General features: G+C 40.8%; 1 protein-coding gene and 1 pseudogene across 1 annotated transcript; one reads left to right on the top strand and one right to left on the bottom strand.

Annotated features, from left to right (window-relative positions):
* Nucleotides 1-12,595: 12,595 nt before the first annotated feature.
* Nucleotides 12,596-14,548, bottom strand: LOC147620952 (uncharacterized; annotated as a pseudogene).
* A 25,319-nt stretch (nucleotides 14,549-39,867) lies between these two features.
* Nucleotides 39,868-66,213, top strand: LOC147620951 (uncharacterized). The gene is made up of 6 exons (XM_086825222.1): nucleotides 39,868-40,185; nucleotides 40,435-40,986; nucleotides 64,306-64,386; nucleotides 64,513-64,590; nucleotides 65,504-65,599; nucleotides 65,911-66,213. The coding sequence occupies exons 1-6, from the start codon at nucleotides 39,934-39,936 to the stop codon at nucleotides 66,175-66,177; spliced, it is 1,326 nt and encodes a 441-aa protein (XP_086681348.1). The 5' UTR covers nucleotides 39,868-39,933; the 3' UTR covers nucleotides 66,178-66,213.
* Nucleotides 66,214-72,089: the final 5,876 nt, after the last annotated feature.

The raw sequence follows: 72,089 nt of genomic DNA, 5'->3' as shown, positions 1-72,089 counted from the left end.
TCTTCCTTCCCTCTTCTGGCTTGCTTGCATGCTATTGTGTTCTTACTTGATTGATGAATGCTTGTTTGGATAGGTGTGATTGTAGGTTTCCCTCTTGCATTAGCTTCTTCTTTTCTCGCCTTTTGTGAGAGAGAACCATTATGAAGGACCATCTCTTCTTGCCTCCATCTAGGCATTGAGAGCTCTCCCTTTACCCCTTTAGCAGCACAAGGAGCATTCCGGTGTGATAACAGAGTGATGATGCGATGGATGAGAGCTAGCGCACCTACATGGGAAGTTACATTTGCAGCTCGAAGGCAAGACCCAATAACACATACTTCTACAAGGCTAAGGTAAGCTAAACATATGTGGTGCCATTGGGTGGCAAGGCCTAGCCTAGGGCTTAGCTCCATTTTTTCGTCCATTCCAAACTATTGGGACCACCTAATATTGCCCAATGTTGATTAGGAGGTTACACTCCAAAAAACATACGGTTTTGTAGCCTTGGATGTGTTTGTTTGTTGGTTTTGATTTTGATTAGAAGTTTATTTTGAATTACAAAAATCACAACCAGTTACTTTAGGACTCTTGAGGATGGCCTCCACTTTTGGATTAATGGGAAAATTGTCGAGGAATTATCACCAAAATATCTCCCTCTCATAACTGAGTCTAGGTTCATAGGATTACCCATGAGCATTTCCACCTCTGACCCAAGAATTGAATGGCTAGATCACTCACCAAACCCATCCACTAAAAGGTTACTTTGATGCTATGTTAGGAGCGCACCCTATGCCCTTCCATGAAGGGTTACGACCTCGAAAGTTACACCCATGTTAGGTGTCACACTCAAATGACACCCACATGCCTTATCATAACAAAGTTCCTTTATTTCCCTTGCCAATAGTGCACTTAAATCTTAACACAATTTAATAACATGGGCGACAATACAATACACAATGCTTTCTAGGCAATCGCATCAAGCAGTCCCTTACCAAACATTAAAAAACCATTGTAAGTTTCTCATTTTCCATTTCCTTTACACAAGAAAGGAGTCTTGTCTAATGATAAGAGTTTGGGTCTTTCCCTTATTCCATAATTATGACAAGTAAGCCATACTCAAAAGCATCTTCAAGGATAATCTTTTTAAAACTTTGCTTAACAACATATCCACATCTCTTTTCCTCAAAATACATCACAACTAGAGTTATCTTTCTCTCGTTCACAAGATACTTATTCTTTTTATCCTTAGTGTGGGTCGAGATTAGGCCCATGATAAGAGATCAGGGATCTATTTCATGTATTATTTTAATAGTCTCATCACATCAATCTTTTAAGTTTTATAAAAGGTTTCCATCTCTAGTTTGCCATCAATAATACTTAATTGATTTGGCTAACATAACTTGTTGTGCCTTGGAGGTATCCGTATACTACTTTCAAAGCACTCTCTACAATTTTAGTGATTCTTGCATACTACTTTTAGTGCTTTAATAGAATCCCTAAAACTATCTCTTTACTTTAAAGCAAGCCCAAGAATATTGTACCTTGGAGGCATTCTCAATGTTCTCTTTTAATAGAATCCCTAAAACTATCTCTTTACTTTAAAGCAAGCCCAAGAATATTGTACCTTGGAGGCATTCTCAATGTTCTCTTTTTACTACTTTTAAAGTAGTACACATATTGCTATGTGGTGCTTAAAAGCACTCCTACACTTCTAGTGAGTGCTAGACACTAATTTGTTGTGCTTCTTAAGTAGTCCACAGAGTGCTTTATAGTGCATATGTTGCTTTTGAAGTAGTGTCTAGACTGCTTTGAAGCAATGGTTAGAAATATACGTTACACTTTAATAAAGTGCATTTTGCTTGAAACCACTCTCTACACTTCTAGTGAGTGCTGGATGCTACTTTGTTGTACTTCTAAAGCAGTCCACAAATTGCTTTGTAGTGCATATGTTACTTATGAAGTAGTGCCTAGACTTCTTTAAAGTGCTTGATGCAGTGCCCACACTACTTTAAAGCAGTGGGTTGGAAGCAGTGGGTTGGAAGCATAAGCTACACCTTAACAAAGTGAATTTCGCTTGAAAAAAGCATTCTCTACACTTCTAGGCGAGTGCTTGACACTATTTTCTATGCTTCTAAAGTAGTCCATGGACTGCTTTGTAGTGCATATGTTACTTCTAAAGAAGTTACTAGACTTCTTTGAAGTGCTTGATGTAGTGCCCAAACTACTTTAAAGCAGTGGGTTGGAACCATAAGCTACACCTTAACAAAGTGAATTTTGCTTGAAAGCACTCTCTACGCTTCTAGGTGAGTGCTGGTGGACACTATTTTCTTATGCTTCTAAAGTAGTCCATAGATTGCTTTATAGTGCATATGTTGATTTCAAAGCAATGCTCAAACTACTTTGAAGTGCTTGAAGGAGTGCCCAGACTACTTTAAAGCAGTAGTTGGAAATATAACTTACACTTTAACAAAGTGCATTTTCTTGAAAGCACTTTAAAGCAGTAGTTGGAAATATAACTTACACTTTAACAAAGTGCATTTTCTTGAAAGCACTTTCTACACTTCTACACTTCTAGGGAGTTCTAAACACTACCTTGTTATGCTTTTAAAGCAGTCCACAGAGACTGCTTTGTAGTGCATATGTTGCTTTTAAAGTAATGTCCAGACTACTTTGAAGTGCTTAAAGCAGTGCTTAAACTTCTTGGAAGCAGTGATGGAAAACATAACTTACACTTTTTAAAGTACAGTTTGCCTAAAAGCACTCTCTACACTTCTACTGAGTGCCAGAGACTAATTTGTTGTGCTTATAAAGCTATCCACAGACTGCTTTGTAGTCCATATGTTGCTTTTAAAGTAGTGCCTAGACTGCTTTGAAGTAGTGGTTGGAAACATCACTTACACTTTTATAAAGTGCATTTTTCTTGAAAGCACTCTCTACACTTCTAATGAGTTCAAAACAACATTGTGAGATATCCAACTGTTAAAACCTCTAGATAATTGTTATGCATAAACATGCATAAATCAGGCATAAACTCATCCACCCGACCACCCCGAGCCCAAGGGATACACACATGAAATATAATGAAATACATCATACCTTTACCTTGATGTCCCATACCATCAAGAGGTATAACTCCAATCCAATAGCATGTAGCTATAGTGTGAAATGGTAGGTGAGTAGATATGATCCTCTACACAAGAAAGCATAACATAGCCTTGGCCTCATAAGCCCCAAGCCTCCCAGCCTCCCTTGAGTGTGCCCCATGCCCCTATTATATAGGAGGGCCCTCAAGTGACTCTTGACTCTCCATTTTCCATGTTGTGTGACCCTTGGATACCTGACCCTAACCTTAACCCTTAAGGTTAGTCCTAACCCATGCTCCACTAGAGCTTGCTCCCATGCTCCCATGCTCACAAGCCTAATGTGGGTTAGCCTCCTAGTATATGCACACATAATGTGCATATAACATACTTCCCCTCTCTCAAAACATTGCACTCTTGCACAATGAAAAAAAAGGAGAACTTCACTGAACAATATCCACCGACTCCCAAGTCGAAACCTCTATTTCCCTGTCTTTCCACCTAATTTTAACCTCAGGGATTAGTCAACTAGAAAGTTTCCTTTCCCTGAATTCAAGTACCTTATTAGGTTCATTAAGGAACATAGGATAATTCTTCGACTTCAATGAGTTCTTGAGGAGTAATTGTGTTATCCTCACCTCCCAGTTTCCCTTTCAATCTATTGATATGAAAGACTGGATGAACTCTAACATGTGGAGGTGGTTTAAGTTCATACGCAACCGTGCCAATCCGATGTATAAATTGAAATGGACCACAATATCTAGGAGATATATTCGAGAATTTTTCTATTGACAAAGTTTGAGAATATTTAGGAACATTAAAATAAACCAATGCTCCTGGTTTAAAAGACAGAGATGAGCGTCCCCTATCAGCATAAAACCCGTGCCCTATCTCCTGAGCACTCCTGATAGAATCCTGAGCTTCGGTCAACATTTCCTGCATATCATGCAAGAAATCCCTCGATGAATCAAGCTCGATGTCCCTAAGACCGACATCAATAGGTGCCTTGGGTTAATACCCATACATAAGCATGAATAGACTAAAACCAATAGCCGTATGTTTAAAATTGTTATAAGCAAATTTCATCATTGGAAGATATTTTTTCCAATTTGATGCTTTTCCAGAGATATATGCACGAAGCATATCCTCTACAATCTGATTCATACGCTCTATTTGCCCATCAGACTGCGGATGATCAGAGGAATTCATACTCAAAGTAATTTTCTCATTGTAAACCATTCGGAATAAAGTAGAAAAACATGGCATTATAACAGCAGAAACCAGGGATTCATCGGCACCCTGACATACCCACATCTGCACATGGAATAATCGATGTCCCGAGTTACCCATATCAACATAGAGAGTCATCAGCGTCTCGATGAGTCACATATGGCCATCCGTAATCCACCCATGAGGTTGATTGTATAAATCACCCAAAGTACGGAACTAGAGAAAGAAATGCCAACAAAGGAAAAATGCAAATTTCCTATCTCCGAACACAACAAGATAAACTCATTGAACTCCAAAGAAAGAGATTTCAACAAGTGAAAAAGCCAATGAGATTTACCCTCATCAAAACATGCAGGCTATAGATAAAAGAAGTTTATCTAAAGAATGTCCACACTATAACTTCTAGTGAATTTAGAAAATGAGATTGTCTTTGAATGTTGAGGTCAACATGCTAAGTGATGTAAGCAAAGCAACAATCTTGAGCCTAAATTATCCCATAAGATAATATATGTGAGAGATCGCTAGCGTCCCCCATACCACCATGATACCACCCATACATACCTTAACAATTTGAAACTCCCTAGTATGCCATCTAGGAAAATATGAATAAAATCCTGTATAAAAGGAATAAGATGGCCTTATCCTAGACTTTCACATACTAAAATCTATCTCTATATTCACATACTAAAATCTGTCTCTATATTCCTGAGACTACATCAAGGAATAACTCTTTCCGAGTACATCATTAGAAAAGAAATTGAATTATTGGCGCCTTTCTAATGATAACTACCCAATAAACACAATAAAGCTAGGGTAGAAAAATAACTCACCTAGATACATAAGCAACTAGGTATCCGAGTTGGAATATGTACAAGAGTACAAGCAATATACTCCAAAATTATGTGCAAAAAATGAAGGCAAATGCTACCTTCAAAGCACATGAAATTATCCAAAAGATCAAAAGATCCTTATAAAACCATGGATAAAAGCACAGAAGCTCCTCGAATCCATGAAAACCATAGTTGAACATAAAAATCAATGCATATGCCATCTAATGGACATCAATCATACCAAAGGAAGCATTAAAATTGGTGGCCAAGTCATCAATCCGGAGTATATGAACGTGATGTCGTTCAAGCAAAACTCCAAAGTAAGCAAGTGAAACACATGTGTGTCACACTCATTAAAAAAAACCCTAGACACAAGTGATCTAGGCAAAACCTGATGAGTCATATAAAACTTAAAAAACATCCAATAAAATCCACCAAAACAAACCGATCAACTAACCCATGATATAATTTGTCTCAGGCTTAATAAATTAAGCACAGACCACACTTAAATAAGTGCAAAATTAATTATCATGAAAAAGTGTCAAAGATGAAACACACTTTGAATGCAGATTATAGCCATCAAAAGAAATTAAGGAACATGTCCAAAAAGAATGGCTAAACCATGGTAAAAAAATCATGAAAATATCGTTCAAAAATAATTCAAACAGAAATATCTACTAATACAAGGTATAATCGTATTAACAATATGCGAATAACTCGCATCTATCTAATGTTAGCACGAGAAAACGTACTTCAACATTAAATAACCCTCGAAAATATTAAATTCTCGAGAAAAAAAATTATCATGATTTTTTCCTAATTTTTTCTAATTTTATAGGGCCTCAAAATACGATAATTTTGAATTCCACCAAACCTATCTTATGGCATTCCAAAGTTATATTTTTCCAGAAAATTTTTAGCTAGATTTGCCAAAATACCATTGATATTTTAAAAATACTATTTTTTAGGATTTTTAAAAAATAATTTTTAGAACATTCCTAATTTTTTCTTGAGAATCCCATTGTTCATGAAATTTTCAATTCCGCTCGGCAATTCTCAAATCCAATGAAAATTTATAATTTTTATGGATTTTCTAATTTTCTGGGTCAAAAAATATATTTTTAAAGGAATTTGAATGGTCACGGGTGCCCGAATGGACACACCACATGCCAAACACCAACCCCACATTTCTTGGAAATTTAAAATAACCTTTGTCTAATTTTCCACTAATTTTTAGGAGTTTTTTAAAATTTTTAATTTACCCCGAACGCATTTAGAATATGAACGGTCAAAAAATTTTGGAATTCCAATGGTTTTCCCGGAATACGGAAAGCCAAAAGTTTCGGGAAAATGAAAAGACAAGAAAAATCGAAATGTGAAAGGTCAAAAGTTTCCAGAATACGGAAGATCAAAAGATTTTTCGGAAATCGAAAAGCCAAAAGGTTTCAAGAAAGCGAAAAGCCAAGAGGTTTCCCGGAAGATGAAAAGCCAAAAGACATCAAGAAAAAATTTCCATAAATTTTCAGAGAAATTTTTTTCCTCAGAATTCAAATTTTCTCTAATTTTAGGCTTTTTCTAAGCTTTTTTTAAATAATTTCAAAAGCTTTTTTTATAATTAAAAAAACTTATTTTTTTAAAAAAAATGAAAAAAACAACATTAATAAGCGTAATAAAAAGCTCATGAATTGATTTTTTAGGGGGCGGCGATTTTTTTCGTCGCCTGCAACAACGACCCCCTCCCCCCCGGGCCCTGTCTGCACAAAAAATTGAGAGAGAGAGAGAGTGAGAAGACTCCCTCTCTCTTCTCCCCTCTTTCCTCTCCTTCTTCTCCCTTCCATTCTCTCTATTCACCATCTTCTCTTCTCTGTTAATCTTAATCAAAGAGAAGGATTAACTTTTAATTAATCTTGTTTAATCATAATATTAATAAAAAATATGTCTTTTTTAAGAGAGGTTTATACACGCAAGAGGAAAATTTGGAATTGAGAGACGAAGAGGATCCCACGTACACGGGAGAGCATTCTATGCATCAACATGCTGCCCCCTACTGAATTCCAGCAGAAAATCGACAGAAATTTAATCACATACCCGCGGAAAACCCCGTAAAAATGTATATAAAATACATTTTTAACCATAAAAATACTCTAAAAATTTAGGAAAAATTTCTAGAAATTTAGGGAATCCATTCTACCAAAAATATCCACAATAAAATATGTGGTATTTTCATAAAAATTTTCATTAATGCTTATTTTAATCCACAAAAAATAGAAAAAAATAGCATTAAACTCACAAAATTTTCCCGCAACGTTGATTCGTCCATTAAATAGTAGTAACACACATTCCAATCGCCATATCAATGATCCACGTGCAAATCATCAACACAAATCAATAAAATAACATTTTTATTAGTAAATATTAAAATTTATTTCAAAAAAATGCTAAAATTTACAATAAGAAAGAAAAATCACAACAAATAACTAGAGATTGCTCTGATACCACTATTAAAACCCTAAGATCTCTCTAGATAATTGTTATGCATAAACATGCATAAAAATAAGTAAATATTAAAATTTATTTCAAAAAAATGCCAAAAATTACAATAAGAAAGAAAAATCACAACAAATAATTAGAGATTGCTCTGATACCACTATTAAAACCCTAAGATCTCTCTAGATAATCGTTATGCATAAACATGCATAAATTAGGCATAAACTCATCCACCCGACCACCCCCAAGCCCAAGGGATGCACACATGAAATATAATGAAATACATCATACCTTTACCTTGATGTCCCATACCATCAAGAGGTATAACTCCAATCCAATAGCATGTAGCTATAGTGTGAAATGGTAGGTGAGTAGATATGATCCTCTACACAAGAGAGCATAACATAGCCTTGGCTTCACAAGCCCCAAGCCTCCCAGCCTCCCTTGAGTGTGCCCCATGCCCGTATTATATAGGAGGGCCCTCAAGTGACTCTTGACTCTCCATTTCCCATGTGTGACCCTTGGATGCCTAACCCTAACCTTAACCCTGAAGGTTAGTTCTAACCCATGGTCCATTAGAGCTTGTTCCCATGCTCCCATGCTCACAAGCCTAATGTGAGTTAGCCTCCTAGTATATGCACACATAATGTGCATATAACACCAACCTTGGATACAATTCATGGAATGCTCAACCTACCATGAAGCAACTACATAAAACATATTGCTATAGATTAATGTAGCCAATTTCAAAGGAAATCGCTTTAAGCACTATCAGAAATGTCCCTATATTGATTACACATACTACTTTTAACAATTACAAAGCAATCCCTACATTTCTTTAAAAGCATATGATGGGTCTTACAACCCACTACAAAGTAAAATGCACTTTATAAAAGTGTAAGTTATGTTTCCAACCACTACTTCAAAGCAGTGGTGGTTGGACTTAGAAAAGTGTAACTCATGTTTCCAACCACTACTTCAAAGCAGTTTGGGCACTGCTTCAAAGCAGTCTAAGAACTGCTTCAAAAGCAATATATGCACTACAAAGTAATTCTTTAGAAGTACAACAAAGTAGTGGCTACCAAACCTTAAAGCCATTTTTTATGTGAAAATTGAAGGACCTCTATACTCGTTTTTGTATTGTAGATGTTCAAATTATATTTCTCAAGGATGTAGTCAATCAAATGCTCCATCACCATTTTGGGATCCGTGGGGCATTTTGTTCATGCACTTGTGGTATATGTTTAATGAGATAGGGACACATGGTTATGAATCTTCACATAATGCATATAAGAGTGTTACAGCTATTTTGGAATATATACTTTGTCCCAAACCCAATGGATCTAACTTTCATACACAAATATGTTATAGAAAATTGTGATGCATGTGGCATAACAAGAATGGTGTTGTGTCCACCACAAGAGCAAGCTAAGAATTATGCAAGTGTCTGTTAAGAGCTTCCAAAACATAGAAATACGAATCAATGAGGAAGGGAAGAAGAAGAAACATAAGGATCTAGTATGCAAGAAGTTGCAAGAATCAATGAGGAAGGGAAGAAGAAGAAACATAAGGATCTAGTATGCAAGAAGATGCAAGAATCTTGTGCTTCTTTTCCAATCACACCTCACAGGTTTCATTAGGAGCATAACTTCATCTACAGGTGGTCAGCGAAACAGTTTTAGGAATGTGTATTTTGGTTCCTAGATAGTGTGGTAGTGTCTATTGTCGACTTTGCTAAAAATCACTTTTCAAAGAGCAAAATGAGATTTAATTTATGCATTGGTATTCAAGTTAAGTGACCATTTTTGTTCACATACCATATTGCTATGGCGTCAGGTGATTTTAAGAAGACCACCATTTTTTTTATTTTAGATGATAAGGTACACTATTTGTGCAACATTGCTTTTTGCTTTATGATAGATGGCTGAAAGAATAGGGATTTACACTAGAGCAGCACTAGGTGTGGTCAGACATAGTGGCATCACAATTCAAAGCCAAGCGTTGTTTTTACTTTGTTGCCAGATTTTGGCAGCTTACACAACTATAGATGACATGGAATTTCTTTGGTTTAAGGCATGAAAAGGGGGATCATGATGGAGTAGGGGCATTTATCAAAAGATATCTCACATAATAGTAATTAAAAATAGATGGTGCCATTTTGAAATGTGCAGCTAATGTGGTGAGGTTTTTGAGAGCCAACCTAAGCAATGGAGCCCATCATACCTACTCTTCTCAAAAAAGGGAGGTAAGTAGGGTTTTTTGGGAGATCAAGGAAGGTGATGTGCCTAGAAATCCCAAGTGGGATTGTAAGAAGCTAGTGCCCAATGCACGGTCAATATATTGCATCAATGGTCATTCAGAAAATGATACTTGGCACACTAAGATAAAAAATGTTATCGTGCTTTTGTGCTTGGTGTATGCAAGGTCTTTGGAGGAGATGATACATTGATTGATACTCTTAAAGCTATGTTAAATCAGTATACAATACTGATTTGGACTTCTAAAAGTGGTCTAAAGCATGCCTTTACAAACTAGGAGTCTATTTCTTATGATTGCTTTAAACTAGTTTGTGTACCAGTTTGAGGAAGATTGAAATAAACTCTGAGAACAAATAGATAAAATGAGAACAAGTAAGTGGAATCAAAAACTTTGCTAATATAATGTAGTTTATTGTCATCAATATGTTTACATAATCTAGGAGAGGTGTACATCACAGTAGTACCATATATCTCGATCAAAATGTTTTTATTTAAAATGTTTATAACTAAATTAGGGTCTGCCATGGTTACAACACCCAAGGCAATAACCCTATCTGCATAACCTTCTTTCTCAATAGCACATGTATGTCCTTCAGTAGTACACTCTTTTAGCCTGCCTCCTAACATTCTCATCAACATCCATGCATTCCCTCCCTTCCAGAGGGTGTTCTGTCTACATTGTAGGTCTTCTATTTGTCTCATTACCACTCACATCATTCACAATACTAGCCTCAAAGCCTCCAAGGAACTATAAGTAGGGCTAAGTTGCGTAGTAATGGGCTTGTGTGAGGCGGATTGTGAAATCTCTACATAGCCTGCATATAAAAAATTAACATATAATGATAAAATATATAACATATATTGATAAAATATAGTTGTGCTCTAAATATTGTTGTATGAGATCAAACTAGGATTTGGGAAAGAAGTAATACCAAAATGGTCATTTGACGAAGGGGTTTCTACAAGTTGTTGCGGCATCATCTTAGTTTCACTTGGGGCTTCCACTACAAAACCAACAACTCATGGATTACATAATATTAAACAAACAGACTTATAACAAGCCAAGCGCGTGTTTTCACTTTCATGCACTACTTCAATGCTTCAAACCAACCAAAAAAGCTTTGGACTACTTTTAAGTAGTTTGCACTGCTCTTAAAGCAATTAGACAATACTTTAATGCTTTTTAAGAAGCTTGTATTTTTGTTTTAAGCAATTTGTACTACTTTTTAAGCTTGTATTTTTGTTTTAAGCAGTTTGTACTACTTTTTAAGCTTGTATTTTTGTTTTAAGCAGTTTGTACTACTTTTTAAGCTTGTATTTTGTTTTAAGCAGCTTGTACTACTTTGAAAGCAATCTCTCTACTACTTTTTAAGCTCCCTATACTACATTTGAAAAACTCTATACTTTCTAAGCTTTTTGGATTGATTTGAAGCTTCTAGGTGGGGCACCTCTATAGTACGCACTACAAAAGCTAAGAAACCACTTCGTGGTCCTAGCAATGCTACCTACTAGCAAAAGCAGTGCTTCTTGCTATCTCCTTTTTGTAAGCAGCCTCTACTGCTTTAAAAGCAGTTTTAGTAGAGACTTCTTAAAACCAGTACATGCTACTTGCAAAGTAGTGTAGACCAAGAAGCAATCTTCATTGCTTTGAAAGTAGTCTCCCACTACTTTCATTTGATAGTAGTCTCCACTACTTTGAAAGCACTCTCATTTTCTTTAAAAGTGCTCTCTTTGAAAGTAGTGTAGACCAAGAAGCAATCTTCATTGCTTTGAAAGTAGTCTCCCACTACTTTCATTTGATAGTAGTCTCCACTACTTTGAAAGCACTCTCATTTTCTTTAAAAGTGCTCTCCACTACTTTAAAAGCGGTCTCTACTGCTTATAATAAGAATACATTGTTTTTTTAGCACTCTATAATACTTTTTAAGTAGTATAGACTTATTTAAAGCATCCAAATGCGGCACCTCTACACTTCTTGGACTACTTAGCAAGTAGTATTTGTTCTGTATTGCTTTTTAAGTAGTTTACAATGTTTTTTAAGCACTCTAAAATACTTTCCAAGCTATCTAAATTGATTTAAAGCATCCAAATGGGGTACCGCTACAAGACTTAGTACTAGAAAAAGTTTATAGTAATGCTACCCATAGTAATTGCTACTTCTTAGGCTTTACTACTTTTTAAGTAATCTCTATAGTGGTTTATAAGTAGTGTGTACTTCTTTGCAAGCTCTCTATATACTAGCTTCAAAGCACTCTATACTAATGTCTAAGCAGTCTGGATTGATTTAAAACCTCCACAACATGAGGCACTCCTATAGCACTTAGCACTAGAGACTACTTAAGGTAAATAAAAAATTTCTACTTCTTAGGCTTTACTACTTTTTAAGTAGTAAAACCTCCACATGAGGCACTCCTATAGCACTTAGCACTAGAGACTACTTAAGGTAAATAAAAAATTTCTACTTCTTAGGCTTTACTACTTTTTAAGTAGTCTATAGTGGTTTATAAGTAGTGTCTACTACTTTGCAAGTTCTCTATACTAGCTTCAAAGCACTCTATACTAATGTCTAAACGATCTGGACTAATTTAAAGCCTCCACATGAGGCACTCCTATAGCACTTAGAACTAGAGACTACTTACGGCACACCATTAGCACATAATATAAGGGATATGTAATGAAACAAAAGTGCTAAAAACAACACACCTTTTACCATTTTATGGTTGAAAAGTATCTAAGGATGATTAAACACTATCATTTTTACAGCATCGAGGATTTTGTGTGTGCACCCAAGTGGTACACAATCTTCCTTTGCATGGTACACACATTGGCAAAACATAGAGGATGGTAGGGATGTCTACATGGAAGCTTGTAGACACCCACTACCTTGTCCTCTATTGATAATCTATAAGTAGCATACTCAAAGATCCCCTTATAAAGCGGCATTGCGCAACTACTTCTTTGAATTTATTCAAAAGAGAAATGTGTTGTTCTTGCAGAAAACTCAAAATAACTTTTGTCATAGATAAACATGTTAGAGTAGCTTGCAAATAACTTTTACTTCTCTATTTAAATAAAGCAACAAAAATGTCCAATTGTTTGAATTTAGCAAACTTGCAACAATGAAGCCGCACTTGCATCCAAGGTGGCTGAGTGTACATCTAGGCCAAGAAAACCCAATGCTTTGTCGCATCCCATGATCTGAGATTTGCAATTATATATAGAAACCTCGTCTAGAATTAAAGCCTTTTCCAAAACCTACATCTCTTCCTTGGCCTCATTGGTTTGATCTTATAACGCAATTGAAGCATGCCTAACACCTTCAACTTTAGTTGCAGCATGCCTAACACCTTCAACTTTAGTTGCAGCATGCCTGGCACCTTCAACTTTATCTCTCTTGATTTTTACCTCATCTAAAACGAGGCTCTAACCTACTCTCGCATTTTTTCTTCTCTTCTAGCTTTCCCTTGCTACACTCACCATGTTATCCATGATTTGCACATATTTTGAAGAAGATGACTGCATTGAATGTCACATGTTAGATAGGTTGCACCTTCAACTTTATCTCTCTTGATTTTTACCTCATCTAAAACGAGGCTCTAACCTACTCTCGCATTTTTTCTTCTCTTCCAGCTTTCCCTTGCTACACTCACCATGTTATCCATGATCTGCACATATTTTGAAGAAGATGACTGCATTGAATGTCACATGTTAGACAGGTTGTATGGTTGTCTTAAAAATGCACAGTGGTCACTTAGAGAGGTATCAAAGCCTTTATGCCCCATAAAGCCCTATGGTGATGCTGAGGGGGTGCTAGCCATATGCACATTGCATGGACCATTTTTATCCTCCATTGGTCCATCTTGCTATGAGAATTATTTTGCCCAGTCTCAACAAACATTGCCCAGTCACATTGCATGGACCATTTTTTATCCTCCATTGGTCCATCTTGCTATGAGAATTATTTTGCCCAGTCACATTTTTGATTACAGTCTCAACAAACATTGCCGAAGTAATTTTATGTCTTCCTTTCTTTGAAGGAATCCGCGTCGAGCTACACTTCTCAAATGCAAATCCACGAGCAAAGTGAACGGTGATTTTGTTGCTAGGCAAGATAGATTGATAAACCCTATGGTATAATAATGCATGTTCCTCACATTAATCTAAGACAAATCTTCTCATTGTTGTTGTTCTTATGTGTGAACACTATGAGCCACTAGTTCTTAGGAATATCTTTGTCATTCAAGTATCGAGGGTCCTGTCCCTCCAAACTAAGGTTGTACTCTTTATGAAACTCTTCCTTTGTTTGGCATAGTTGTCTTTGTTGAGGATAATTTATGTTTAGTGCATGCCAACATGTAGTGCCTACAAGACACAAATCCAACGTAGAAGTCAGTATGCAACAATCTCAAAACATCTAGGTTTTACATACATTCACATCCCTAAATTTTCCCATATCTAATAGATAAATAAATAATTTGTACATACTAAAGACATATTTGGTAAATAATATATACAATAAGAAGTCTGAATTTCAAATAACATGAAACTTTTGGTCTGAATATATGTATACATATACTATCCTAAAATTATATAATACAAGAAAGCTAAAATTAGCATAATTACATTTCCCACTTGGTTGTGACCATGTCGGAGAAGATTTCTTGGAGGATTTTTGTCCTGGCATACTTTAGCTTCCATTAAAAATGCACTAACGTGTTTAGAGAGAGAGAGAGAGAGAGAGAGAGAGAGAGAGAGAGAGAACAACACATTAAAAAAATAAAAAATAAAGGAAGAGAGGAGAGAGAGAGAGAGAGAGAGAGAGAGAGAGAGAGAGAGAGAGAGAGAGAGACCAAAAACGTAGTGGAGGAAGAAGTTGCAGGACCGTAGTGGAGGAAGTAACTGCAAAAACTCAGATGATGAGGGAGGGAGGGAGGAAGTTGTTGTTATGGGCTACCACACCTCTGTTCAAAATACAAGTGAATAGGGTGTGTGTGGGAACAAGCCCTTGGTTAGAGGCTGTAAAAGAGAATGAGTAAATATGAAAGAACTTGTGAAAAGGTGAGAAGAATCTACTGGGAGAGAATAAAGGGTGAGAAGAATCTACTGGGAGAGAATAAAGGGTAGCATGAGAAGATTTAGGAAGTGTGGAGATATTTTGGGAAGTGTGGAGATATTCTAGGAGATATTATGGGAAAAGTGAAGAGGTGGAGAGAATCAGGGAAAAGAGGTGGAGTGAATCATGGAGAAATCAGTGGGATTAGATGCTTGATGTAAACTCTATAAATTGAGGCATTGCCCTAATGAGAATTTACTAGTTTTTGAGTATCCATGCTTACATTAATCTATTTGTTAATTACCCACTAATTACATCTTAATTATTTACTAATCACTTTGTTAATGATGTTGATTCTAGTGTTTGATCCACCATAGCTCATCACAATGCTCAAATTTCAACATGGTATCAAAGCCATGCCTAGAATCTATCATTTTGTGAGCTCATTATCTTGCTAATTATTTTGCTAATTAGGATTAGTAGAAAATTATAAAATTTTCTCTTTTTTCAACTCACCTCTATATCCCCAGCTTGTGGAGGAGCTCCCTCTCCTTGCACACATAAAATTAGGCCAAACCCTTCTAGCCCATGATAGCTATCTCAGTGCTCTTCAAGCTCATCAAGAAAGAAGCGCAAACCGTCAACAACGGAGCTGGGAGAAATCGTTGTTTTAGCAGGCTCCGTTTTTCTGCAGCAAATCACTAATTCCCACTTCATCAAATCAAATTGCTCTAATTCCTCTTAGCCCCGGGGGTTTTCAAGCATGCTCTACAAGCTGGTGAAGACAGAATTCAGTTTCATCAAGTCTACAGTGAGATCGAAGCTCTTCATCAAATCTGCAGGTGACTTTGGTAAAACAGAGATTAAGCTTTCAATATTTGGTCAAATCTTGTGTTTCTTGGCTTAATCCTCTACTAGACTCATTGCTATTGATGCCTTTGAAAGCATTTAAGCTCATTTGAAGTCTAAGGCACCAGATCTGGACTCCCCACATACTCTGTTTTCTGCACACAAAACAGTGGATTAATTTGCTAATCAATGCTAATCACTGTATTTTGGTGCAATTGAGGGTTCAAATTAACCCATTAGGTATCTGATATAGATCCCTATAACTTCAGATTGCAATTTGGAGTTGGTTTGATACTCCAACCATCCTGTACAAATTGGTTACCCTTGATTTAATGTAATTTTTGGTAAAATTGTGCTGATAAAATTGTGATAATCATCATTTTACATTGAACCTTTGGTTAATGCCTATAAATCTCACTCAAATTCAAGATTATTCATAGCCAGAGTTGCATTTGGAATGTGCATAAGAATGAATGCTATACGCATTATTGCTATACGCATTATGTATTGGGCACATTACATCAGTGTAAATATGGGAATAGACACTGCCCTTGTCTAGAATAAGGCAAGAGGTAAGACCTCCCGCATAAATTTGGGTTTGCATTGCATAATGACACAAGATAAACATCAAAAACCCAAAGGAACTGTCAGCAAAACATTTAAACATGCTGCTCACATGGAGCAAGAAGACCTGACGGACAAGCTCATGGCCCCAGTCATGAAAGAAGAAGAACATCTCCTTCCAAGAGGAAGATCCACACCAAGAAAATCTAAAGGAAGCATTGAAGGAAGACATGGACACGAGAAGAGAAGCTGCCCCAAGAAGACTGAAGGAAGACATGGATGCGTGGAGAGAAGCTGCCACGACAAGAAGACTGAAGACAAGAGAAGATGTGAGGCTCCAAAGAGTGAGGAGCCATGTGAAAATCTCAGAGAGAGAGAGAGAGAGAGAGAGAGAGAGAGAGAGAGAGACCCCACAACCCAATGTAACCTGCCCCAACAAAGTAAAACCACCTCTGAGCCACCGATGATGTAGGCCATGTGGTAGATGTATGTGTGAGCACTTTAGTCAAGGTCGCGGGCACTTATAGTAGCCTTGGACACATAGAGAGAGAGAGAGAGTTAAGGACTATGGAGTTTAGGGACTTGAGGCACTGGTCGCGGGCTGTCAAGTAAGAAAGAAACTTGATACAGGATCCAGGTGTGCTAAGATAACTTGAGGGGAGGAGTAGACACTGGTCGCAGACTACCAAGTAAGGGGAGGCAAACTTGGTATAGGGTCTAGGTGTACTAGGAGTATTTACTTGAGGGGAGGTGTTGAAAATACAAGTGAATAGGGTGTGTGCGGGAACAAGCCCTTGGTTAGAGGCTGTAAAAGAGAATGAGTAAATGTGAAAGAACTTGTGAAAAGGTGAGAAGAATCTACTGGGAGAGAATAAAGGGTAGCATGAGAAGATTTAGGAAGTGTGGAGATATTCTGGGAAGTGTGGAGATATTCTGGGAGATATTCTGGGAAAAGTGAAGAGGTGGAGGGAAATAGGTGGAGTGAATCATGGAGAAATCAGTGGGATTAGATGCTTGATGTAAACTCTATAAATTGAGGCATTGCCCTAATGAGAATTTGCTAGTTTTTGAGTATCCATGCCCACATTAATCTATTTGTTAATTACCCACTAATTACATCTTAATTATTTGCTAATCACTTTGTTAATGATGTTGATTCTAGTGTTTGATCCACCATAGCTCATCAAACAATGCTCAAATTTCAACAACCTCCAAGAGGGAACTCAATGCATTCACCTAAGGGAAGAGCAATAGAACATAACTGTCGTAGGGAACTTACCAATGCTTCGAACTTGTGTCCCTTGAGGCCTCCAAGCTCACTTCAGAAGCTCTAATCCTCCAAGCTCCACCTCCACGCTGTCACCATAGAGTTGCTTGCACCATCACATAAGAAAATCTCTCTCTCTCACTCTCCAACACAACCATGCAACATACAAGTATAGAAGAGGAACAAGTGCTAGAATGCTCTCTCTCAATCTCTCTCTCAAGACACAAACAAGAGCTCTCAATAGCACAAAGGGGGATTGTGTCCATTCTATATGAGAAAATGCCTTATATACAATTGGTCCTTATTCACACTTGGGCGCCCAAAACTTACTTAACTAATATCTCATAATGTACAACTTTTATAGTGCCTTTGCATGACACTTATTAATGTCCTCAAATGGAGGAGCAAACTTGTTAATCCAAAATGGGATTAACAATATTCTGAGGGATTAGTTAATACTATGTCGCCCCAAAAAATTCCCATAATGATAGTGGGATCTCAGTGTTTTGTTTAATGAGTTTTTTGTTTAATGAGTGTTAGTTCTCCTAGGCTTAGGTCCTTAGATAGGTTTATATCATATTGAAGCAATGAGAGGATTAGTGTAGACAAAAACAGAGTAAGAGTTTGAGGAGGGTTAGTGGGCTCTTCCTTGCACCACTCAACAAAAGATCATGGGAGAGCCTTAGGCTAGGTGCCACCTTGAGAAAATTAAGGGGAGCTAGGATATTTAGAAAATTACTTGGATACCATCAAGTAAGAATGGTTGAGGAAGATGTGTACAAGATTTCTTTCAAGATATAGATTGGTCATTATGAGTTCTTGGTTATTCCCTTTGGACTGACCAATGCTCCAGCAACTTTTAGTTGTATGATGAATTAGATCTTTCTCAAGTATCAAAACTTTATGGTTGTTTTCTTTGATGATATTTTAGTTTTCAATAAAAATGTTAAAGAGCATGAAAAACTTTTAGAATTAGGATTCTTTCTTCCAAAAGAAAACCAATTACTCCTCAATCCTTAGAAGAGTAGTTTCTTTCAAGATGAGATTGAGTACATAGGCCACATTATTTCTATGGACAGAATCAAAGAAAGTGAGAGTACCTAGGCCACATTATTTCTACGAAAGGAATCTAAGAAAGTGAGAGTACTTAGCCATAACCTTGTAGCACACGCAATGTTTGATCATTCTTGGGTTTATGTAGTTACTATAAGAAGTTCGTAAATAATTTTACATATATTACATATTCACTTACTAAACTCCAAAAGAAAACTAAAACTTTCTATCGGGTTGAGTGATAAGACAAATCTTCTTAATCTTTGAAAGAAGCTCTCACAAAAACTACAACTACTTGACTTTGTTAGACCTTTCTTTATTGTTGTAAACTAATGTTAGTTGTCATGGCATTGGGCTAGTTTTTTAATGTAGGACGGGCACCCTATAGCTTATGAGAGATATAAGTTAAAGCCAGTAGAGAGAAATTATAATACTTATGATAAAGAGTTAATTGTTGTAGTGCATGCTATAAAGATTTGAAAACACTATTTGATGGGATCAGAATTTCTAACTCTATCAACCCCTAATTAGTAGAGTATTAAGCACCAACTCTATCAACCCCTAGTCACCTACATACATATCATGTGGGCAACATTTATTCAAAGTTTTCATCCCATGATACAGTACCAGTTGAAGAGAAACTGTAGTGCTGATGCTCTTAGTAGGAGACCTAGCATTAATCATATTTATGCCATTAAGAGTGAACCATTTGAAGCTATGAAAGAGACATATGCAAATGATCTAGATTTTTATGAGATTTGGATTAGTATGCGTAATAATGTTTGTAACCCTAAAGGTAATTATTCTCATCACAAAGGTTATCTCTTTTATTATTATATGTAACGTAACCATTTAGATGTATGGTCATGGAAAAGATGCACCATCCACTCTTCAAGTCGTTTGGCAAAGAATTTTATTGGCCGTCTATAAAGAAGGATATTTCTCAAATTTTAGCCGAATACATGATATGCCAAAAGATTAAGAGCTACAAGGGTAAGACTCAAGGACTTTTAATGCCTTTTAATAGCTATTGAATCTTGTACAGATTTCCAGACCAATTAAGGTAAAATCCTCTTTGAGTACCACAACCTAGAGTGCATAAGGATTCTCAAAGACACTGATGTGCACTATAATCTAGAGAAGGTGGGGCTAGGAAAGATGGCAAAGGTACTCCCCTACATAATCAACAACCCATCATTATGTGCAAAATACATCAAGACCTACGATAATAATACAAAAAGGAGGACCATCACAAAGCCAAATGGATCTCAAGAGCAGGTTATCATCACTTAAGCCAGATGGATCTCAAGAGCAGGTTATCATCACTTAAGCCAGATGGATCTCAAGAGCAGGTTATCATCACTTAAGCCCTTATCAGAGATGCACTAGAGTTTCGCCCTCCATTTCAATCACATGTTCACTCACTGGATCAAATGTCCATGGAGGACATGCTCAAGAGGGTCTCCTTTAATTCCAATGGGGATGAGTATGAGAACATACAAGAGGAAGTAGATGAAGAGCCTATCAAGTGATGTCAATGCTCATGCAAGTGAAACCAGTGGACAGGTACAACAAGATTCCTCTCCACGGAATTGCCAAAGTACATGCAGAGAAATCCAACGATTGGGTATGGTACATCCATAAGGAAATGGAGAACTATCTCCAATCTCACCAGTCCAAAGTATGCAACCCTTACTTCCTCACAAAAGCTCTAAGCCATGCAGGTAACATCCCCATACCCGAAGTCACTCAAGAAGCCGAAATATCACAAGCCAAAGGAGAAAAGGATCCAACAGGGCAAACATACCAAAAGAGGTATAACATGGACAAGCTATCCTTAAAGAAACAAAGGAGCTTATGTAGGGCATTGCCAAGGGATCAAATAAGTAAGAAGATAAGGAAACCTAAAAAGATGAGGGGCAGCCTACATCAGGTGGAAGAGGAGACAAAGCGCCTGCACAGGAAGAAGTTGCCACAGAGATTGCCTCATATCTGTAGGCTCTCAAGGAACAACAAGCAACATCAAAGGTTAAAGCCACAGAATTGACAATGGAGAGCATGAGCTTAACAGGAAAGTTACCCTCTAAAACCACAGTTCCTAAGTCAATAATACAAACACCACCTACCAGCCCTGCCACCCTTATATTCAAAAACCTCTCACCACTATAGGATCTTCCCACTTCCGATGAGATAGATGCCACACAATCTTAGGGGGAACAATCATTGCCACAAACAAATGAGGGCAATAAGAATGAAGAGACCACATCGGCACATCCAAAGGCTGCTCAAGAGGAATAAGAAGTGGCAAATGCAAGAGGATAGAGGAAAGCCCCAGCCCAAGCAAGCGAAGGAGAGTGGACTTCAAAGGCACTCCAGGCACAAGCTCCTTCCTAGATTGTTTACATATACCGAAGGATACAGATACCTTTCTCAAAGAAACCATGGAAGGTCTTGAAAGTTTTCTCCAACTCCAATTTCATGAAGCAGATGGCATGACCTCTTCGAGCTCCTCGATTTGCTCACAAGAACAAAGGGTGTGGCGATGTCACCTTCTCACAACTCATTTACTGCATGATACACACAAAGAATTATGGCAACAACTCAGAGACAAAACAACACAGGTGCAATCTCTTCAAGATCAATCAACTACCACTGATGCCACACATGAGGAGATAATCATTAAGGGTTTAAAGATAGCCAAAAAACAAGAAGCAAGGTTTCAAACATTGGAAGGGCACAATTGGCTACTAAGCTATACCATAGTCAGAACAACCAAAGAAAACAATGAGCTTAAAGTGCAAGTTGATCAAACAAAGGAACAACTCCAAAAGGAAGTGGCACACTCCAAGGAAAAAGAGGTAGATCACACACAGCAATTAAGGGAAGCCCATGCGATGTTCCAGGCTAAAGAAGAAGGATACACTCAACAGATCCAAGAGCTCAAGGAAGCACTTATTGCCTCATAGCAAAAGGTGGCTAGCCTATAGGCAGAAAGAGAATAGATGAACAAGGCACACACAGAGAAGCTCAAAGACCTCAATAAGGTTATCAGCACCAAGACACAAGAGATGGATCAAATGTTGGTAAGCCACCAACAAGTGCTTGAACATGTGAACCAAAAACTCCAGCACCCAAGTCTTGGCACAAGAGCACTTGTAGCAAATCAATAAGGCTCAAGCTCAATCCACAACCCATAGCATAGCCAAAGATGAAGGAAAAAAATGATACACAGAGCTAGCGGCGGCTGCTCGGAAGGTCCGTGAGGTAGCTATCTTAGCACTCCTTAGTGACAATGACTTTAGGATCCAAGAACTAGAGCGAAGGTTTTCACTGTAGTAACGACCTCAAAGGGATGATCAACCCAATGAACTATGACAACTCATTGAGTGAGATTCAGAGATAGGTTCATTTCTAGCAACTCCATGGAACCCTCCTCAAACTCTCACTTTGTTTTTATCTACACTAACCCTCTCTCTTCTTTAATATGAAATAAACCTAACTGATAACCTCAGTTTAGGAGACCTAACACTTATCCATCTGAATATGGAAAGAGATGCAGGTCCCAACTTAGTAATAAGAATCCTTAAAGGGGATCTAATACTTACTAACCCATCCAACATTTTCTTCTTTCCATTACACCAAATAGTACTCAACCTTCATAGTTTGTGTCGAGTGCTACAACAATCGGCCATCCTAGATGATAGTGTCAATATACTTGACTTGTTTCTTCCGGATGACATACCATTAACACCGGCCAACTACGAAGTTGTTGCCCGTAGCTACCAATGGGTAATAAGCCAAGGGTGGATTAAAGTTTATAATACTCATCAACATCTAAATATCTCTGAATCAACATGGTTGATTCAGAGATACCATTAACATACCATTAACACCGGCCAACTACGAAGTTGTTGCCCGTAGCTACCAATGGGTAATAAGCCAAGGGTGGATTAAAGTTTATAATACTCATCAACATCTAAATATCTCTGAATCAACATGGTTGAATTAAAGTTTTAATCAACTTCCTCTTCGTTAACAGAGAAGGAGGGGGTGGAGAAAGAGAGAAAGAAGGAATGGAGAAGAAGGGGAGGAGAGAGGAGCTCTCCTCCCCTCTCTCTCTCTCTCTCTCTCTCTCTCTCTCTCTCTCTCTCTCTCTCTCTCTCTCTCTCACAACTGCGCTGTAGGCCGTCGGGCGAAAAAAGCCCCCCTCCCATTTAAAAAAATTATAAGCTTTTTAATTAAAGCTTTAATTAAAGCTTTTAAAATATTAAAAAAAGAGTTTTTTTTTCAAAACTTTTAAAAAAAACTTGAAAAAAAAAGAGAGAAAGAGGTTTATTTTTTTTTTCTTCTCTTAAATTTTTTTTCCTGAAAATTCTTTCTTGGAGCCCTTTGGCTTTCCAATTTCCGGGAAACCTATTGACCTTCCAAATTCCAGGGATCTTTTGACCTTTCGGATTCCAGAAACTTTTGACCTTTCACATTCTGATTTTTTTTTGGTCTTTTCATTTTCCTGAAACTGTTGGCTTTCCGTATTCCGGGAAGACCATTGGGATGTAAATTAAAAATTTTAAAAAATTCTTGAAAATTAGTGAAAAATAGACAAAGGTTATTTTAATTTTTTGGAGTTTTTGGGATTGGTGATTGGCATGTGGTGTGTCCATTCGGGCAACCATTTAAATTCCTTTAAAAATCTATTTTTTACCTAAAAAAGTAGAAATCCATTAGAATTATAAATTTTTATTGGATTTGAGAATTGTCGGGCATAATTGGAAATTTCGTGAATGATGGGATTCTCGGGAGAAATTAGGAATATTCTAGAATTATTTTTAGAAATCATGAAATTGGTATTTTTAAAATATCAACGATATTTTGGCAAATCTAATTGCTAAAAATTTTCTAGAAAAATATAGGTTTGGAATGTCATAAGATAGGTTTGGTGAAATTCAAAATTAGCATATTTTGAGGCCCTAGAAAATTAAAAAAAATCATGGTAATTCTTTTTTTCGAGAATTCTTATTTTCGAGGGTTATTTGGTGTTCTAGTACGTTTTTATGTACTCACACTAGATAAATGCAGGTTATTCGCATATTATTAATGCGAGCATGCCTTGTATTAATAATTTATCCATTTGGATTGATTCTAGACGGTGTTTTCATAATTTGTTTTTGCCAATATCTAGCCACCAAATGCTAAATGAAGCATTTTTCTTATGTGCAGCTGATTCTAGTGGCTTGTGAGCATGGGAGCATGGGCTAGGACTAACCTTAAAGGTTGAGGTTAGGGTCAAGCATCCAAGGGTCACACATGGAAAATGGAGAGTCAAGAGAAGGGTAAAGAAAAGTATAATCCAGATTCATAGAGAACTCATCTACCATGGCTTTTCGATCAATGACAATGTCGATGACATGAGTGATCATCCTAAATCTGGAAGGGAAGATCTTAAGTTCCATGAAAAAGAAGAGGAGGCAGTAGTAGCAAAGAGCGATTTTTTGGAGGTGACATAGCATCTCGAGGCTACAATAGCAAAGTGCCATGATGAGATGGAATCACTTAAGGTGTAGATCTTAACTCTGTAGAAAGCTCTTCTAGCCACCTCATCTACTCTTACCAAAGTTGCTCCGTCTTTTGTGCCAAAGGTGTATGGCGGGGAGAAGAAGGAGAAGACACAAAAATGTGTGGATGCCTGGCTTAACAGGTGGACTACACACTTTGCTTTTCACCCTTTCATTGATGCGCAGAAAACTGCAGATGGCGCAGGGATTATTGAAGGGGAAAGCTTTGACTTGGTGGAAGGATCTTAAAGAAGATTCTATTCCCACTACTTGGCAAGTATTTGAAGATGAATTCAAGAAGGAGTTTGTCCAACCTGAGGATGAATTCGAAGTTATTACCAAGCTAGTTAAAAATAGCACGGCTAATCAGTCTTTTGATAACTATGTGCAAAGGTTTAGATAGTTGGCTGCCAAAGCCAAGTCTTGTGATCATACCTTGTGTGGTATTTTCATCAATGGTTTATCTCGTGATTATCAATACAAGGTGAAGAAGTGCAAAGTTAAAACAGTTGAGGATGCTATTTAGGCTGCTCAGGTTTTTCACAAGACAATGGTTGGTGCCAATTCATCAAAACCAGCGTCAAGTAAACAGAAATCCATGTTCACTTATTCAAACAATGAACAAAAAAGAAAATTGGTTTTCACACCAAAACCTAAAAATGGTGACAATGCCAGCAAAAAAACTAAAGTTTGTAAAAGGAAAATCTCACATGCTTTAAATGCAGAGAAATGGCATACAAAGAAATTTTATCCTTTGAATGGAGCTACAACAACTTCGGTGCTGCCTGGACAAAAGGCAGCACTGAAAAAGTTCATTCCGAAGAAATTTGTACACATTACAGAACTTCAAGGTAAATTCTGAAGTCAATATTACGCATCGTGAAGGAACCCAATGTTCAGATTGTACTTTTAGTAAAGACATTTATGGTCCAAATGAATTATTTCATGTTTATGGATCAGTGTTGAAAGGACATCAAGTTTATATTTTGTTTGATCCTGGTAGTACTCACAATTTTATTGACAATATTGTGGTTCAGAGAGGATGAAACTGCAAACCATGCAGGATGATTACATGTACAAGGTTAGGATGGCTGGAGGACAAGTCCAATTTTGGGACAAGAAGGTGTTAAAACTGCCATTAGAAATCCAATTGTACTCAGATAGGCTTGATTTCCATGTCATGAGCTTGGGTCATGTAGATATAATTTTGGGAATGGAATGGTTTCATAGCAAAAATAAGATTTTTTCTATTGATTGGGTCAAACATTTGATGTCTTTCTATCACAATGGAAGCCTTGTAACTCTTAAAGGAAACATTGTTGTACCCAAGGAAACCATTATCAATGAGCTGGAATTAATGGAGGATATTTTTAACTATGAACTTTTCCAGTTGGTTATGGATCCAATGTCTTCATGTGTTCATTTGATGTAAACACTGTTTCTTTAGATGTTTGGGAAAATAAAGTGTTAAGTTCCATTAAAAGCGAATTTTCAGGATATATTTCCTGATAAGTTGCCTCATGATTACCTCCTAAACGAGAGGTGGACTATAAAATGGAGCTAGTACTAGGGGCGGAACCTATTAGTATTCCTCCATATATCGGCTTAGCCAATCTGAGGAAGATGAGGTAGTAGCCAAACAACTAGCTGAATATTTGAGGATGGGTCAAATTAGACCAAGTAAGTGGGGTGCACCAATTCTCTAGTTAAGAAAAAGAATCAAGGTACCTGGAGGATGTGTTGATTACAAACGTCTTAAACAAGGTTACAATTTAAAATAGATACCCATTGCCTAGATAAGATGATCTTATTGATAGGTTGCATGGAGCTAAGTATTTTACAAAGACTTGCGAACCGGTTATCATCAAATCCGTATAGCAAAGGAAGATGTGCCTAAAACCACTTTCGAGTTGGGAAAAGTATCTTCCAATGATGGAATTTGCCTATAACCGTTCTAAGCATACGGCTACTGGTTATAGTCCGTTCATACTTATGTATGAGTAGCAGCCTAGGGCACCTGTTTGACGTCAGTTTTAAGGACATTGATCTTGATGCATCAAGGGATTTCTTGTGTGATATCTAGGAAATGCTAACCAAAGCTCAGGATTCTATCAAGAGTGCTCAGGATAGAGCACGGTTTTATGCTAATAGGGGATGCTCACCTCAGTCTTTTGAGCTAGAAGTGTTGGTTTATTTGAAAGTTCCTAAAGATTCTCAGACTCTGTCAACAAGAAAGTGCTCAAAATTATCTCCTAGATATTATGGTCCATTCCGAGTTATACGTTGGATTAACACGGTTGCGTATGAGCTAAAACTACCTCCACATGTTAGAGTTCATCGAGTCTTTCATATCAGCAGACTGAAAGAGAAGCTGGGAGGTGAGGATAACACAGTTACTCCTCAAGAACTCGTTGAGGTTGAGAATTTATTCTATGTTTCACATGAACTTGAAAAGGTACTTGAATTTAGGGAAAGAAAATTTCGTAATCGAATCCTTGAGGTTAAAATTGGGTGGAAAGATGGGGAAATCAAGGATTCGACTTGGGAGTCAGTTGAGAACATTCAGCGTAGGTTTTCTTCTATTCCTTGGCAGAGTGAAATGTTTTGAGAGAGGGGAAGTATGTTATGTGCACATTATATGTGCACATACTAGGAGACTAACCCACCCTAGGCATGTGAGCATGGGAGCATGGAAACATGCTCTAGTGGGGCAAGGGTTATACCTAACCTTGGGTTGAGGTTAGGGTCAGGAAACCAAGGGTAACACATGGAAATGGAAGGCCAAGAGTGACTCTCAAAATGGAAGGCCAAGAGTCACTCTGGAAATGGAAGGTTAAGAGCACTTGAATGCTCTCCTATATAATAGGGGCATGGGGCACTCTCAAGGGATGTTCTTTGGAGTGGAGTATAGTATCTACTCTCTTCCCATTTCATGCTAGAGCTATGTGCTGCTAGATTGAAGGCATACCTCTTGGTGGTATGGGACACCAAGGTTAGGTATGTGGTTCTTCATTATGTTGATGTGTGCACCCTTGGCTCGAGGGTGGTCAGGTGGATCAGTATTATATGCCTGGATTATGTGTGTTTATGCATAGTGATTAGCTAGAGAGATCTATGGGATTTTAACAATATGGTCACTACCCAAAGGAGTCCGCATCACCCTGATTAAAAGAAGATGGTCTTGGTGCAAGTTCTTGTGCATGATGGAAGGAAAAGTGCATGCTATAATTTCCCATACTTTGATGGCCCCACAACCCTCACCACCATAGAGATGCGATTCCAAATGAAGAACTTTAATGACCTCTACTACACCAAGGTCTCCAACCCTATTATCATTGCCACATGCCGATTCTTTGAGTTCATCATCATCATCATCCTTGAGAAGGTGCACAGAAACCAATGGACAAGCAAATAGCGGGTAGTCTTTGATCTCAATGAAGGTCCCAAATTTTGTTAGCATCCAATAGGCCTTTACGATATCATCAAATACTTCCACAACCACAGAGTGGTCACTTTCAAAGACATGCCAATACCAAGTTTTGGAATCCCTTTGAGATCATGTGCCGATCCAATCGATGGCTTTCTAGCAAGCCCTTTGTCATGTCTTTCTATAAGACTCATGTTATCTTTGGAACCAATGCGGGGTGGTAAGTTTCTCCCCATGTCGACCCTTTCTACTTCTTTCCACATTCTTTGTGGGGCCACAATCCTTGTCTAAGGGTGCCACACACAATCTGCATACAAAAAAGAGTCAATCAAAAGTGTCGAGGAAAGCAGTGTGTTGGCATTTTTTCATCGAAAGGAGCTTCTACATGGGCCCACATTTTACCTGAATGCACACATCATCTCCATATTTCACTATGGCTATCACCTCCATATTTCACTATCACAAATTTTTTCACCTCTCATCTCATGGTATGCATGCATACATGCAGCTCCAACTATGGGGGGGGACCATGGGCAGCAGGTGCAAGCTTAGCTCATGGTACGATCCATTGCCCGAAGAACCCTCGACCTTATAGGTATAATATAAAGTCTTTATATATATAGAGAGAGAGAAAGATATATGTAAAGGCAATCTATATATAAAGACCATATGTATAGTGTAGTTATAAAGTTTAAATATTTAAAGATTGTATATGCAATAAAACAAGACGTGTCTATATATATCTACATATACATATACATAAGCATATACATGTACACATATATATGTGCATGTATATGCATATGTATATGTGTGTGTGTGGATACATATATAAATATATATACTTACATATATGTGTGTGTGTGTGTGTATACACACACACACACATATATACACACATATATACACACATATACATACATATGTTGAGATTTGAAGTGACATGTGAGCTAGAGAGAAGAGTTGAGAATTATCCCACATTGATGTACAAGCCCAAGAGTGTACCTCCTCATATAAAAGGGGACCATTTCAAGCAATAAAACATGAAGCAAGCTCTCGAGCCTCTTTATGAGAGTATAAGTCTCAATCTTGTAACCTAATTTTGCTTGAGTCTAAATCTTAATTAGTTTAGGGTATTCATCATGATTGTGTTTAGGTATCATCCTCCCTAGTTTAGATTAATATTAATCATGTTGTTAATATAGGATTATTATACTTTCATCTCCATGGGAGCTTGATCCTCAAGTTTCAACATGGTATCAGAGCCAAGTTTCTTGCTCCCTTCACCTTAGCATTCACCCTCTCTAGCATCATTTACATTAATCTTAGTTTATTAGTTAGCATTACTCACTAAATCCCAACCTTATCCTCTACTCAAAAAAGGGGCTGAGATTGCAAAGCTCTAATCTCCCTATCTTCTTGACCATTAGGCAAGAGCTCTTAGGCACATCTTCCACCTTGGTAGGCAACCACTCACACCACACGGAATTGTCAATTTTGGCTTCTACCAAGCGCATTTGCTATACGGCCGATTTTGGTCTTTTGCGCCATTCCACCTCTACACAACGAATTGTGACAAAAGCTCTTAGTTGTGGCTAGAGCATAGTACAAGTCACCTACAAAGCGAATCTCATTGAGTTTCATCCCACTGAATGATTGAGGAGAAATCATTAAAAAAAATCGCCAGTTCTCAGGGATTTCTTTTCAAGATTGACTTGGTTATTAGACTCAATCCTAAACTCCTCATCAAGAGGAAGAGTGTAATGCCAAAATCCCCATCATGGCTCCCACTAATGAGTTTAATTGGAGCCTCCAATTTTCAGCCATACTTATCACTATAATTAAGTACTAATCACTATAATTAAGTATAATTAAGTACTAATCACTATAATTTTCAGCCATATTAATCACTATAATTAAGTACTAATCACTATAACTAGTGTAATATTTACAGCAATTGGACTAATTAAAGTTCAAATTAAAAAAAATAGGGTGGAAATTCATAGTGGGAAATCATCTCTTGCATCAAAATTCATTGCATCCACTTACATTACTCAATTGAAGAGTTTTTCATGCTAATCTTGTATTGGGACTAGACACTGGTCGTAAATCATTATCACCACGAGCAAAGACCTTCCCGACCTCTCATTGCATATTATAAAAAGGGATAGACTTTGTCGATACTATCAGTAAGACCCCCTTGTCGTACACGATGGAGAAACTCACATTAGAGCAAAATAAGTTTAATGGGGATAATTTTTACACTTGGCAAATGAAAACCATGTACACATTGATGAGAAAAGGGCTATGGGATCTAATTGATCCTAGTGAAGATAGTGATAGCACATCACTTAACACATTTAACAATCACAAAGAACTTGGCTTAATAGCTCAAAGTTTGGGATATGAAGTCATACATCACATTGCATAGGGATAAAAGATTGTAAGAAGGCATGGGAGGAACTCAACAAAGTCTTTGGAAACCTCTTGGAAGCAAAACCAAGAGCTCCAAGATTAATCTTTTAATGAAATTTTACACATTGGACAAAGAAGAAGCTGACACAATGGCGGCTCACATCAACAAGTTCAGAGCACTCAAGCAACAACTAGCAGGAATCAAGGAGAAGATTGAAGAGGATGAAGCGGTTGCAGTTCTTCTCAATAGCATCGACAAAACCCCCTATGATGTTCTTGTGTCCACACTCAAAAATGTTAATAAAAACTCTAATTGAAGTTGAGTCTTCACTACTTAAGCACGAGTCTAAACTCAAAAACACATCAAATGGCACTCAAGGAATTAATCAAAATGCTTTGTATACAGGAAAAAGAAAAGCTATAAGATGTAATCACTGTGGCAAGCTTGGTCACATCTTTGCAAATTGTCTTTCAAAAATAAACCAAAAAGAATTTGTAATGCTTGTGGAAGGATTGGGCACTTGGAAGAACATTGCTACTCCAAACATAATCAAGAAACTAACTATGTGGAAGATGGTCACTTTGTGGCAGAAAGTGATGCCTCTAGCTCAAAAAATCTTCTCTACAAACATTATATGTCGTACCCTCTGGCACCGATGCTATAGCCAAGGTAGAAGAAATAGCCAAAATTTGTAACCTTACTCTTATAAGAGACCTCTAGACCTCAAAGATAAGTCAAGTCTCTAACAAGGGGAGGACCTCACTCTTAGAGATGACCTCTTTAGAAACTAAATTTTCTAAACTTTTTTCTCGTATTTCAAGCTAAATTGGAAATATATTCATATTATAAGATACAATCCTTGAAAAAGAAAATCATTACTAACCCAAATTCTTCAGCATAGACCATAAAAAACAGACTAATGCTTTTATATACATATTTTATCACTTATACATCAAGAGGATGCAAAATGTTTTTACACTTGGGGACTTTTTTGAGCATTTTTAATAATTTTGAGAGCTTTTTTAAAGACCTAGAAATATTAATGCTAATAGAAAAATAAATCATTGATAATATAGAAACTAGAATGAAAATTAGTATTTCTTATCAAACCCTAGCTCCAATTATGTAAAGTTTATTTAAAAAAAGTGGGTTCTAAATGCCTTTGAAATTCTTTGTGGCATGTTGGTCTATCACTTTACTCATGCCACAACTTTTGACTTGAGAGAATAGTCATCTAAATTTTAAATTAACATCTTTCTTTTGCTTGTCACTTTTAGTTCCATTAAAAATTTTGATTCAAGGTTTAGTAAATAAGACTTGACTTTGTTGGAATTAGGGTTGCAGGAATGCACACACAACTTCAAGAAGATGAGGAAGCTTGAGCACAACACAGTAGTGTATTATGAGTGCCAAAAATGAAAGATAACCAGCCCTAGAAGATAATGGGCGTATATACAATGCACGGGGGAAAAAACCTCCTAGTGAGGGAAAAAGTGCCCCGGCGGTCCTAAGTGTGTTCACACACATCACTACTATAATATGGTAACAAATCCCCCCTGGAGTGATGCGGTGAACAAGAGCTAGCACTCATGTATAGGGAAGTGTCTAGCTATGTGGACGAATCCACAAAAGGGAGTAAGCCCAAAGCTTTGCGAAAAGCTTCGAACTTCTCACGAGGCAGAGCCTTTGTGAAAAGGTCTGCAAGGTTATCCTGTGTTGGCACATAAGCCAAACTGATCTCTCCTGCAGAGAGTCTCTCCCTGACATAATGGTAGTGCACCTCAATGTGCTTCGTACGAGCATGGAACACTGGGTTCCGCGCAACTGCCAATGCGCTCTGACTGTCAGTGAAGAGGGTGGTGGCAGATGGCTGCCCAACACCCAAATCAGCCATAAGGCGTCTGAGCCACACACACTCAACCGTAGCTGTGAAAGCTGCCCTGTACTCAGCTTCACAACTAGAAGTGGCCACAGTAGGCTGCTTCTTGCTCAACCATGATATGCATGAGCTTCCAAGCATGAAGCAAAAACCACTCGTGGACACGCGTGTGTCATAACAACCAGCCCAGTCAGAATCTGAAAAAGCATGTAAATCTGGCGGCAATGATCCCCCCTTGGGATAAAACAACCCAAGATGCCGAGTACCACTCAAATAGCGAAAGATACGCTTCACTGGCTGCCAATGCTTAATGCCTGGGCTATGCATAAATCTGCTCACCTGTGAGACTGCAAACTGAATGTCTGGCCTCGTAATGCATACATAAATGAGGCAACCAACAGCTGTCTGATAGAGTGTGACATCAAAGTGATCTCCAGCATCATGAAGACTCAACTTCAAACCTGTCTCCATTGGAGTAGCAATAGGCTTGCAGTCTTCAAGGCCAAATCTCCGCAACAATGTTTCAATATACTTTGTCTGACACAAAGCAATACCTCCATCACACTGCTTAAATTGTATCCCCAAATAATGATGCAAATGCCCCAAATCTGACATCTCAAAAGAGGCATTCAAATCAGCCTTGAAATCAGCAATATGACTCTCATTTGGTCCTGTGAGCAGCATGTCATCGACATAGAGAGCAATGATTAGATGTACACCATCCACACGTTTAACATACAAAGTGCTTTCTGTTGGACTATTCTGAAACCCATGTGCAGTCAAATATGCATGTATTTTTTCATACCAAGCTCGTGGAGCTTGCTTTAAACCATATAAAGCCTTTTTTAACCTGCACACTTTGTTTTCCTGCCCTCTTTGAACAAAACCACGAGGCTGCGATACATACACCTCCTCATGCAAATCTCCATTTAAGAACGCAGTCTTTATGTCCAGCTGATGTACATTCCAACCATTATGAGCTGCTAATGCACAGATGCTACGAACAGTGGTCATACGACATGTGGGAGCAAAAGTCTCATCAAAATCAATGCCCTTCTCTTGAGCATAACCTTTTGCAACAAGCCTAGCCTTATGGCGATCCACTGTGCCATCAGGCTTACGCTTCAATTTGTATACCCACTTAGTGCCAATGGCCTTCTTGCCAGGGGGCAAGTCACATAAAGACCATGTACCATTTTTCATAATAGCATCGTATTCTGCTTGCATAGCAGCCATCCAATTTTCTGAACTTTGTGCCTCATCAAATGAAACAGGCTCACTTTCATCGCACATACTAGAAACAGCCAATGCATAACAATCTGACGCATAAGAGGCACCATGAGAGCCAGAACGAGTGCGACTAGACAAAGGGGCATCCAACTTGCTGTCACGCAAAGTCTGCACCAGCCATCTAGGCATATTCCTAGAGCCCTCAATCTCTTGTCTCTCATCCTCAAGTGCATCATGCACATCTGCATCAGATATAGGCTGATCTGTGCCATCATTTAAAACCTGCATAGGCTGAAAAACTGCCTCATGAGGTATTGCACTTGACTGTGCACCACTGAAAAGAGGCAACAATGTATCATAGACATCACGTGAGCTGATATCTGTCTCCTTAGTACATGAAACCAAGGGCTGAACTGCATCTTCCACAAATATAACATCACGGCTAACCAAAATGCGCTTTGTCTGTGGATGATACAAACGATAGCCTTTGCTCTCAGCACTATATCCAACAAAAATACATTTGACAGCTTTGTCATCCAATTTTCTGCGATGTTGCACAGGCACTAATGCATATGCCAGGCAACCAAAAACACGTAAATGGCCAACAGATGGCTTGCGGCCATGCCAAGCCTCATATGGAGTGACAACCTGTAATGCTTTGGTGGGACACCTGTTTAGTACATAAGTGGCACACATGACAGCCTCAAGCCAAAAACCATGTGGTAGACTTTGACTCTTAACCATACATCTTGCCATTTCCATGAGAGACCTGTTTTTTCTCTCAGCCACACCATTTTGCTGTGGTGTATACGGCACTGTACATTGGTGTTTTATCCCACGCTCAGCCAGAAATGCATTAAATTCTGAAGACATATACTCCTCCCCTCGATCTGAACGGAGGGTGCCCATCTTACTTTCTGACACATTTTCAGCCATAACCAAAAACTGTTTGAAGCACAAAAACACTTCGGACTTTGCCTTCAAAGGATATACCCATGCATGCCTGGTAAAATCATCAATGAAAGTCACGAAGTAAAGGTAGTTTCCAAATGATGGAGTTTGCATGGGTCCACAAACATCACTGTGAACAAGCTGCAATCTGCGTTCAGCTCTCACTGATCCATCTTTGGGAAAGGAAGCACGCTGCATTTTACCCAATATGCAGCCCTCACAAACATGCTTGACAGGTGCCTCAAGCTTAGGCAAAGAAGACACCATTTCAGATTTCTGCAGGCGCAGCAAACTTGCAAAATTCAGATGACCAAAACGTGCATGCCACAGTTTTGCATTTGAAATAGCCTGCGTATCCATAATAGCACATGCTGAATCCTCTACACATTTGCCATCCATATTGAGCTTATACAGCCCTCGACATAGTGAACCAGATGCTACAATGATGTCACCACAAGAGAGATCATGAACAGTACATCTGTCATCCACAAATTTTACAACCAAACCTGTTTTGGCAAATGCGGAGACTGACAGCAGATTCTTTTTGATCCCTGGCACATACAATGCATCAAAAAGTGTAAAGGTGTTGCCATTTGCAACATTCAGCACAATCTGTCCAACTCCTTTAACGGGATAAGAGGAGTTATTGGCACAAGTGACAGTATTCCCTGTGGGAGCAGACTCAAGGAAAGTGAATAAACTGCGCTGCGAGGTGATATGCTTAGTGGCACCACTGTCAAAGTACCATACATCTGAATCTACTGCAGACATACATGTGTCATGCAAAGATGGGTCATAACTGCACTGCGCATTGAATGCCCATTCTGTATCTAGCACAACATTAGCAGATTCATTGTTAGAAGGAGAGGCATCTGCAACAGCCATACCAGCCTCTTATTCATTGTTAGAAGGAGAGGCATCTGCAACAGCCATACCAGCCTCTTTCTTCTTAGCCTCTTTCGCAGCCAGCTTAGGACACGCTTTGATGACATGATCATTTCCCTTACAGTACTTGCAAAATGTCTTCTGTTTGTCACCCTTCTTCTCATCTTTGTCTTCCTTCTTTGGTTGCGCAGCATTTGCAGATTTCTGCTTACTAGAAGAAAAGCCAGCTTTACCTTTCCCGCTTCTCTAACTAGCAACGAAAGCTTGATCTGCGACACGCATATTATTCCTGTTTTGCCTTGACTGGTCTTCTTGCAGCAAAACAGAAACTAACTCCTCAAATGATAAGGCATTGGGATTGCCTTTCATCATCAAGCGAAGAGTGGAAGCAAAACCCTGATAAGAATCTGGTAGACCATTCAAAACAGTCTGCACAAGTGAACTGTCTGACAGGATTTCATCTGCAGAAATGAGCTGCTCTTTGAAATCCTTGATCTTTGTCAAAAAGCTATCCATAGAATCACCTTCGTTCATATGCTCATTCTCCAACTGTTTTCGGAGGTAAGCAACACGAGCCTCATTTCTTGCCTGATACAATGTGGCAAGTACATCCCAAGCATCCTTAGAAGTCCTGCAGGAGCGAATATGTGGGATAATGGTACGTTTGACAGACAGCGCAATCAAGGCATGAGCCTGCGCATCTCTACCATCCCAACGAATCTGCTCTGCTGAAAGTGGTGGTTCTCGAACAGCTGCTACAGCACTTGTGCCTGCACCATCATCTACAGTACCTGTTTCTGATGTGTTTGCAGCATTCCCAGCCACAATAGGACGTGCATCAATACCCTGCACAATGTTCCATAACCCCTTTGCTACCAATACATGTCGCATCATATATGCCCACAATGGATAGTTGGTGCCATCCAACTTATCCTCAGCAGCCAACATGCGGAATACATCATTGTTGTCAACCATGGCCAATGACTGTACTACTAGATGTAAATGCTGTCTGTAAGAGGTAAACCTGTATAAAATCGACCTGTGCTATGCAGCACAGCCCAAAACAGACGAATGGGCACCTGTCCTGCAGATTTTAATCTTGACAGAAAATCTGCACAGTAGGACGATTTTGCCTGCGCAGTACTTGCAATGCAAAAACGGAGGGCGAAATGACTTCAGATCAAAATTCTGAAACGACAGAGCCCTACGGGGTTTCCCACGGCATATACTAACCTGCAGACGCTCGTGAAACCTCGTTGCAATCGGAGGAGATGAAGCGGCAGGTGCCGGTGATGCTGCCCGGGAGAAGGAAGCCTACTCTGATACCAATTGTTGGAATTAGGGTTGCAGGAATGCACACACAACTTCAAGAAGATGAGGAAGCTTGAGCACAACACAGTAGTGTATTATGAGTGCCAAAAATGAAAGATAACCAGCCCTAGAAGATAATGGGCGTATATACAATGCACGGGGGAAAAAACCTCCTAGTGAGGGAAAAAGTGCCCCGGCGGTCCTAAGTGTGTTCACACACATCACTACTATAATATGGTAACAGACTTTTCATCAACGTGAAGCCCATGGGACTCAAATCCTAACACAATCTTAAGAAAAATAATATTTTTAAAGTTTTTAATGATAAATGAATTTGTTGGACCTATTCCAATTCTTTTAACTATAAACATGACCATATTTCGACCAATATTGGGGCTAGCAAATCTACCAATCATATTAAAACTTTAAATTTTAATAGCTAAAAATCAAACTCGATATAAAGACTATATTATATATTGTTTAGTAAGTGACTACACACGCACGCACACATTCTAATTGTCAATGGGCCTATTCCGATCGTTTTAACTATAAACTAGTGGCTACAAATATCTGTATGTGTGTGTGTGTGTGTGTGTGTGTGTGTTGAAACTTGAGGATCAAGCTCCCATGGAGATGAAAGTGTACTAATCCTATATTAACAACATCATTAATACTAATCTAAACTAGGAAGGATGACACCTAAACATAATCATGATGAATACCCTAAAGCAAGCACAATTAGGTTACAAGAGTGAGACTTGTACTCATAATCCTATATTAACAACATGATTAATACTAATCTAAACTAGGAAGGATGACACCTAAACATAATCATGATGAATACCCTAAACTAATTAAGCTTTATACGCAAGCACAATTAGGTTACAAGAGTGAGACTTGTACTCATAAAGAGGCTTGAGAGCTGGCTTCATGTTTCATTGCTTGAAATGGTCCCCTTTTATATGAGGAGATACACTCTTGGGCTTGTATATCAATGTGGAATAGTTCTCAACTCTTCTCTCTAGCTCATATGTCACCTCAAATCTCAACACCCCCCCTTGATGGTGACTTGACCTCACTTTATTTATTTTTTTACATTGATACTTATAAGCTAAAAAACAAGCAAATATACATTACTTAGAATTTGTTCCTAATACACGAGAAAAAAGTTTTGAATTTGGAATCTTGTTATGCTCATCTACAAGATCACTTTACTCAAAATTCATTAAAACTTTGAAATTCTTTAAATTGAGTAGATTTTTAGTTATTTTTTTACAAAAAGACAATTTTGACATCTGTCACATCTGGGCTACTTAGCATCTCATAATAATTGCTTTATAAAATAGGGCAAACTTGTATCCATGTAATTATAAAATAGAGCTACTTAGTATCTCATAAAGATGGCCTTATAAAATAGAGCTAACTGGTATCCATGTAATTATAAAATAGAGCTACTTTATGTCATAAAGTAGATGGCGGAGGATTGATTTCTCTCTCTCTCTCTCTCTCTCTCTCTCTCTCTCTATATATATATATATATATATATATATATATATATATATATATATATATATCCATCCATCCGCTAGTAGATCAATTACCTCTTCAATCCAGTGCATTGTTAATGAAGATGTTGTTGTAAAAGGTCTCTCCGAACAACGTTCACATAATTATCTCTTTTTGGGAAAGAGACCACCTTGACCTTTCCATCCATGATGAGATCATGCACAAAGTGATATTGGATCTCAATGTGATTCATGCAAGCATGAAAACACATGGGTTTTTTTTTTTTTTTGCAATCGCCATGTAGCTTTAATTGTTATAATGCACCTCCATTGGCTATTGTTGCGATTATTTCATATCTCCTAAATTCTCCTTAATCAAACTACCTCACATGAAGCAAAGCAAACCACCTTGTATTTAACCTCTGTAAATGAAAGGGCTATGGTAGGCTGCTTATTGCTAATCCAAGATATGCATTATAAATTAAGAGAGAAGTATAGCCTGTCTAGTGTTTGAATTACTAACCCAATTTAAGTTATAATAGTCGGTTAAGGTTTGACACAAAGTGTAGGTGATGTTCTAGTCCATTCTACATGATGGGGCTCCATTTAGCTCCACTGGGCAAGGATCCCACTATGAAAGTGTGTCTCAAGGCCTTGTTTACTGGCCTTTTCAAGTGGGTTTAGTAACCTAACCCATTGGCTTGCTTTGCCTTCAAGGTTGTCTTCAGTGTATTCACATGTGGTAGGGGGGAACGTAAGGAGGTGGTTGTAATCCACCTCTAATGAAATACTTTTCCAATATCTTTCGTACCAGTACACTTGGATCTTGTAGGTTGCAAATCGACCTGGACCAATTGCCGAATTCAACAAAAATGGAAATTATGTTGATAACACCCTTTGAGAAATAGATAGAAGTTAGTCATTATCTCAACAAAAGAGGTAGCATTGATCTCAAGGATTCTACCAAGGGCATTAGCAACCCGCTTGGTTGTCCCCTTGATGGATCTCAAAGTTGAACTCTTGTATGAGGTCGATCCATCTAGCTTTCTGACCCTTTCAGGTTGGGTTGATCGTAAATATACTTCAACGAGTGGTGATCGTTTAGACAACAAATCAAGACCCATAAAAATAGTGTCTCCACATTTTCATTACATGGATAACAATGAAAAGCTCCTTTTCCTAGAGGAGACCTCATCTGTGTCTTTGAAAGCTTCTTGCTTTCAAAGACTATGGGTCTCCTATCCTGGAACATGGCAACACCTATTGCATAATTGTTGGCATCCATTTGAAGCACAAAAGGTTTACTAGGATCCATAATCTATAACATACGCACTAAGGTGACTAGCTCCTTCAATGCTCTAAAATGCTTGTTACTCCAAACCACCGGAGGACTTAGCTTGCTCTTTTTGCTTCTCACCCCCTTTAAAAGCTGAGTCAAAGGGTCAACAAGGTGGCAATCTTGGCATAAGCCTGGATGAACTTCCTGAAAAAGCCAATAAAATCAAGAAATGATTTTATCTACCTATTCGTCCGTGGAATTGGCCATTCTAGGATGTCTTGAATTGTATCTGGATCAATCTTCACACCATCAACATAGATGATGTGACTGAGATACAAGAGTTCATGCTTGAAGAAATCACACTTTAACTCCTTCGCATGCAACTTCTCTCATCTAAGTATCTCCAAGAGACAACTCTGAGATGTTGTATGTGCTCTTCCAATGACTTATATGTAAATCAGTATGTCATCCGAGAAGACAACAATCCACTTTCCTAGATATGGACGAAATGAATCATTCGCATGATTTCGCATCAACGTGCCAATTGTCTTACACTTACGGGGTTTATAGACCATGGTTGGAAAGGAGAAACGTGCAAAATTGTGTGCCGAATCTTGTGATTCTTGGAAGATCGTGCCCACCCAAGCTCATGGCCAAGGAGCCTCACCCGCTCATCACTGTGGTCATCCGTGATTTAAGGAAAAGCCAGGCCATTCTTTGAGGCAGTGCCTTAGTCAAGGTGTTATTGTCCAACTGAATTCATTCATTCATGCATGAATCCACACACATCCATGCACACACATGTATAACTTAACACTAGCTGCGTTGATGTCACGAGTTAATTGACCATGCGCTTGTGTAGAAGAAGGCGAGCAACCAAGCTGTGTATGCTTGGGTGCTTGCTGCCCTTATGCATGGTGCCCCCTCTCCTTCTATTCTTGTTTATCCCACTCAACCCCCCTTCCTCTTTCTCCTCTTTACCCCCCCCAAAAACCATTTGTACCCCCTCCCTCTGCCTCTACCCCTCCCACTTTTGCACCTTCAACTGCCACGCCAATTGCTTTCCCCGTATCCAGGGCCTCTGCTTCTACCCCTCCGAGGTACGTTTTATCTTGCTTTGTTTATCTTAATTAAGCGCGAATTAAGTGTTGCTTGTAGTGATCTCGTCAGTTCTGGCTTCGGATTTGATGGGAGTTTAATAGATCAACCCGTGTCTTCAAATTTGTGTGTGTGTGGGTGTGATGGTTGTGCCATTTGATGCTATCTGTGATGCCTATTTTCCGTACAGTTGTGCATGGAGGCTCTGACGAAACCCGTTTTTCCCCTTCAATTCGCCATTGTTTTTCTAGGTCAAAATCTGCAATGACTCTGTACACAAGAAGCCACTCAAGAGTCCAATCATTTCAGGATCCAAATCGTGTAGCCATCATAACAAGAAACAGTGGGATATGCCATCGATCATGAGATTCTACGGCGAGCGGCTCACATTACCAGTTGTACATTCTCCTTCCTGCACTGGCCATAAGGAAAAATGGATAAGTGGTCTAGCAATGGTAGCAGATCAGCGTTACCTTCCCTATGGAAAACCAAACCCTCACCATGAGGCAGAAAAGCTCATACCGTCACTGTTGATGCAACAAAAATTCAAGGGGTTGGTCAACACTACCTTGTATTGGTTTTCATCCCGGCGTGAACTCTCGGAATGGGCTGTAGGATTCCTAAATGCCACCGGTATGGATAGCACTGTACAGTTCTTGGAGTTACCCAAGCAGAAAGAGAAAGCCATGTGCTTTGAGGATGCGGTGGCATTCTCAGCACCTACAAATCTGTGGTACATCCCTAATGAGAGCTCGAACCAGTGGCTGCGTGAACAAGTGCTACAACATTGCTCCATTCCCGCTGTAGGTAAAGTCAACCTTATACTTGCACCTTGATTTATAGTTTGGATTTTTGAGAAGACTAAATGAAGTTCTACATGTGCATATCATTAAACGAATTGTGTGTCTATTATGATTGCTCACCATGTACTCCTTGTCAAATAGACAAGGCATTTAATTATGCCATTTTCTTGATCCTTTTTGCACATGTCGTCACCACCCCAAAAGTTAACCTTGTACTTATACCACTCCCTCTCGGGGACTCCATAGATCCATCTTCCTCGCAGGTGCTCTGCTGTCTTCTCACAAACACTTTTCTCTACGTACTCCTCATCCTCATCATCCTGTGAAAGATGCCTTCATTCATTGGGACCAAGAAAAGCCAGTAAAATCCAATGGTTTATTAAACCTTATTATTTGCCTTAATCCTTGTTGTGCTTATGCATCATGCTTGAGATGTATGCACCATGACTACTGAGGCCATCTACATGATAGTCTAGGTGAGTGTTGGCAGTTGTGAGCTTTAATAATTAAAGGGACTAGGGATTTTTTTTATTTTTTTATTTTTTTTGGTTTGGTGTTTGACATCTACATTGGCAATGTCTAAAGAGTGGTAGAGGTTTATGCACATGATATGCAAAAACATTATATATGGATGGTGTGGCACAAAGCTAAGATGAAAGAATACCAAAAACATTAGAAGATGATGTTTTTGGTTGAGCGAGCAGAAGTAGAAGATCAAGGGAGAGAAGCAAAAAAGAAAGCAAGGGATGAGCATGCAATATTGAAGAGATAGATTCAATGCAAGCAAGCGAGTTTGCAGATCAAGATAGAAACCAAGGTTGGTTTCTCACGAGTGGTCAAAGTAGCATGACACAAAAAAGGCGCGAGCTACAAATATAAAGGAGGTCAAAGGTCATAGTAGAGCATTCATTATGTCATGCATTTAACATTGATTGGGAGGCACTGTCATGCATGATTATACACGAGGAATTTATTTGAGATCTGAGAACGTCATTTTATATTCTCATTGCAATATCCAGATTTAGCTCTATGGCTTTCTTTACTATGCATTTGCCATCTTGATTAGTGTCAATTCATTTTTTTGCTAGTGATAATTATCGTTTAATTTTTTTGCTATTAGGACGCATGTTAGATTGACATTAGAGCCTAGGGTAGTTCTTAGGTAGAGTTTGTGCATGCTAAATTGGAGGGTTTGTTGATGAAAATTAGTTCTTGCATTAGTTCAGCCCTTGCATTAGTTTTTTCAGCCCCATTTCAGCTTGCATAGTGAATCAGGGTTTCAGCCCATTTTTGCATGTAGAGTTTGTGCAATGCTAAATTGGAGTTTTGAAATTAGGGTTTGCAGATCAAAATTAGGGTTTTATTGTCTTGCGTTAGTTCAGCCCTTGCATTAGTTTTTTAGCCCCATTTCAACTTACATAGCAAATTAGGGTTTGCATTTTTAGGGTTTCGACCTATTTCTGCATGTAGCATATGTTGCATTTAATCTAGGACTTGCAAAAGTCGTAGCTTGGGTCAAGACTAGGTACAAAATGGTTGTCTTTGAACACTTCTTTGGCGAGAATCTCACATGGAAGGAACAAGATGAATGACATCTTGGTCAAAGAGTTGCCACGTAAATTGGTGGAAGGGTTTACGTGTAGATCGGTAATGTCAGCGCGGTGGTAGAGTCCGAGCCAACACAAGAAGCAATTCGTGAAGACCACCCATTGTCCGAGATGCAATTGAAGCCAGATTCTAGAAGCTGAGGACAATTCTTGAGGAGATGGATCTCTTCAAATTGCATTTCGAGGAGGCAGGAGCCAGCTTGTTAGTTGAAATTCCCCGATCAAGGTTGAGCACAATCATGTCACACTTAGACTATTAATATGGACAAACAAGATGACATTTGCACCTCACAAAGCAAAATATACAACTGAAAATGTTTACATTTGCATTGGTGCCAGAATGGGTTTAATATCGCCCCCCCCCCCCCCCCCCTCCTTCCTTAATATTATATTATTAAGGAGTATTTCAATTATAAGTTGCATGGGCAGGTTGTGCTAGTTGGCTGGTGTTGGTGAATAGTGGCGGCACAAGGCTGCCTCCTTGACACACTAGCTGGGAGGCACTCCTTTGGTAAGCAGGCGGAGCAGGCTGGGAAGTGTGCGGTAGTTGGTTCTACACCAGACTTGCCAGCGGCGTGGATCACCAGGCACTAGGACTGCCGGTGGCGTTGTCGGCTTTGGGCAGCGGATCTGGCCTTGACACATCTCAGAACTTGTGGAGTTGGCAACGTTTAACGCATCATATTGTTGGTGAAGGAGGGCGGCGTTTACACACTAGCAGTCCTCCAAGCTAGTGACCAGAGGAAAACGTCGTCACATGCACCATGCATTGAGGTGCAATGTGACCACATTGGCTCATCAACAATGCTATACTTATACAGAAATTTAGTACCCGTTTTAGGAACATTTGTCATACGCCGTGACCCTATTGTGAGCCCCAGTCCAAGACGTGTCGGGCATGAACTACGTAGGTCAGTCTCCCAGCCTTAGATATCAGGGTCAGTTCCTTAACCCACTTGGAGAACAAGCATTTAGGTCATCTGAGGTTAGGGCATGTGAAATCAGTCCCTTAGGTGCATATACAAAGCATATTAAAGCATGTAAGAGCATAGGTACATGGGCCAGCCCTTGGGGGCAGTCCAATCTTGTCAGCAAGCTCTCTCTCGCTTTCCTCGTCTATGCTCCCACCTATGCATACTCCATCATGGTATCAGTCGCTTAGGTGACCGGCATTTCAAGGCAGCGGTGAGTTTCCTCCTGCAAGAAGTTCAGCGTTTTTTTTTGGGAGTAGAAGAAGGCTTGCGTTTTTTTTTTTGCCTACATATGCAGCAGAAGGCTGTGTGTTGTGCAATCTTCCAGGCGGCTGCGTTTTCTTGATCACTTTGTGGCTACGTTTTCCTCTGGCTGCTGCGTTTTCATCCTGAAGGCTGCGTTTTTCACATTGGTGGCTGCGTTTTTGTGGTGGTAGCAGCACTTTCTCTCCTATGCTATCTCTCCATCATCCGTTGTTGTAGTTGGTGGTGCGTGGGCTGCGTTTTCGGCCCTGGGCAGCAGTGGAGGTGTTTCTTCACTTGTGCTTCAGCCTTGCCTTCGCTTGAGAGGGGGCTGTTGGTCATGTGCTTTCGCGGTGTTGGCGTTTGGAGCAGAGCTGTGGACAACAGTTGGTGGTCCTCTTCTTCGCGTGTGAAGCGCCACAGATTTTTGGAATCTTCAGCCTGCCTCTTCTCTGATGGATCTACCTTCTTTGTGGGTGTTTTCCGGCAAGTTTTGGTGGACTGCTTGCTACTTGTCCAGCCCCTTTCTCTCTCAGTTTTGAAAGGGGGCTGCTTGATCCTCGTACCTCGTTCCATTGGAGAAGTGTTGGAGATTGGTTGTGGTGATCATCAGTGGCACAAAGGCTTGCTTGCAGAGGTGTGCTCTTGCCGTGGATATGGGTTCCTTCTTGGAGGAGGCATCTATCCTTGTTTCTCAAAAAGAGGTAAGCTTCCCTCCTAGTGGACAAGATCAGGCACTTGCTACAATGCAACAGACAGGACGGTGACACTGCTACTCTTTTGGAAAGCAGGTTCATTTGGCCAAGGATTGCAAGACCAAAGGTACAGCCCAAGCCAGGACCAATTTTTCAAAGACGGGCAGTGATCATATACAAGATGATGACTCTGATACTTCTAGTGTCCCCAAGGCTACAAAAGCCAGGGAGGACATGGATGGTCAACTTCTATAGTTATATAGATAGTTCTTCCCCATGTGCTTCTAGCCAGAGGAGGCTTGTGGGTGGGAGGGGGGGCTGTTAGTAGCTCCATTTCTGGTGCATGGGAACCCTAAATCGGAGTTCCAAGCATTAAAATATATGGCAAGACAAGTTCATTTTGGAGCTATGGGCTGGATGTGTTCCACGTCTATTGCTTGGTGCAGCAGACATTATGGACCGGATGAGTTCCAAGTTCATTGTTCGAGGTTTTCTGGGAATGTGATGTGTTCAGAGTCCACTGTTGGGGGATAATGGGCGTGGTGTGTTTGGCAGCTCATCATTCTATACTTGGAGTTCACTGCACACTGGTGTGGGAATTTGGAGCCAAGGAGATTTCTTTGTTGTTTGTGGTGGCATTGTGTTTCGAGGAAACAGGTTGGCAGGTGCTCTTTCCCAGGTGTATTTAGTATTGCGCGATACTGGAGTGTCCATGGTTGCATCTTCATTAGCTTATCTTCTTCAGACTTTTTTGCACACTATGAGCAGTAGAGGGGGTGTTAGAAATTATGCATCTCAATGTTGTGGGTTCATGACTATTTATTGGTTATTTATGTCCTTTTTCTCCTGATAGTAGGTCGTGAGAGGTTGTCGGCTAGCTGTACAATAGTCAACAAGCTTCCTGAAACCGGCCTTCAGAAATCTGACGGGCGGTGAAACAAACACTCACACACAAAACACTTCATCACCCATGGGGACCTGGAAAAGGAAACAAACAGGGGGAGCTAGAGTGCTCCTGCAAACAGTACAAGGACACCGATTGGCCCCAAAACGCAGTGGTGCCCCTTGCGGTATTTCTTTACTTGATCAAAATTTAAGTACAAATTACAACTCGTAGAATCCTCTACCAATAGGATCCCTCGAAGCTTTCACCCAGGACTCCCAAATAAAAACTCTCGTTATTACAACAAAGCATTCCATGGAGAAGGCACACCTGTACAACACCTCCCTGCTTGAAAAGGTCTTCTCCATCTCTATCATGGATCCCACAACCCTTCCCAAATAGCAGTAGGGCTGTACCAAACCACATGTCCTCCCCTGTAGTCATAGCTTGCACATAACCTCGAGAAAACTAGAACCTGTCCACATGAATCCAAAGACATGCTTTCCACATGAAACCAAAGACATGTATCTGATAAACCATAGACCTGTATCCATAAACCATAGGCGTGTTTCCTCGATACCGAAGTCCTATTTCTTCTCGAAAAATCAATGTCCTGTTTCCATGAGAAAAATTCACATATGCACCCCCGACATAAACTAGATCAGGAAGCCAGGCAATTCCAGCATCAACGGTTGTTAGCAACCCCACAGGCCAGTCTTATGGCAACTCTTTCCAAAATGCACCTGGTCCTAGTACCTCATCCGCTCCATTAACCACCGTCATACGAGCTCAACCATCAATAACAAACTATCTTGCTCGTTTATGGAAGCTTTTGTTGATGCTCCCAAGGACCGTCCGGCGGTTGGAGCACATTGAATGATTTGTGGATGGTTTGAAACCGTCTTTGCGCACAGACGTTCGTGCACATTGGCCTCGTGATCTTTCAGATGCGGTTCGTCTTGTTACAACCCTCGAGACACGGGAGAGTTCCAAGTTTGGGACTCAACAAGACGGGATCAAAATGGCAAAGACAAGGGTAGCCAATCCAAGGTCAAGGACAGGAAGGACAAGGCAAGTGGGGGAGCCTTGGTGACTTGCCTCACCCCTCAAGAGTGTCGTGCACATTGGCCTCGCGATCTTTCAGATGGTTCGTCTTGTTACAACCCTCGAGATACCGGAGAGTCCCAAGTTTGGGACTCAACAAGAGGGGATCAAAATGGCAAAGACAAGGGTAGCCAGTCCAAGGTCAAGGACAGGAAGGACAAGGCAAGTGGGGGAGCCTTGGTAACTTGCCTCACTCCTCAAGAGTGTTGTGCCAAGATGGCTGCTAGACAATGCTTTTATTGTGACTCGACCAAGCGCATTGCGAAAGATTGTCCAAAGACCTTGGAGGAGCAATGCGAGGAGGAGGCTTCTTCATAACCGGAGGAGCAGTCTGAGGAGGCTTCTTCAAAATCGGAGGATGAGTGTGAAGGAGATGCATGTGTACGCGTCTTAGCTTTTTTTATTTCTCAGGTTGATCAGAATATAGGGTGCTTCATTGCAGTAGGCCACAGGTATGAACATAGGATTTTATCTTCATTGTTGCCATTTGCACATAGTGGGTCGCTTCAGTTTGTGGGGTTGTTTAGGAGGACTCTTCTCACCTGCCATTTGCATTGGGTGGAGTATCTTTAGTGTCATGGAGGCACCATAGGAGGACAGGTCATCCGATTTGTCTTCGTCATGGGAGGATAGGCTAGTTGGTGTATCTTCATAGTACAACCGGAGTTTTGACTTCGGTGTATGAGCGGATTTATTACTTGGAGTATGTTCCACAAGACATGAGTGGTTTAGACATACAGGTGTCGAGCAACACTGATGGATGCTGATTTGGTGCAACGTTTCTGAGGAGTATGGTTCTTGGTTCTGTTTTCTTCCTCCAAGGTGCATTGGAGACGGTGCAAGAAGTAAGACGTCATTCATTTGAATTGCTTTCAAGTAGTTTCCCAGCTTGTTCATGGGCACTTTGGCTATCCTTTGTGCTCCATCTGAGCCGATGCATTAGTGGCTGGAGTTTGGATAGCGGAGTCTTGCACGGCTATTCTCAAGAGTGTTCTTCTCGTGGGCTACTGGAGGATATTTAGAGGTGTGCAATGTTTTTCATGGACGGTTGGACAGACAGAGGGTGCTTGATCAAGTGGAAGTTGGTCATTCGTAGGTTTATCTACGGGTCTTCGTGTGGGTGTCAGCAGACACCCATTCCCATTCTCATTGATAGTCAAAGTGCTATGGTTGTGGCAAGGAATCTAGTTTTCCATGCTCACACCAAGCATATAGAGATTCATTATCACTATGTCAAAGAGAGGTTACATGTAGGGGAGATGAGCTTGATCTATTGTCCTACACATGACAACATTGCAGATTTGTTTACGAAGGTTTTGCCCTTGGAAAAGTTTGAAGTTTTCGGCAAAGCTTTAGGCTTACTCCCATTTGGAGATTTGTAGTGACCGTGCGAAAGGGGACTTACCAAGGGCACTTTTTCACTCTACACATTATAGAGGTTTTTTCCCCTTGGACATTTGGTGTGTTTGGACACCTATACATTTACATTTCGGTTTTGTACATAGGGTACTTGTGGTTGTACACATCTTATCACTTCATTCTAGTATATCCACACTTACGAGCTTTCTATAGCTCCCTACTTTGTGTTGCTATTTTTTTGTATTTTTATTGAACATTAGGGTTTCTCAGAATCCAACACTCCCAACAAGACCTAGTAGGCAAACTCAAACAGTTCACACGAAAACATTTGCTAGGCACACATATATGTGATGCAATGCACATCTTGTAATGGACAATCTCCCATTTATGTAGCTCTATCCAATGAGCATTCTGGGCGTAGACATCAAGTCTCCAGGCCTACCGAAATGTCGTGTCTAGGATCTAGACGTGGACCAAGTCCCCAGCCTCACAAATCCAATCTCAAGCTCTAGGCACAAGATGGAAGTCCTAGCCTGGCCCAGAGCCTGAAGGCTTGAGTCCAGAGCCCAAAGGCTCAAACCAAGGGACGCCATTTGGGTGCTCAAATGGTAATATCAATTCCTGATGAGGTTCCAAAGAGTCTCTGCGAATTTAGTGAGGAGGAGGATGAGACTACAAGGGATTTAGCATGAGTGATTCAAGAGTTCCCATGGTTGTTACACTAATAGCATTTCTATATGGTGAGTGAGCATGTGTGTTGGGTTCAAAGCGAGAGCTTACAAGTGGAGGAGACCTCAGGAACAAAGGAGCGGGAGCAAAGGTGAATCATGTGTCCAAGCGCTCCAAGTTTAGGAGGGGATGTCATGTGCATCACATTTGTGAGTGCCACATGGACATGGATCTTACTTGCAGCCGCCTCTTAGGCAAGAGTAGGGGCAGAATATGGTCCAATTTGGGTAATTTTGGAGTGTCAAATCCCCACGGATCTCCTCAAGGAAAGCCCCGGTAACAGGACTCGAAACCTACAAAACAAAGCCAAATAACGTGAAGGGGATGCAGGCCTGACTCACCACCCAACCTTGACAGTCGTGGGCAAAACCCACAAGACTTGGCTGTCTCCACCGAGCCATGAGCTGAGTCGGAGCTACTCTCGAGGGCCTTGAGACTGCTGTCGACCTCGGTTGCATAAAGCAAGTGCACGTCTACACTAGATCCAGGCTCCTGACCATAGAGCTCTCACAAAGACATGCGAGACTCTATGAACTATTGACTAACCTTGGCCACCCTTTTATAGGCTCTTGGTCGGCCACCGGGCGTCCACACTTGGGCGCTCACTCGTCCATACTTGGGTGCCCGCCCGTTAGTCTATCCCCAGCCCAGCTCGCCAATCAGCCTGCCTAGCTCCAAGCTTCCCCAAGCCTCGAAGCTAGTCTTGTGTGTGTGTAGCACACGGTAGATACAGTCTGTGCACATGACATACTTCTCTTCCTCTAAGAGCTCACTCCTGAGCTCAGTAAAAACCCAGGGTAGTCCCTCTGAAGGGTAGTCAATGTCTCCCATGTAGCGTCCTTCTCAACACGATCCTTCCACTTGATCTTGTATTCCGTCAGTAGCGTATTTCGCAATTGTCTTTCACGAAATCCAAGTATCTTTTCCGGTTCGTGTGGGACAAATGTCATATCCTCGACATCTATGATTTCTTGAGGAGTAACTAATTGGTCTGTTCCACCCAGTACTTCCTTAAGTCTACTGACATAAAATACGGGATGAACTTTCACACGAGAAGGCAAATCCAGTTCATATGCAACTGAACCAATCCGGCGGGTAATCCGAAATGGTCCACAGTATCTAGGGGATAATGTCAGAGATCGACCTGTCCGTAAAGTCTCGGAATCTTTCGGAACTCGCAAATACACCATCGTTCCTTCAGAGAACTCTCTGGGTGAACGATGTCTATTAGAATAAAATTTGTCTGTCTTGAGCACTTCTAATAGATTCCTTTGCAACTTGTAACATTTCTTGCATATCTTGCAAAAAATTACGTGCTGCATCATGTTGAAGTCTTGAAAATCCCACAGTAACCGGTGATCTAGGTTGAAAACCGTACATAAGCATAAAAGGACTAAAACCTGTACTTGTATGCTTAGTATTGTTATATGTAAATTCTAACATAGGAAGATAATCCTCCCATGAACTCTGTCTTTTGGAGACATATGCATGAAGCATATTCTCCAAAATCTGATTCACTCTTTCAGTCTGGCCATCAGATTGAGGATGATTTGAGGAACTCAAATTCAAAGCTGTTTCCAACTTCTCAAAAACAAGCTTCCAAAAGTCACTTGTAAACTTAGAGTCCCTATCGCTGACTCTGTCCTGTGGTAACCCGTATAGTCTAAACAATTGCTCGATAAACTGCCTTGCTAATTGTGTAGCTGTAACGGTCTTCCGTGTCGGTAAAAATCTAGTCATTTTGTCAAGCGATCCACCACAACCCAAATAGAATCGTGGCCTTGACGTGTTCTTGGTAATCCGGTAATAAAATCCATGGAAATACTTTCCCATTTATTACTTGGGATTTGCAAAGGATGCAACATTCTGGCATGTCTAAAGCGTTCAGCTTTATTTGCTTGACAAAACTGACACTTGAGGACATAATCTTATACATACCCTTTCATCTTTGGCCAATAAAAAGTGTGTTTCTGTGATATGCAGCGGAAGTCTTTGTATTGGTTGATCCTATCACACAATATGCTCACACCGTCTTCTGTATCCTGAGTTTCGTGAGTTTAGCAATCCATTTCATTTACTTCAAACTTTAAAGAGATGAGAGAGAGAGATATGAGAACTGTACACCAGATGGGGTCCCGAATTACCCACTGAAGGGCCCCCTATCCCGATAACGAGATAGTATTTGCTTTATTACTTTAGAGAGAATGACTTTGGACTGTAGATAAGCCGAACGCAAGATCTCGGAGGATCGGAGAGCGGCTGATCTGTACACTGCTGTAGAAACACCTCAATGACTTGATCTCGAGCCTATGCACTCCTCCCAAGGGCATGAGGAAGGGCTGCACACCTGAGGCTCAAAGAAGAAGAAGGTGGACTGTTCTACACACTGTTAGAATGCTGAAAACACATATGAATGCTGTGTTACCTTCACCAGATGACTGCTGAATGTGTTGATGATGCATAGAATGCTGGACACTGATGCAAACAATAGTTTCAGGGCTGGAAACTGCTGTGGACAGAAACGCAGGCCTGTAGGAGTGTTGATGGACTGAAACGCAGCAGTTTTGGGGCTGCTGGACAGAAGCTGCAGGGTACTGAGGCTGCTGGACAGAAAACGCAGAGGTCTTCTGCTGCTGGACAGAAAAACGCAGGTGTCTGGGGGCTGCAAACTGGCGTTGAACTGAAGATGAACTGTGGACTGAATCAGGGCCTGAACTGAGTGCTGAATTCAGGGCTGAATGAGACTGAAGGCAAGCACCTAGGGCTGGGCTGAAGCTATGGATCTCAAGGGCTGGAGAAGAAAGCTTATGGGCACTAGGGCTGGATTAGTCTTGGGCTGAAAGCAAGAGAGAGGAGAGCTCTTAGCACAATGAAGACTGAATGAGGAAAAGAGGCTCTAGGCAGGCCTATTTATACTAACTGGAGGTTGGTCATTTAATAAAGTTAATATTTATAAATGCCCAATAATGCAAATAATGATAAATAAATGCTAATAAATATGGAAAAAATACCAGATAAATCCCAGTAAATTCCCTAAGGCTTTGGGGATGTTCTAAATGATGCACAGGCATATGTATGCATATTATGCAGAATGCAAAGTGCTTTCTGATGCAAACCCTAAGGCTTCTACTGACTCTACATGCATGAATGATTCTCTCCAAGTGGGTTAAGGGACTTGACTGACTGACTGACCCACTAAGGCTGAGGAATGACCTACGTAGCTCGTGCCTGACTTATCCTGGACTGAGGATGTACAATGGGGTCATGGCGTACGACAAATATCATCCTATTGGGTTCTAAAACTGTACAACTGTTGCACTTCTGATGATGAGCCATCTTGTCACCATGCACTGAGTGCAGAGTGCATGTGACATTCCCTCCTGATTAGCTTGGCGGCAGGTTCATGGCTTCCAAGTAGTCCGCCAATAACTGGGGGTACTCCTGGAAGAACTCCTCGTCGAGCCATACGGCTTCGTGGGTGCCTCGATCTCGGAACTTCGTATAGAACTGACGAATCCGTCGACCGGAACCATGCTTCCATCGATGAAGAAGGATCTGTTCAGGCTCAATAACTTCTGCCTCGTCTACCACGTATGGCTGCTGTTCATCTGAAACATCAAACACTTCTGGACCAACATATGGTTTTAGCCAAGAAACATGGAAAACATCATGCATTGTCCAACTGGCAGGCAACTTTAACTTCATTGAGACATCACTTATCTTTTTAACTATTGGAAAAGGGCCAAAACTACGGAATGAAAGCTTGGGACAACGTTTGCCCACTTGTTTCAATCTCTGCTTCATGATACGCAAATAGACCCAATCCCCTTCCTTGAAGTGGACATCTCGTCTAGATTTATTTGCCTGTCTGCTATATGCTTCCTGAGCTTTGGTCAAGCGGTCCTTAACTGACTCAATGATCTCGGAAAATGCTTCCGTGGTTTTATTAGCCTCTAAAGATGGAGACACCATTCTCGTCAAAAGAGAAGAAAAACGGCGACCAAAGGCTGCTTCATATGGAGTCCGTCCGACACTGGATGAATGTGTGTCGTTCAAGATAGCTTGGACCAACGGAAGATAGTGCTCCCATTTGGACTGCTGGTCATGACAGTATGACTTGAGGACATCGAAGGCCAACTGATTATAAATTTCTGTCTGGCCATCTGTCTGGGGATGGAATGCACTAGACAACTGTAACTTAGTTCCAAAGTTTTCAAATAATGCCCTCCAGAAATGCGAGGTAAACTTGGAATCTCTGTCTGATGTTATGGTGCTAGGCAACCCACAAATTGGATACCAATGCTTGAGAAACAGACGGGCTACGTCCTCGGCTGTGGCCGTATGCTTGCATGGGATGAGCATGCAGAACTTACTAAAGCGATCCACAATGGTAAAACACTGAGTGTTACGGGATCCAGTGGATGCTGGTAGAGGCCCTACAAAGTCCATAGATATGTCGATGAAAGGTCCGTCGGGGATAGGCAAAGGTTGAAGTAAACTTGCCTTCTTTGTATGGGGAACCTTGACTTTTTGACAAATCTTACAGGCTTGTACATGTGCATAGATATCACGCCTCATCTTTGGCCAATAAAAGGACCGTTCTAATTTCTTGAGGGTACTGTTGATACCCCTATGTCCTCCAACTAAGGAGTCATGGGCATCGTGGAGAAGAGCAGAACGCTTTTCCCGAGTAACACAGAGACGGTTCTTGTAGAACAACCAACCGTTCTGTACTGAATAGTGGCCAAGCTCAGAAGTGAGGGCCAAACTATACTGAGTACCAAACTCAGGGGAGTCGACATATTGGTCTTTCATACTATCCAAGTCCTTCCCCGTGATTTCGAGAATGGTAGCTTCTTGGACTGCCTGGATGCTGGACTTTCGACTGAGAGCATCTGCTACTGGGTTATGCTTACCAGGGATGTATTCAATCATACCTCCAAACTGTTGGAAGATTTGACTCCACCTGGCCTGTCGATCACTCCACTGGGCACTTGGCATAGTCTGAAGCCACTTAAGTGCTTGGTGGTCTGTTTTCACTGTGAAAGCTTGTCCATAAAGAAAAGACTTCCAATGTTTGAGCGATGTGATCACACCCAAAAGCTCTTTGTCATATACCGAATAATTCTTTTCGGCGATATCCAACTTTCTGCTGTAATATGCCACAGGTCTATTGTCCTGCTGGAGGATTGCACCTATGGCTACATTGCTGGCATCGGTGATGACCTCGAAAGGTTCGTCCCATGATGCTAACTTTAATACAGGTGCTTCTGAGGCAGCTTCCTGGAGTGCACGGAATGCATCAAGTGCCTTACCTGTAACTGAGACTTTTTGCTTGCGAGTCTTCACCCCCTTGAGCAAGTCGGTAAGAGGTGCTGCAAGGTTGGAAAACTGATGGACATGGGTACTATAGGCCTGACAAAGACCTACAAATGAACGGATTTCTTGGGCGGTCTTAGGAATATCCCAATCTAAGATCTCTTGAACCTTTGAGGGGTCCAGTCTAATCCCATCGGAACCAATGATGTAGCCCAAATACTGAACTTCCTTAACACCAAAGATAGACTTTTTGGCGTTTATGTAGAGCTGATTATCTCGCAAGAGTTGCAAGACTTTCTCCACATCTTTCTCATGCTGCTCCGCAGTGGCTGAGAAGACTAGTATGTCATCGAGGAATATGAAAACACACTTCCCAATGTGGACTGTGAAAATCCTAGACATCATCTTATTGAACGTTGCGGGTGCATTTGTAAGCCCAAAAGGCATGACTACGAACTCGTAGTGACCACGCTCTGTCCTGAAAGCTGTTTTTGGAATGTCAGCTTCAAAAATGCGGACCTGATGGTAACCACTCTTGAGGTTGATTTTAGTGAAAAACTTAGCACCGTCTAAACGCTCCAAAATGTACTCTATCCTGGGCATAGGAAACTTATTCTTGATAGTGAGTTTGTTTAATGCCCTGTAGTCTACACAAAGGCGTGCAGACTTGTCCTTCTTTTGGACAAATAGGATAGGTGCAGCAAATGGGGAGGAAGAAGGCCGAATGAATCCGGCTCGGAGAAGCTCATATAACTGCTTTTCCAACTCGCCCTCTAAAGTCTTGGAAAGACGATAGGGAAACCTGCTAGGAGGATCTGATCCAGGGACCAAATCAATGTGATGGTCCTCAAGGCGAGAGGGTGGGAGACTGGGTGGGAGATCGTCCCTAAGCATAATGTCCTGGTGTCTGGATAGGAGGTCTGCTAACTGAGGGACTGAAGATGTAATGGATGCTACTAATGAGGGAGGGGCTGTTTGAGCACGAACATAAAGGAGTGCTCCTTCTGCTCCCTTGCGGATAGCTCGTCGGGCCTGGAGATGTGAAATCAATGGGATGCCAAGAATGCTTCTATCCCCCCGAATCATGACAGGCTCAGGAAAACCTTTACAAATAGTAAAAGTGTCCTGCCCCCAATTGGGAATAGGCTCATACTGACGGAACCACTGAATTCCTAAGATCATGTCACACCCTAAAAGAGGGGAGACGATGAAATCTCGTTGAAATGAGGCCTTCTGAACTTCAAAGGCAAACTGCTGTGCCTTCTGGGAAATGTGGGTGCGAAGACCAGGTGTAAACCCGTCCACATCTAGATGTTATGGGACTAAAGTGGTGTTCAATTTATTAGCCAACTGGGGAGAGATGGCGTCTTCAGAACTACCCATATCGAAAAGGACTACAAACTGTCGGCCCTGGGCAGAGCCATAAGCTCGGATAAGGCTCTTTTGAGCAGCATCGCTCTCACCCTCCTGCTTAGCATCAAATACCACGGATGGTATAGGATGCATGGAAGGTAAAAGTTGAACTGCATTTGAGGTAGTAGGCGGGGCTGGAGGAGCTGGGGAGGCTGTGGCAACTGTGGCAGAAGGAGCTTTGGCAGCTTGCGCCGCTTGCCATTTGTGGCAATCCTTCTTACCATGTCCTATAATATGACAGAAAAAACATCTATTTTCTGACTTGTACTTCTTTTGCTCCTCTGGAGGAAGATAACCTCCAGTAATGCCTGCTTTAGCCTTTTCATCAGGGGTTTTCTTAGGTTCTTTATCCTTCTTACCCCCTGAACTGGAGCTATTACTGCTGTCCTTCTTAGCATCTTTAGAAGATGCGTTACCTTTTCCTGTCTGTGCAGCTGATTGTTGCTGCTGGGGTTTGGTACTGGACTGAGATGCCTGCTTGGGCTTGCCCCCGTTGAGCTTCATTTCTTCATTCTGAGCAAGAGTCAAAGCCCGGTCATATGTACTTGGTTCAAAGTTACGAACTGTGAACCGAATGTTGGAGTCCAATCCACGAATGAATTGCTCCATCTTGGCCTGCTCAGATAGCCCTAACTGCTGTGCTAAAGTAATAACCTTACCGCAAAACTGAAGCACTGGGGAACCGTTCTGTCTGAGTCCATAGAACTCGTCTTTCAGACCGGTCATGTACTGGGGCGGGAGAAATCTGGTCTTCAGGTCATGGACAAAGATGTCCCAGTCAAAGGCTGTGACACCTGTGGCCTGGTCAGTATGAATACTAGACCAATGCTGCCACCAAGTGATTGCCTCACCAGTGAGATGGGGAGCCGCTAAGTGGACTTTGTCTTGTGGGTCTGTGATCTTAGCTAATGGAAAATGAGCATTAAACTGATGAATAAATTGATTAACTGAAGAATGATCACACTTACCATCATACTTGCTGAAATTCGGTTGACTGCAAATGATGGTGGTTGAAGCTGCTGTGGGATGCTGGCTGGTGACACCTATGACTGGGGAGACTGAGGAGAGCTGCTGATACCTCAAGTGTATGGCCTCCTTTTCCCGTTGGTGTTCGAGTAACATACGTTCTCGATCAAGCTCACGTTGGTGTTCCCGAGCGGCGAGTTCAGCCTGACGCCGGTCTTCGTCGATCCTGCGTTGGGCTTCCTCATAGTCCCGTCTTTCTTCTTTTTCTCTTCTCCTTCGGGCCTCGTCCTCTCTCCTTTGTTGTTCCATCTGAAAGAAGAGGGAGATGTAGTCGGGTGCTGCTGGAGGTGTAGAAGGACGTGCTGCTGCTGCCTCCAAGAGTTGGAGACGCTCCATGAGTAGCTGGTTCTGAGCTCTAAGAAGAGCTATGGTGTCTGCTGTAGGCGGAAGAACAAGGTCTCCTTCGGGGGAGACGTCTTCCGGCTGATGAGTACTCTCTCCTGTAGACATGATGCTGAAGTCGGTGGTCGTGCCGGAACGCAATCTAACCATCCAAGGATGCCCCCACGCTAGGATACGGTGTGTGTGGACTATCTGAATCTGATACCAATGTGATATGCAGCGGAAGTATTTGTATTGGTTGATCCTGTCACACAATATGCTCACACCGTCTTCTGTATCCTGAGTTTCGTGAGTTTAGCAATCCATTTCATTTACTTCAAACTTTAAAGAGATGAGAGAGAGAGATATGAGAACTGTACACCAGATGGGGTCCCGAATTACCCACTGACGGGCCCCCTATCCCGATAACGAGATAGTATTTGCTTTATTACTTTAGAGAGAATGACTTTGGACTGTAGATAAGCCGAACGCAAGATCTCGGAGGATCGGAGAGCGGCTGATCTGGACACTGCTGTAGAAACACCTCAATGACTTGATCGCGAGCCTATGCACTCCTCCCAAGGGCATGAGGAAGGGCTGCACACCTGAGGCTCAAAGAAGAAGAAGGTGGACTGTTCTACACACTGTTAGAATGCTGAAAACACATATGAATGCTGTGTTACCTTCACCAGATGACTGCTGAATGTGTTGATGATGCATAGAATGCTGGACACTGATGCAAACAACAGTTTCAGGGCTGGAAACTGCTGTAGACTGCTGATTCAGGGCTGGATACTGCTGTGGACAGAAACGCAGGCCTGTAGGAGTGTTGATGGACTGAAACGCAGCAGTTTTGGGGCTGCTGGACAGAAGCTGCAGGGTACTGAGGCTGCTGGACAGAAAACGCAGAGGTCTTCTGCTGCTGGACAGAAAAACGCAGGTGTCTGGGGGCTGCAAACTGGCGTTGAACTGAAGATGAACTGTGGACTGAATCAAGGCCTGAACTGAGTGCTGAATTCAAGGCTGAATGAGACTGAAGGCAAGCACCTAGGGCTGGGCTGAAGCTATGGATCTCAAGGGCTGGAGAAGAAAGCTTATGGGCACTAGGGCTGGATTAGTCTTGGGCTGAAAGCAAGAGAGAGGAGAGCTCTTAGCACAATGAAGACTGAATGAGGAAAAGAGGCTCTAGGCAAGCCTATTTATACTAACTGGAGGTTGGTCATTTAATAAAGTTAATATTTATAAATGCCCAATAATGCAAATAATGATAAATAAATGCTAATAAATATGGGAGAAATACCAGATAAATCCCAGTAAATTCCCTAAGGCTTTGGGGATGTTCTAAATGATGCACAGGCATATGTATGCATATTATGCAGGATGCAGAGTGCTTTCTGATGCAAACCCTAAGGCTTCTACTGACTCTACATGCATGAATGATTCTCTCCAAGTGGGTTAAGGGACTTGACTGACTGACTGACCCACTAAGGCTGAGGAATGACCTACGTAGCTCGTGCCTGACTTATCCTGGACTGAGGATGTACAATGGGGTCACGGCGTACGACAAATATCATCCTATTGGGTTCTAAAACTGTACAACTGTTGCACTTCTGATGATGAGCCATCTTGTCACCATGCACTGAGTATTGGGTTCTAAAACTGTACAACTGCTGCACTTCTGATGATGAGCCATCTTGTCACCATGCACTCAGTGCATGGTGACAAGATGGCTCATCATCAGAAGTGCAGCAGTTGTACAGTTTTAGAACCCAATAGGATGATATTTGTCGTACGCCGTGACCCCATTGTACATCCTCAGTCCAGGATAAGTCAGGCACGAGCTACGTAGGTCATTCCTCAGCCTTAGTGGGTCAGTCAGTCAGTCAAGTCCCTTAACCCACTTGGAGAGAATCATTCATGCATGTAGAGTCAGTAGAAGCCTCAGGGTTTGCATCAGAAAGCACTCTGCATCCTGCATAATATGCATACATATGCCTGTGCATCATTTAGAACATTCCCAAAGCCTTAGGGAATTTACTGGGATTTATCTGGTATTTTTCCCATATTTATTAGCATTTATTTATCATTATTTGCATTATTGGGCATTTATAAATATTAACTTTATTAAATGACCAACCTCCAGTTAGTATTGGCTGATAAATCATCTCATGTGTGTCATCCCCCTCATGCTTTACAATGTGACTTTTCAAGACTATAATCTTATATTCTTGAACCTTAGAACACAAACCCATAATACAAAAACAATTGAAAGTGCAACTTGATGTTACACAAACTCTTTATATTCAACACTTCCCGTAGTGACAACTTGGAAAAGAGACCAAAAAACAACAAAATAAGATGATTGGTGTTGCATGCATAAGGCCAATGGTGCTCCTTTTGACTTGTTGTTGTTGGTTAAAGGCCTTTTTCCAACATCTTCTTTAATTCTTTGCTTTCAAACACACTTAATTCATTGACATCCATAGTAGGTATGAGGAATGAAGAAAGTGGAATCAAGACACAGTGGAAAGCATTATACAAAGAAGAATCCATTATATTTTCAAAATCAACGTTATTTACAAGAGGTCCTTGAGAGGGATGTATACAATCACCTAAGATACAATACTGGGTGTTCCTATGTTCAAAAGAAAAAGTATGACTAGACCAATCTATCTGGACCTAAAGGGTCTTAAACCACTCAATCCCTAATAATAAGTCTACATGCTCTAGATGCATAACATAGCACTCCAAAATATCTTCGTAGTCATGAATCCGGATGGGTAGCTTCTCCCCTTTCGATCCCATACTTGCTGATCCGCAAGTAGGCGTACCTCGTAGGTATGATCGCTAGGTGTTGTGTCTAGATCCAATTTATGCACAAGTTTGTAATTAACAAAGTTATGTGAGCTGCCAGGGTCACGAAGAATGTGGATTCTATGGCCATTCACTTCTCCATAAACTCGGAGAAGATCATGCAAGCCAAAAACTTTAGAGTTGAACATACAATTAGAACATGAACTAGGGCCAACCAGTTGTCTTTGACTGAAGTACCTGTCAAAGACAACTGGTTGGTTGCCTTCGTCTTGGGTCCTGCGTTGGTCTTTGCACCCTTCTTCTTCGGGCACTCATTACGCATATGTCCTTTTTCTTCGCAGATGAAGCAACGTCCCTCCTCCTTGAGCTTCAAAGCCTTGAGGAGACGGTTTTTCTTTGCTGGAGTCAAAGTAGAATTCTTCGAAGGTTGGTCTGAAGACTTTCCTTCTGTCGTGCTAGCCATCGGCGCGGAGAACTTCCTTTTGTGCTTGTTCCCCTGCTCGGTCATGGGTTTGGTTTTGGAAGAGACCATTGTATCATCATAAATACGAGCAGAATGAATGGCCTTGTGTAAAGTTTTGCATTTGTTGTTTTTGATCTGTAAACGGTATGAGTCGGGTAAACCGGCTACGAGGAAACCCAAAAGAGTAGTAGAATCCATCTTCATAGCTTTCATCTGCAAGTCTCTAAATTTCTGGAGGCAGACCTCATAAGTGAGGTTTTGTTTCATAGCTTTCATCTGCAAGTCTCTAAATTTCTGGAGGCAGACCTCGTAAGTGAGGTTCTGTGAGGTCCTGTGAGGTCATGGTCAAACTGGCAAACTGAGCAACGATATCGTAGTCATCCTCCTTCTTGAGGAATTCTTTCTTGAAGACTTCTTCAAACTGTGCCCAGGTTGTTGGTTTAGGTTTGAGTTCTTTCCACCAAAGCAAAGCTTTGCCTGAGAGGAAACCTGCTGCTAACTGAATCTTTTTGCCATCGTCATATGGATGAAATTGGAAGTGGACCTGCCACTTATGTAGCCATGTGTCCACAATCTCCTTAGTACACTGCTTTTGCTCGCCCCCAAACTGTTCCAGAGTAATGTTGGGGCCTAAAGCAGATGCCAAGGTATCCATGCCCGAGAGAGTAGACAGGGTAGTGGTCAATAAAGAGATGGAATTCTGTAAAGCCAGCATCTGCGCGGCGACTTGTGCTTGACGTTCCGAAAAAGAAGCTTCGAAAGCAACTTTAAACTCATGAAAATCAGATTTAGTTACGAAATCTTCGAAAAGATCGCCATCAGCGGCCTCAGTAGCTGGTAGGTCTTCACGTTCTGGAATGGGTTCCATCTCCGATTCTTGGGTTGACATCTTGAAGAGGGCAAGTGAGAAAAATTTGGCTAGAAACAAGGAAGAGTGCTAGAGAGTACGAGGAGATGTGTGCCACACATAAAGCTTGTAAAAAGCACTCTTAAAAAAAAACACATAGGCCACACATAAAAGCCATGTTTTTTTTAAACAAAATACAAAAAAAACCACATAGGGTGTGTAAAAAAAAATGATGCTTTTGAAAACACACTTGTAGGCAGTTTTTTTATTAAAACATACGAGCTACGTTTAGAAAAACGTAAGGTGCTTTTTAAAAAACAAAAAGCAATGAGGGAGACAAGAAAACAGCGAAGTCGGCTGTGAACAGAAACCTGCCGCCATCTGTTATCTGCACCCAACGCCTACGAACTGTAATTCAGTCACCCGACGGCACTCAAATCAGACCGCCTTCCAGCCGACAAGCTTGGCTGCCGGTTGTTCACGTAAAGCCGGTCTGACACACAAAAAAAAACGACAGCCAGCAACCCTGAGTCACACAGCCGACTTGGTTCTAGCTTTTCTCTTTCTTATGCTGATTCACAGCAGCCTCTTGCTTCTCTCCTTGCCAATAACAACTCTTTTCATATATAGTTCAAATCGACCCCTTTGCAAGACCAAAACCCCAATATGGGTTCCAACGATGCAAACATAAAATAATATGCTGAATTCTGAAAAAACATCAGTACATACGAAAAAACAACAATCATCTCGAACTCATACCTCTTCCTTTGACCTCGTTCTTCTCTACCTATTGACTTGCACGCTCTTTGAGGCATGCTCTGATACCACTGTCAAATCCCCATAGATCTCCTCAAAGAAAGCTTCAGTAAGAGGACTAGTAACATGACTCGAAACCTGCAAAACAAGATCAAATAACCTGAAGGGGGTGCAGGCTTGACTCACCACCCAACCTCGACAGCTATGGGCAAAACCCACAAGTCTTGGCTGTCCCCACCGAGCCACGAGCTGAGCTGACTAGCATGATGAACCGACCAATCTCTACCCCGTGATGTCCCATACTGCCACGGAGCTACCCTTGAGGGCCTCGAGACTGTTGCCGGCCTTGGCTGCATAAAGCAGGTGCACGTCTGCACTAGATCTAGGCTCCTGACCATAGAGCTCTCACAAAGACACACGAGACTATGAACTATTGACTAACCTTGGCCACCCTTTTATAGGCTCTTGGTCGGTCACCGGGCATCCACACTTTGGCGCCCGCCCGTCCATACTTGGGTGCCCGCCCGTTAGTCTATCCCTAGCCCAGCTCGCCAATCAGCTTTCCTAGCTCCAAGCTTCCCCAAGCCTCGAAGCTAGTCTTGTGTGCGTGTAGCACATGGTAGATACACTCTGTGCACATGACATGGAGGCCAAATATGCACCAGATTGGAGCCATGGACAGGCACCTATGGGTAGCCATGAAGTGCGCCCAATTAAAACGCATAAAGGGATCTTTTTCCAAAGTCGGCCAGCCCTTCTTGTTCTCTTTTCCCAATCGGCCTGTTCGACCAGCCCCTAGGGCACTATTATATAAGCGTGGCCCAGCCCTCCCCTCACTCTTTCTATTTCTTTGCATGTCCTCAACCTTAGTTGCCCTGCAGTGCACCCGTGAAGTGCTGAAAACGCAAAGAAGCTCTATTTGGTGCTGATGATCTCTGGCCTCCTGCTACAGCTGCCTGGAAGGAGATTAACGCTTTGCAAGTCTTCAGCCTTGGTCGCCCTGGAGTGCACCTGTGAAGTGCTGAAAACGCAAAAGGTGGTCTATTTGGTGCTGATCTCTGGCCTCCTTCTACAGCGGCCTGGAAGGAGATTAATGCAAAGCATCAAGAACATCTCTCTCTCTCCTTCTGTTCTTGCCAGTAATGCACTGGCTTCTCTATTGTATTCACAAGTCAAAAGATCCCCGAAGCCTCCGCATGTACATTGGTATTAGTGCATCACATCTGTGAGTGCCAAATGGACATGGATCCTGCTTTCAGCCCCCTCTTAGGAAAGATTCAGAAATGGTTCAGCCCAACATGTGCCCACCAAAGGTTCCGGGACATGGCCCTATGGTTGGGACACCAGTTGGGCACAATATGAACATGTTTTATGGTACTTTTGTTTGTGTTTTATGGCTGAAAGTGGATGGTCGACAGCACACATGTTACAGTTTTCAGGCAATCTTGTTGCAACAACATTAGACATAGTAGTGACTCTTCTCTCTCTCTCTCTCTCCCGCGCACTCGCATGTGTGTGTGGGGGGGTGGGGAGAGAGAGAGAGAGAGAGAAGGGGGATCCAACAAACACAAGATTGATGCCCAGTTTTCACAAGACATGAGACAAACAAAATTTTCTTTATGGTCAAATAACTTCCAACATTTAAAACCATCCTCCAGCTTTGCACTTGCGATATTGGAGCTTAGATTCGTGCAATAGAATGTGGCAAAGGCTGGATACTTCTTTCAGAAAAAAGAGAGATTTGAAGGCCTTGATGGAAAAGTGAGCAAGGCAGAAGTGTCAGATAGCCTAGCCAAGGTGATTGTAATCAAATAAGACTTCTTTGCTCTTGAACACCGTAGAAAACAAGTGAAATTTGAAACATTCACACACTATATGGTGCATTTTGCATCAAGCATGTTTGTTTGACATATGACATGCACGTGTGGATCTGTTTTCTAGTATGGACACTGCCTACATTTAATACATGTTGATGTCCACGGGGTGGAAGACACCTGGCACCCCCTGTTAGGGCTTGCGCTTGAACCTCTCTGAGGCCTAGCAGGTTGGTTTCCTTGGGTTTTGGAGGTGTGAAGTACAGAATTCAATTCTTTTATTTGATATTAAGGTTTTATCAGCTAATGTGTACTTGTACGTACACACTCCTGTTCAGAAACTAGAGATGAAGTGAGATGAAGTAAAAAAACAACAATGGACACGTTTTTCTACACAGTAATTTTCACTTAGTTTCTATTAATTGTACATGTTCTTCTTCCGAAGTGGTTTGATGATGCAATTGCACCTTTTTTTGGTTGCACGCATGAGAAAATGGTTTTTATGTGCAAAGGGATCCGTGTAATGGTAAAGTTTTATTGTTTCGAATTTTGAGTCTCCATGATGCTCAAGATCATCTAGGTCTCATGCTTGGGGATATGTTGATCATGAGTCTGTTGTTGAATGGCCTAGCTCTTTATCGCACGAGTTGGTTGCATTATGTTTGTGTAGGTCTTGTGATGACCTTACTCAGCTTGGAAAATGAGATCTCATGCTTGGAGTTTGTTGTTGAATCGTCTTGCAGGTAATTCCATGGAGTGGTTGCATTATGGTTTTGTGTGCCTTGTGATGGCCTCAGAATCAGCATGGAAAATGAGAAGGGGTTTATATGGGTTATTATTAGAGGAGGGGGTTTAAACTTGATATAGGTTAACCGTTTCTAGTGGGTGACCATGCTTGCAATGTGGTGGTGGTGTGGCTATATATATATTTTTCACAATATCTCCATATGTGCAGGCAAATGCTTCATGGCCGGTGAAAAGTGCTGCAATTCTAGACCGTGAGGGAAAAACACGCCATTTTGCAAACAGACAGCTGGTACTTTGTCTAGCTTTCTCTATAAAAGACACGATAGTAATGAAGAAATGAAGTGAGTTTTTTTAACCCTTCAGGAAAGATGTGTAACCTTTCTAGCTTACGGCACAAGACATTGAACTCTTGCAGGTTGCAGAAGCAGTACACAGAGTACTGAACATCTCTGTGAAGCAGAGCTTTGGTGGAGTTGGCTCTTTTTGTGACCAGGTGAGTTCTGGCTTCGTTTAAAGCATTCAAGGTTCGCCATACGTTTAGGTCTCTACACCTTTCAGTCAGAAGCTAATCAGCTTAAGCTTCTCAAAGCTTTGCTTTTGTGGTTTTAATAATTCAAGCTTTGACAAAAGGTAGGTGTGAGTGAGTGATAGAAGTCCATGTTGTGATAACAAATATGTGACATGAGTTATAGTTGCAAACAAGTCAAATGTAAGATAGTGAAGTAAAGGCTAAGAGCCTTCTGCAGGAAGATAAACCATACCTGTGGGACTGTGTCAAATGCCCTGCAGAAGACTTCCCAGTCATTGAGATATGCCTTCATTGCCAAGCTAGAACTTTATTCTACGTTGTTTTTTGAGATTTGGAATTAGTCTGATAGTGCGTGAGTGTGATGATGGTACCTTAAAAAATGCACAGGCTATAGTATTTGCAAATCCCTGGCCACTGATTAATCGTCTGTAATTTTTATACTTCCTAAGGTGGACAGGTGTGGGAAAAGTGTGAGCCTCTAGGTGTTGAGAATGCTATCTTGTATGGTTGAATGCGACTGGAGGATGTGGATTGGCTTAAGAGCTTGCCATCTTGGGTTACTTTCATCTATGTAGTATTAGTGGACATTCTAATGGAGCTAGAGAACCAGATGATGAGCTTTGACAGAGAGTGAGCTGGGAGAGGCACACCTGGGTACAGCCCACTAGTGCTTCTTAGTACCAATGTGGGCTAGAAAGTTCATCCTTCCCACACCTTCAGTTTGTGCCAAATTTATGATATTGATGTGTGATGTGTTCAGATCTCATGATGTGTTTTTAAGCTTCCTGTTCTCTGTTTTTCTTTGTTCTCTTGATAAACATACTCGGGTATCAATGATGGATTCTCCATTTATTCACACAAATTGTTTATGTTACAGGTTCAAGCTGTCGTTGAAGAGGATATTCTTATTGTTCCCCATGGGTCACAAAACACAAACCTTATTTTTGCTCGTCCTGGAACAATTGTAATCGAGGTCTCTCTCTCTCTCTCTCTCTCTCTCTCTCTCACACACACACACACACACACACACACACACACACGCATGCACGCATGCACGCATGCACAAGGGCCCCCGTGCAGGTTCATGCACCCACACACACATGTACATATGCACCTGCACACAACCCCCGACACACATGCAGACACATGCACGTGTGCACCTGCACACAACCCCGGAGTGGGGCATGCAATGCACTTTATTTGCACATGCATGCACACATGCACACGTGGACACCTAATGCAGTGGTGCCATCTTTTAACCGGTAAAATGCACTGGTTTTTCAGGTTTTTCCTTATCTATATTATACGGATGCGCTGCGGAATTTTACTCATGCGGCAGGGTTGCAAGTCTACACAATTCTGGGGCAGCGCCCTCAACAGAACTTTTTGATGTGGCTTTTCTCCTTAGTTGGATGGGATAATTGCTACTACCATTTCAGATGGTGCAAGAATTACGCACGGCGGCAGGCCCTTATTGTTGATATACAAGAGCTAGAGAAAATATTGTTTCATATTCGACAAAGATATCTGCAGCCCCTTGCATCATCATAGCTTAAATTTATGTTATATTAGATGTTTTTTGCAAGCTGTGGCAGATTGTTTTATGCTTTATCTAGAATGACATGTTTGTGTAGCCAACGTACCCTCCTATTCAGCTAAAATTAGTGAAGAGGTTTGATGCGTGGTTGGACAAAAGGGAAACAGAAATGGCTGATATCTATGCAAGGGAAATGGCCTCAAACTAGGAAACGATAGTGACTATATAGCATACATGAAAGGTAAACAGGTAAATTTAATTAGAGGGAAACAGTTGAGACGAAAAGTGGAGAAATGTGAGGTGTATCATAGAGGACTCGAACCCACGACCTCTTGGGTAGGGTGGGTCGTGAAATGATGGAAACAGTTGAGACGAAAAGTGGAGAAATGTGGGGTGTATCATTGAGGACTCGAACCCATGACCTCTTGGGTAGGGTGGGTCACAACAAGAAATTATCTGGATGTAGACACTTGCTCATTTCAAGTCAATTCAAATTTTTTTCACATTTAAAAGTTCGTCTTGTTATGATGACATTGGTTTAATTCTTTTTTTGATCTATTTGTAAAATAACATCATGGTGTTTGGCAACATGTGAGGCTATATGCACTAAGAAGTTGAGTCAAGGTCATGTTTCATCCAAGGTAGGTTGCTACTAGCTTTTAGACCTTTTTTTTAATGTTTCACCCAAGGTAAGATTAGGGTTTAATTATTAAACTTATTGAATCTCAAGACATCATAGGCATTTTTACCATGTAGAACCTATTGTAAGGCCATTCTCTTTATGGCATGATGGGTGTGATTCATAGTGATGGTTTTTTTGTTGAAATGTATGAATAGTTTAAAATATATCAAGTGCACAAGATTAAGGACATTTAATGGTTTGACATTGGAACAAGAAATGATGAACAACTCCACTAGCAATTCTACTTTGGATTATGATTCACTTACTCATGCTGTTCTCTTGGCTCTCTAGCACTCTCTAGCACGGATTGGGTGTGGATGTAACAAGAGTAAAATTTGTAGGAAGAGTGGTTAGAGGACCATGTAAAGGAAGACCCTTCGAATGAACTTGGAGTGAAGTTTGAAAGGTTGGTACTAGGTTGAGGATCCTCTTCGATTGTGTCTGTGTCTGTGTCACTCTCTCTCTCTTCCAGATGTTAATCAAATCTTTCCCTCTCTTGCTCTCTCTCACACACATGCACACGCCACATGAAATGGAGTGGAAATTTGTTTGTTATGTACATAAATTTTGGGCAACAAAGTCACTCATTTTATGATGGAAGATGCTACTCGTATCAAAGGGCTACCATATATTCTTCATCTCGAGAGACTACCCATATTGATGCAAAAATGAAATGGAGTGGAAATTTGTTTGTTATGTACATAAATTTTGGGCAACACAGTCACTCATTTCATGATGGAAGATGCTACTCGTATCAAGGGGCTACCATATATTCTTCATCTCGAGACTACCCATATTGATGCAAAAATGCCCGATTTATCAAAACATATTGTTTGCTTTAGATAAACTATGTCTCATAACCTAGCTTAACAAGTATAATATGACTTTGCCTCTACCAAGACCTGTTGCCCACGGTGTCATTAATTCATATATGAGTACACGAGTAACTTTGACCAAGCAACTTCATTCAGCTTGCCAAAATTATGGAAAACCACTCAGCAACAGCAGTATACACGCCCACCTAATTATTGAGCACCTACTTAAAACCTCGCTTTGTTCGGAGTAGTTAGACGATGTCCATGGATCATAAATATTGAGCTCTTATTTGAAACATTGACTTGTTTGGAGCATTTATACCATGTTCATGGTTGAATAGCACCAACCTAAGGCATGAAAGACCATGAAGCTTGATGAGCCATCATAACCATATATACGTCACTACCTCTGGCCCACAAGTTATTAAACCCTCACATTAATGTGTTTTTTATGCACTTGTGAACTAGAATTTGCTTAAAATGTTGAACTTATTAAAAAAGGAACCACTCCATGTTTTTACAGAGATTTGAATCCACTCTACATCATTTTCTCTATTACAAAGGAGCACCACTCACAAGCATATGTAGTATGATTGTACACCAAAATTCCTAGTAAGACAAGGTTGGAAAAACATAATTTTTGAGCTTCATGGCAGTGTGAAAAAAGATACAAATTCACCCTTGAATGATTTTTGACTACTCTCAACCTTCTTAAATTTTCATGGCACTTGCAAGTTCGATTACCATGTATAGTCTCATCCTTGATTAAATGCATGGTCAAAAGAAGCATAGGTCATAATATGGGTGTATCAATCTTTTATTCACAAGGAGGAAAAGGCTTATCCCTTGATTAAATGCATGGTCAAAAGAAGCATAGGTCATAATATGGGTATATCAGTCTTTTATTCGCAAGGAGGAAAACGCTTATTCCTATCCTTTGAGATGAAGCACAACACTTCTTACCCACACTCTTGTGAAATCTATTTTGACTCTCTTGATGTGTGCATGATGTCCTTCCACATGGCCATGCTTATCTTCTTCTCAACACCCCACATTTTCATGATTTTTTTTTTGGAAATTTTACCAGATTTTTGTTGCATTTATCCAAGGATACCTTTTAGGTAGTGATTTGACTACAAGTGTTTGCTTCACATGAAGGATAATAAGAAACTTTATGAATACATGGTTGGGACATGGTAAATAGCATGTAATAATGCTTTATCAAAGTAATAGTAAGTCATAAAGTAAGAGAGGACTTTATGCATCCATGGCTGGGACATGGCTTAGTAAATGCATTGTATATGGTAATCACTTGCCTATATGCCAAGCTTGTGGAGGCTTGTGGAGAGTATGTGGAGAAGTGTGGAGGATGTGTGATTGATAAGAATCTTTCTAGAAGTACTACATACACTAAGGAGTATCTTAACATGTGTAACGAGAAGCGTTTGTGTGGGTTGATGTAGTTGCCTCGTGATACCTAGCTCTCAAAATCTTAAGTGTGAAGAATGGACACTTCTCCATGGGCTCCACTCAATATGCTCATACAATTACAAGACAAGGTAAGAGAAAAAATCAAAAGCCTACAAAATAACACTCTACATGGGGCAGAGGAGTGTCTTTAAACAAGAATAAAAAAAGACAAAAAATCTCCAAAACCAAGAAAGCAAAAGCTACACAAATTTAAGAGGTTAAGTCTAAACCTCAAGACAAATGAAAGAGGCATGAAGAAAGCGTAAACCCAGGGGAGGAAGTAAAAGAAACACAATGCACAAGCATTGACACCAAGGACCTAATGCATGCAACACTTGCTACACCTGTGCTCGGAAAGAAAACTTGACACAGTGCTTCAATCTCAAAGTGAATGGGAAACTGAAACTGAAACTGAGTTGAAACTAAGACATCCATGATCCCATTTGCAAAGCCTATCAAAGTTTGGGTAGAATTCCCTTTGGGAAAGAATGTTGAACGGAAAAGAGGAGTGATTAGTCCTAAACCTAGTCACAACATTATGTTAGGGTAAACTTAGGTATCTTTGGGAAAACCCACACTCACCCCTAGAAAAGTTCATGTGATAGATACTAATGGGGAACACATGGAAATATAGGGTTATTTCATTCTTCGCATTCAAGGGGCTGACATAGCATGGGAGTTCCAAGTTACTCATGATGACCTTGAACAAATCATCTTGGACGATCCTTGGATTAAAGGTTTTCTATACTCTATTGACTAATCAATGTAAATTGTCACCTTATGGCACCTAGTGATTACACTAACAATGCTCTTACAAGAAGAGGAGCCATTCTCTATACTCTATTGACTATAATCAATGCAAATTGTCACCTTATGGCACCTAGTGAGTACAATAACAATGCTCCTAGAAAGAAGAGGAGCTTGAAAAAAATGGAACCTTTTGTAAGTGTACAAAATAGCAGAATGAATTACCACAATACAAAGCATTGAATGGATAAAGAAGTGGAGAGTAAACAATATTACTGCTTGCAAAAAGCTTGATTACAAACTGATGGCGTCTGCCCACCTATGTGCTCCAAGTAAGGAGCTTTAATGGCAATCAAGAAAGACTCCGAATGGAGGATATCTTGCTTACAAGAGTCCTTAAACAACACAATGAACTTGATGTGTGATGAACTAAGGTTGCCAAACTAGTCGATATATAGTACCCAGGATCAGTATGGATATAGATCGGCCACGTTGGCCAACCCATGACTTGGTCCAAAATGACCAACCGATCAAATTATTTGACTAGGACCATATTAGACTATAATATGCTCCAGTAGAAGGGACATAGCATAACTCCCATGGCCATAGACCATATGGACGTCAAACAAGCCCTAAACCATTTTCTATCCAACACTCTCACTAATGTGGTCACATAGCCCACACAAGCATGCATTCTACTTGGTAAAAAGCCAAGTCCTTGTAAATCATCTCCTAACCATGTGGCCACACTTGGTAAAGTGCCAAGTCTATGTAAGCCATCTCCAAACCATCTGACCACACTTTGCCACCATGCAATGTCTAAACTGGGTGCCCGAGTGCGCACCACAACAGTTACTCCTCATAAAGGGAGCCTCATAAAATGGAACATATCCATCACCTGGATAAACAACACAGGGGTGGAGCATTGAGTAAATACTTTTCCAAAACACCCATCAATCAATGTCCACCTCCATAGGTTAACTACCTCTTTGGTCTAATGCCAAGTTGATGAAGATGGTGCCCCATAAAATATCTCCCTAGAGCCTTTGCAAAAATGTCTACACAATTCTCTATCGTAAAGAAGTAGACAAGCTTCAACTCTCCATCCATAATTAGCTCATGCACATAATGATACTGTATCTTAATGTACTTTGTGTGAGTATGAAACATTGGGTTCTTGGTGATAGCCATGCAACTCTGATTATCACCCACAGCTGGTAAGGGACCGTATAGAGTATGTGAAATTACCCCGCAAGGTACCATCAGAGTGGAGACTCTCGACGGAGTTGAAACCATTGGATTCCTTAATGGGAGTAAATTCAAAAGATACTATGACCCCTTGAGCCAAGAGGAGTTACATGCAATCCATCAAAAGAAGGCAGCTAAAGAACAAGCTGAGCTTAAAAAGATACAAGCGAGAGTCAAAGCCAAAGAACGTCAACAGCGTGCTAGGCGACAACGAGAAGCCAACTTGGGAATTACGCAAGTATTTTTCGAGGAAGCAGAGGAGGATGCACTAGAATCTGACCCGCCTCTAAGATACCCAATTGAGTTACAGAGTCCTTACGGGGAGGTGCTGTATAATGCATTATTGGATACAGGAGCTCAACACAATTTGCTATCATATGGCGTGTGGTGTCAACTTGGAAAACCACCTTTATCCAAGAGCGCTATCCAAGTTCAAGGAATCAACAAGAAGAAAACCCCTATCTCAGGAATTCTACACACTCCGGTTGCTTATGACAAGGGGACCATAATTCAAAGCTTTTTGGTTATGCCTGCTGGTACCATGGAAGGGACTGTAAACTTAGGGCGCAAATGGATGATGGCCACCAAGTGCAATATCGATTGGGCAACCAGACAAGTCACAATGCAAGAACCAACACTAGGTCTGACCGCTCAAAATCCCGCACATAAGTCATCCACTCAAATATTAGATAATGAAAAATCACAAAGTCCAGTGGCAAAACCATCTTCGATTGTTTGCCACCCCTCTAATGCTTCAACGCAAAGAGTGGAAACAGGAAAGGTGGTCTCTAAGGTTCTGCTTGCTATGCCAAAGAGTATATACAAATGGGTCCCAAAAGCTTCGTTAACAGCTACTTCCCCTGCTCAATCTCGTTCAGCCACCAAGAAGCCTCGTAAAAGGAAAGCAGCTACCCACCCGAGAAAGGGCAATGTAACATCGCGATGGATCCCTAAAAAATTATAA

This window comes from Cibotium barometz, chromosome 31, assembly GCF_041138505.1.
Source record: "Cibotium barometz isolate CiBa-2024 chromosome 31, ASM4113850v1, whole genome shotgun sequence".
Lineage (NCBI taxonomy): Eukaryota > Viridiplantae > Streptophyta > Polypodiopsida > Cyatheales > Cibotiaceae > Cibotium > Cibotium barometz.
This window is presented reverse-complemented; position numbering and strand designations above follow the sequence as displayed.

What these genes read in the sequence shown, in the direction of transcription:
- LOC147620951 (XM_086825222.1), top strand. Translation starts at nt 39,934, where the DNA reads ATGCGCTTGTGTAGAAGAAGGCGAGCAACCAAGCTGTGTATGCTTGGG. An exon ending in AACATTGCTCCATTCCCGCT is followed by an intron (nt 40,987 to 64,305) that starts GTAGGTAAAGTC and finishes CCATATGTGCAG; the next exon opens with GCAAATGCTTCATGGCCGGT. An exon ending in TTGGCTCTTTTTGTGACCAG is followed by an intron (nt 64,591 to 65,503) that starts GTGAGTTCTGGC and finishes TTTATGTTACAG; the next exon opens with GTTCAAGCTGTCGTTGAAGA.